General features: G+C 45.7%; 2 protein-coding genes across 3 annotated transcripts in view; one reads left to right on the forward strand and one right to left on the reverse strand.

Annotated features, from left to right (window-relative positions):
• Positions 1–12,792, forward strand: part of RAB9B (RAB9B, member RAS oncogene family) — a 16,973-nt gene extending 4,181 nt beyond the window's left edge. For both annotated transcript variants that reach the window (XM_074278661.1, XM_074278660.1), the window contains exon 3: positions 9,344–12,792. In XM_074278661.1, coding sequence (XP_074134762.1) covers positions 9,386–9,991 — 606 coding nt within the window. In that variant the 5' untranslated portion in view covers positions 9,344–9,385 and the 3' untranslated portion in view covers positions 9,992–12,792. The remainder of the gene's footprint in view (positions 1–9,343) is intronic.
• Positions 12,793–30,577: 17,785 nt separating this feature from the next.
• Positions 30,578–60,722, reverse strand: PLP1 (proteolipid protein 1). Its single transcript, XM_074278259.1, is given in 8 exon segments — positions 30,578–32,596; positions 32,598–32,618; positions 33,243–33,308; positions 33,954–34,027; positions 34,592–34,760; positions 35,864–36,020; positions 36,727–36,913; positions 60,567–60,722. Coding segments are annotated over 8 exon segments (855 nt in total). The 5' UTR covers positions 60,697–60,722; the 3' UTR covers positions 30,578–32,545.
• Between the last annotated feature and the right edge of the window lie 226 nt (positions 60,723–60,948).

A 60,948-nucleotide genomic window follows, 5' to 3' on the forward strand; every position in this document is an offset into this window, starting at 1 on the left:
ATACCTATTAAGTTCCTGCTAAGTCTTTCCAAAGCTTCCAGCTCTTTTCTAAGTTTCCTTCTTTTCCATTTCTTCTGAGTTTCAATCCTACATCTCATCCAAATAAGTCATATTATCTAATATGACTTATAATCATAATACAATCTAAATCAAACTTGACATCAATATAGACAAAATGATAACATTAAAAATCCCAGCATCAGGGGATACACTAATATTGAATAAACAGAAGTGCTTAAAATAAATTGAAACTATTAAAACAATAAGATCCTCCAACCATATACTCCCATGAGTCCATGTTGTAGAAGTTACAAAAATGGTCTCTATATATGTATAATCCATTCTACACTGAAGTTTCTAGGAAACAAAGCACAGATATCCTGGTTTGAGTACACAGTGTAAGCAACTACTTCTGGATAAGAAAATTACCCCAGATGACAACTTAAATTCTACACTTCAGCTTTAGTATTGATGCTGATAGATTTGCTTAAATGTTACATAACCACTCCAGTCTTACATTTTTATTGCAATGAAGATAGAGCCAGTTCTCACACCATGAGTTGTTTTAGAGAAATCCTTTTTGTTTTATATTGTTATCGTGATATCTTCAAAATTGGCCCAGCATACTTTTTCTCTTGTTGTGGAACTTCGTAGAGGGCAAGATATCCTTGACTTAGTGCTCTTTGTTACATGCTTTGGGATACCTAATTTCAGATGCAATAAGAATTATAGAACTATCATTCTTCAGTCAGTAGAAAAGGAAAAAAAAACTTACAATAATAGTTGATGTTGATCTTGTAGTACTTTAAAGTTTATAAAGAGCTTGACATATAATCCCATATTTAATACCAAAATGTTCTAGCTATAAGATTATTGCATCAAGAATAGATCACCAAGAGTATTCTTTTCATTTATTTATTTTCAACTTCATTTTTGTTAGTATGGGGTGGTACTTTAGTACGGCCTTAATATTTTCTCAGCTCTATGCTATTATAACTATAAGCTTTTTCTATTCCAAAGCACTTGACTAAATGTGTGTTTCAAAATTAGTCTTCCATATGTGCAAATCAATCATAAAAACTCTTCTGCTTTGCCACTTCCAAATTATTGTGACTAAAAATGCTTTCTAAAGACTAGAATTGATGCAACTTGAAGCTTCTAGTGTTTTGGTCCTCTTTTGAACTTCTTTTAGTATTCCCCCAAAAAATTATATAAAAAGGGCTCTTGTAGGTTTCCTATAAGAGAGAGAGAAAAAAAGGGCTTACTATTTAGGAGCTGTCATGGTAGAGTCATGAAAACTTGTGGATTAAAAGACTTGGAATCTTAACTTCAAGGACTAGCAAGAGTAAAGGAAGTGAGAATGATTGGCTTTTTTATTCCTTTTTTCAGAAAAGCAAATCATCCATTTTGAAAATCATTAGGGTTTCCCATATAGGTTTCTCTCGGAGTATTCCAGGATAGAGGGGACTATAAACTCCCTGAAATTTGCTCTGGATTACTGGGTCACATGGAGAAGGGAAAACAGTTTTTATTCTGGTGGAAGTAAGGTCAAACTGCCTACCTGCAGTGTAGGGAGCCAGATGTGAGCTGCCAGTAACCATAAAGGAAGCCAGTATGGTAAGGTAGAAGAGTTGAAGTTTAGAGCCAATCAGGGTAATAGAATGAAAAGAATACTGGATTTGGGTTCAAAGGAGTTAGATGTGAATCCCAGCTTTGCCACCTACTACCTAGAAGACCTTGGGCAAGTTATTCAATCTCATATGTAAGGTGAAATGTAACCCTGTCGACCATGGCCCTGTACATACACCTAAGACCCCATTACAGAGATGATCTCTGAGGTCCCTTCCAGCCCAAAGCTATAATCTTAGGATCTTTGGGGATCACCAACTACCACAAAAGGGAGATAAACTAATTGAAAAAAATGAAACCTACATTATTTTGAGGCAAGATCCAAATCTTCAGTTGCAAACCCAATGGCTATTCCAGATTTCTTTCCTAGAGAAGATAATGGAGCTACAAGATAGTTTCAGATAAACCTTAAGGCAACCAGAGGGAAAAATAGACATGATATCATAAAGCTAAAACTCTAAATTCTTCTGGTGTCTTATTCACAGGGACTAGATACAATATTTTTTAAATCTTAGGACTTCTGGTTTAATTTACATTTATACGGGAGATATTTGCTTGCTTTCCAGATTATAACTTAAACATCCCAAACTTAGTATTCATAATTTTTTTCAGTTTACACAAGTAAATATTGCATCCTTGCACATTCAGAAATAGAAAGTTGGATCAAATCCACAGAAAACTAATTGAACCATGATTGTTATCTGCCTGTGTTCTCTACATTGTTTATACAAATTGCATATATGTTTCTGATATACATTCTAAGAGTCTTATGAACTTTTTGGGTCATTTAGTTTTAGTAACAGCATGTTTTGATAGATTGTACCCAACAACTCATATTCTCATAGGTATTTCTTTGAAAAAAAAGGAATGCATGTTTGTTAAACTGATCATATTGAGATTTTAGCCTAAAGACAAATATGCAAGTTACTGTTTATCAGAATAGGCCTTAGCCCCATCAGATAAGTACTTTGTTTGGGGAACTTAGCTTTAATAATTTCCACTTGGCAATCCACATCATACTGTGGCAGACAAGTAGGGAGCTGCCTAAGTGTGAAGTTCATGAGAGGGAATCTGGAGACAGGAGATTGGGAAGGGAATCAGAAGCCGCAACTTTTAGTAACTGTCCACCAAGAACTAGCAGAGCAATACCAGATACATTTTCTGGGTCTGGTCTTGCTGGGGTGCTTTGGCAGGTCTGGGTGGACAGAAGAAGCTAGAGAGTCTGAGTCTCTCAGCCCTTGAAAGAGAGAAAGATCACAGAGAAAGAAAAGGGGTAGAGTAGGGAGCAAATGCTGTTTGAGTACCTCTTCAAGCCAGAGAAAGAGAATGAAACAGCACCAAAATTGCCCTTTTGGAGAGAAGGACAAAAGAGAAGAACTCCCTCCTTCCTTTCCCTTCAGCCATCCCTGGTTTCAGGGAGCAGCAGAAAAGGGGTAAGGTAGCTCCGGAAGGAATTCTGGATGCAGTATCCTCACCCCCACAATTTAAAATTCCATGGTGGGTGAACCCAGCAATCCACCACAGAGAAAAACATGAAATTCAGTGTACATGCAATGTTATCGATATCAATTTGCATGCCAAACATTGCAGAAATGCCGCCATAGTTTTCTTTTCTTTTTTTCACTTTTATTTATAATTTAGGAAAGACAGTTGGGTTTAAGTGACTTGTCCAGGGTCACACAGCTAATAAGCCATAAGTGCCCCAGGCCACATTGGAACTCAGGTCCTTCTAACTCCAGGTCTGGTGCTCTGTGCCATCTAGCTGCCCTTCAAGAAAGCTTGATTTCCTTCCCATTATAATTTGCATCAAATTCATGGTCAACTTATGTCTTCCAAACTATTCTTTTACTGGAAAGCAGAATTCAGTTACTTCACCCCCATTCACAGGTGTCTGCATAATCCTTAACAATTCATTTTATGCTGAATTTATCCCCCAGTGCTGGCCAGATGTGAAAGGATAAGGCAGGTATTTATAATCCAAAATTTTATAAATTTTAGATGACTAATTCAAAGAACCTGATTCCAGAGTTGTCTGACACACACATACACACTTATACATACATATACACATAAGCATATGCAAAGGACAGGGACAGCTAGTTGGCGCAGCGGATAGAGTGCTAGACTTGGAGTTAGGATCTGAGTTCAAATGTGGCCTCAGACATTTACCATCTGTGTGACCAAGGGCAAAATCACTTAAGCTTGATTGCCCCCCCAAAAAAGGAAAAGAAAAGACACCAGTTGCTTAAAGGACATTGAACTTTAAACAAATTTCCAAATATGTTCTTTTGATTTTCCTGGATTTGATTTTTCTCATCTGTGTGCTCTCCCAACCCACCACCCCCACTTACAAACCCTTTTCAATACAATCAGAGTTAAGAGAGAGGAAAGGGAGCACTACCTTTTTTGTCTTTACCAACTATTTGTTCATTCCTCTCTGACTCTTCAGTTGCCCCCTCCATTCTCTTCCACATCTTCACAATGGACTGTTTTGTCAGATTGGAGTCTTTCCTTATTAATTATTGCTTTCTTCACGAAGAGGGAAACAAGTTTGTCTACATCACCATTTTGTTTTTTCTTTCATCTTGGTCATCCAATCGAGGACAGGAATTCCTTTTCCTTCCCTTTCATATTCTTCCTTTGCCCAGTCTGCCCTGACTTCACCCTAGCTCAAGTATAGTTCTTGTACCCAACTCCAATACCCATTTGTGTTAGTCTGACAGAGAAACCGATGAGTCATAGGGTTCAGATCACAGAGCTCAGAAAATGACAAAACAAGACTGACTTAGTTACAGTGAATTAAGAATTTTTGCAAGGGGGGCAGCTAGGTGGTGCAGTGGATAGAGCACTAGCCTTGAATTCAGGAGGACCCGAGTTCAAATCTGATCTCAGACACTTAACACTTCCTAACTGTGTGACCCTGGGCAAGTCACTTAACCCCAGCCTCAAAAAAAAAAATTTTTTTTTTGCAAGGATACACAGGAACAGGTAGTGGGTCAGCTTCCTAAATCTGGCTGCAATGGCAGGACTCTTACAGTCTGGGAACCTGGGGCCATCATCAGGACACCAAGTCTTCCCTGAGTGAATTCAAAGTATTCTCCCTATGGTAGAGGTTTATATAACCCCTCAGAGGTGGGGGTAGATAAGTACTGCTAGAGCTGGGATTTGTTACTGATGTTTGTTCCCACAAGGTAAAGAAAGCCAGCCTCCGCCTGGGACCCACAAGAAGTTTTGTCACTATTTCGGGATGTAATCCTCCCTCATATGGCTTTGTATGCTTATTCAGTCATGTGCTGCTCTTCGTTATTTCATTAACCATATCCCCAAATTTTCTTGGCAAGTTACTAGAAAAAAGGTTTGCCAGTTCCTTGTCCAATGAATTAAGGCCACCAGAGTTTTCATGACTTGTCTAGAGTCACACAGCAAATAAGTGACCAAGGCCACTTTGAACTCAAGGCTTCTGACACAGGCTCACGACTCTATCCACTCAGCCTCATATAAGGCTTCTGTAAAAACAGGAGGCCTGACCTGGTGGAGTTGATTACTGAAAAGCTCAATCACAAAAACAAAACTTAACACATGTAGCGTATATCAAGTGCGTAAAACCTAGAATTTGTACAAATTAAAAGGATTTTGAGGTGTTTCACATCCTAATAACACAAATGTTATCCTCCAGAAACATGAATAAAAAATACTGTCAATTTCAGGTTGTAGAAGTCATCCATAACTTCTATTCAGATAGAGTCATGAGGTACTTATATTGTAAATGAGCTCTGAAAAAGACAAATTTGCCTCTTTTATTGATGCCTCCTCTCAGTAATTATCATCATTCTCATCATTATCATAATTACCCTCTCAAAGTCCAATCCATGATTGTCAACATCATCACCATCACTATTATTAACAACAACAGGTATCAGCTTGGTATAGTGGAAAGAGCTCTGGCTCTGGCATCAAGCCCTTCCCCTGCCTTTGATGATTACCACCCCTGAGGTCCTCTGAATTTATGATTCCATGGTTATACAGTAGTTTGTATTTCAGTTTAATGCCTTTTCACATATACGGAGAGAGAACAGTGCAGAAAATAAAAAACTGAATCTGGAAGCAGAAAATCTGGATAATCCATTTTACCTCATAGCTATTTGATTATGGGCAACTTGGTATCATTTTCTGAGCCTCAGTTTCCTCAGTGGAATAATGCTACTTCTAATTCTTACCTCATAGGGATGTCATGAGGATCAAATGAGAATCACAAAATCTGAAGTAGATAGATATGCCTTCAGAGGCCGCATCTGAAAAAGAATCTCCAACAAGTGGCCATCCAGTCTTCAGAGGGAATCCCCTACTCCAGAGAGCCCATTTTTATCTTTACATGGTTCTAATTGAATTGTTAGGAAGTTTTTCCTTGTGTCAAACCTAATTTTGTGATATTTTACACATATGCACACGCGCAAACACACACATATCTCTTCTCCAGGCTAAATGTCCTGAGTGCCTTCAACTTATCTTCATGTGACATAAGACTCTCCTTTTAATGCTTTTCAACTTGTCAAAGTCATTCCTAAAATATGCCAGAACTGAAGAAAATTTCCCATATGTGGTCTGACTAGGGTCGAGTACAGAGGGACTATAACCTCCCTAGTCTGGACAGTATGCTTATCTTCAAGAAAAACAAGATCGTATGGCTCTGGATCCTAAGCATACTAGTAGGATTTCTGAGCTAAATAATGGAAGTTATTGCCGCAAAGGAACTATAACGTATAAGGATCTAATTGTCTCAGACAATTAGTGAAACTTAGTAAAATTACTTTTAATGAAAAGGTGTAGGTTCGAAATCATTTGTGCGTTTCACAAAGCAACGCAAATTCACAAAGCAAAGTACAAATAATTGCAGTCTGCTTTCCCATGCGGTCCTTCCTACTCATCTACTCTAATTGTAGCTTTCTGATAGTTCGGTTTCCATAGTCACTCCACTGGCCCTTCATTGTACTGAGCTTATCCGCAGCCGGGAAATTATCCCTAATGACTTTGATAATATGATCACCAGTCTTGCTGAAAGTGCAACCTAGTTCATTTCACACATGCCATTGATTGCTATCATAGGATGTCAAGAGTCCTGTTTCCTAAAATTGTCTTTCAGATTCACACAATGAACAAGAAAGTATGCTAACAGCTATTCTATCTCCATTTAAAGAAACGTTTATCGAATCCAGCTGGTTTCAAGAGCTTCAGATTGCAAATAGAAGAGGGCAGAAAGTAGGGCTTTTGTAATTTTGAGGTGCTTGAGAAATCTATAGTGTCACTATGGCTTCAAGTCCTAACTCTCATACATATGGCAAGTTACTGAAATTCTCAGTGCCCAAGCCAATTCTGTGACACATGTTCCCAAACTAGATTAGCAGAGGGAGTTTCCACAACAGGGAGTTCCTCACACTGATGACATTACACCTACCTCTTCAAAACCCAGAAAGTGACTTAGCAACTTAGTAATTAATATCTTTATCGATGAATTAATCCATTATTTTTAGCTTGAAATCTCTGACATTTATAACATTAAATTCTTTTTTTTTTAAAGTTTGAATTCTTTTTTTTTTATTCATTTTTCCAAATTATCCCCTCCCTCCCTCCACTCCCTCCCCCCGATGACAGGTAATCCCATACATTTTACATGTGTTACAATATAACCTAGATACAATATATGTGTGTAAATACCATTTTCTTGTTGCACATTAATTATTAGCTTCCGAAGGTATAAGTAACCTGGGTAGATAGACAGTAGTGCTAACAATTTACATTCGCTTCCCAGTGTTCCTTCTCTGGGTGTAGTATAACATTAAATTCTTAAACAGTGGGGTGAAAAAGTTGCTTTATATTCCAACAGTGTAAACTATGAGATGCATCTGCTAATTGATTTTGTTGTTTATACTCATGTTAACTAAGTCTCATCATATATTGAAGAATTTTGCTTTTAAAATATTATTCTTGAAATGAAGATGTCATAATTTCACAAAGTTTTGTATTTCTTCTGGGAGTTCCCTGTGTCAATAAAATCATCAATCCAGTCCCTCATCTAACTGTGACCATTACCTGGCAACGACAGTCTGGAGCAGATTAACCTTTTACTGGGGTACCTGTCCTGTTACAGAAATGTAGCTTTTAGTTGTTGTTGTTTTTTTCTCCTTCATTCTCAAAGAGAACCATGATAGCAGGGGCATGATGCCATGAGATGCAAGTGATTTGGATCGAAGTGAGAGAGGGCTGGACAAGGTCACCTGCCATACTTTCTCCTCTGGAACTATCTGAGTTCAGTGACAAGACATAGATCAGGATAAATGGAAATGGCCTTTGGATAGGTGGGAGACCTTGGTCTTTTTAAGCTAAGGTCTTTAACCGGTCTCAGTTTGACTGAAGCAATGCCCATTGAATGCCCATTCCAAAAAATCCAACTCACTTGAGGCTTTTAATAGAAAGAAAAAGAAGGAATTCTAGTTCTAGTATAGATGTTCCCTATAGTTTAGGCCCCTCTAGGCATGCCCTTTACTAAATATCTTCTACTAGTTTTGCTTTATTTTATTATCAAAGGCTATTTTTTTAAGGTTATCACACTAAGAATACAAATTAAATCTATTTGGAACAAGGTAAAGCTTGAATTTTGTCTTGGAGTGTTAATTGTGTATATTAAATATGTGCGGTGGATGGAAGTTGAATTTGTTATTAATTTTGTTATTAATTTCCTGGTGTGTTTTATTATAGATTTTTGAAATTGTTTCCTTAGTGTATCATATTAAGTTTGCAATGTATGTGTTTCTAAAAGCATTCTGGCAAAGGCACTACATTAGTGGCTCTATTCCCATCTCTTTTTTTTTCTCTTGCTATCATAATATTGCCTTTAACTTCATTTTTTTTTTCATGCCTTTGTTTAGCTTTCACAATGACCTAATCACTATGTAATTTCTCTAAAACACCTTCTGGGTGTTCCATAGGGAGATAAGCTGCCATGGACCCTCCCCCAAATTACTGAAAAATTCCATTTTTTGCCTCTTATTCAATACTTCTGTAATGCTATCAGTTTCAGAAAAGTCAATATTATAGTAGATCCCTCACCAATCGGCAAGCTCCACAGGACTAAAAATTCATTAACAAAATTGACCTTGCAGGACTAGAGCTCTACTTCATTCAGCATAGGCCCCTTTCCCCCCTCAGCTTCCTTGAACCTCTCATCAGCAGATCTCTGAACCCAAATCAGTTATAAAACTCGCCTTCTGCTGTTTGTGCTGTCCCAAGGCTGGGCCAAAACTGAAACTATCTCATATTAGGGGTGAAATGCTACCTTGCCAACATATTCAAGCCTTAAATATTCAACACATTATCAGAGATTGTAGCAACATTAAATGGTAGAAAAGCAAGTTTGTTTTTTTCACATACCATGAAGAGTCTGTTCTTTTTGTTATGTACTGTTAGAAAAGCTTAATGCAAAAATGATGCTTTTTCAATGGCTCTGTGATGTCACCAACATGGGTACTCCCTGTCCCAGTGCAGATGGCAATCAAGCTATGCCTGTCCATCTTATGAAACTCTTGTCCACGTCCTTTTTTTAATCTGTCAATTAAAGTAGAGAGCCTTCCACTGCAATGCAGAGGAATTCAGTGTTGAATTGCTTATAGTTTGCTTGGGTTTAACTATTTTCCCTCCTATTTTTCTCTTTTTTTTTCAGATTGTCTTGGTCACAAGCCCATACCCACCTGCTGTTGCTACAATGAGTGGGAAGTCCCTGCTCTTAAAGGTCATTCTCCTGGGGGATGGTGGAGTCGGGAAAAGCTCCCTTATGAACCGTTATGTAACCAACAAATTCGACTCTCAGGCTTTCCACACTATAGGTGTAGAATTCCTAAACCGAGATTTAGAAGTCGATGGTCGCTTTGTGACCCTCCAGATCTGGGATACTGCAGGTCAGGAGCGTTTCAAGAGCCTACGAACACCATTCTACAGAGGAGCAGACTGCTGCCTCTTGACCTTTAGTGTGGATGACAGGCAGAGCTTTGAAAATCTTAGCAACTGGCAGAAAGAATTCATCTATTATGCAGATGTGAAAGACCCTGACCACTTCCCCTTTGTAGTCCTAGGGAACAAGGTAGACAAAGTTGAAAGACAAGTGACCACTGAAGAGGCAAAGGCTTGGTGTTTGGAGCATGGGGATTACCCCTACCTGGAAACAAGTGCCAAAGATGACACCAATGTCACAGTGGCCTTTGAAGAAGCAGTGAGGCAGGTTCTGGCAGTGGAGGAGCAGCTGGAGCATTGCTTGCTAGGCCATACCGTTGACCTAAACAGCAGCTCCAAAGCTGGATCTTCTTGCTGTTAAGGCAACAGCTTCTAGAAAAGTATACCCCAACATCAATTTGTCAATAGTATAAGGAAAAATGATTTCCAGGCACATCTAAGAGTGTCCAGAAAAAGGGTAGTTAGATGTTATTGTTGACTGTCAATCAGAGCCTTTCAAATTGAAGTTGGGAGTTGAGAAGAAAAAGCTTTACGGGGAGCAAGCCAAATGTATTTGTGTGTGATTTCTGCTATTTCCCCTTCCCACATATATCAACCAGGGCCTTCAAGGAAGATTTAGGTCTTGAGTGAATTAAATAGTTTCACATTTGCAGTATTAACCCAGAACCCGCTGTGAAAATGAGGCTTTCAGCAACATGGAGTTGGAGAGCTACAGGTATCACTGAAAGTGTATCCATTAATGAACTGAAAAGGGTTTCCATCAAACTCTTAGGAAAGTAGTTTCTTACATTTCTGCCAAAGGACATGACATGAGTCTTGAGCTGTGTTTCAACAAAAGTGATGCTTCATGAGGCTGGCATGACTGGGAATGCAGATTTGTAGCAATGTATGTTGCCTTGTCGAAACCCTTCTCTATATTTTTCTCCTGCTCTGAGCCTTTCAAAGAATACCACCTCAATGCAAGACAGACTCATGCCACTGGGAACAGTATACTCCTTTTATTTGAAATGAATAGATTCTGTGCAAATGTCCAACCTTCTTTGCAGAAAAATGGTTGATCTGCCTTTACTTTGTACCCTTGCTGCATAGAGATGTTGCTTCTATGTCAGCTTTTCATTAGCTGAAGAGTTCTGCCTGATCTTCTTAATGGTGGGTGTCGTTGGTCATAATTCGCTTTTTGACCCAGGTGGTCCTTGTGGCTACCAGAACAAGCTCATCGGGAAGGCCATTAGAAATAAATGAGGGAATGAGTCTCCCTCACAAAGTTCTTTAACTGCAGGTATTTGGAGATCTTTCCACATAGAAGAGGAAGCTTACTTGTCCTGCTGCTCCAAGAGGCAAAACTATAACCAAAGGGTAAAAGTTACAAGAAGCAGAAAAAATGTTTTTGATGTGGGAGCTATCTACCAGTGGTCTGGACTGCCTTGGGAGGGCTTTGTAACGTCGAGGCATTCAAGCAGAGGCTGAGTAATAACCTATCAGAGATGCTATAGAAGGGATTCCTGTACTGAGTGAGAGGTTAACTCCATCACCTCTCAGCTCTCTTCCAACTCAAAGTCCTCTGAGTCTATAATGTATGTTTCAGTGCCATGTAGTTATGGATTTGTCGTGGGCTGGCAACTCGGGCCCCAGAGAATGATATGCTAATGTCTTAGTCTGCTTTGGTCTTAAAATACTGCTTTAAAGTGGCTTGTCTTTAACAGCAACTGGTCAGTTAATTCTTTTTTGCTTTTGGACAATGGCAGAGGAAAGTCTAGAACTCTATATAATCTTAATGTGCCCTATTATGAAAAGAAATACAAAAGTATAAGAGGGCTTGGCCAACTTTTGGTCACAGTGGCTGCTGGATCTAAAACCACATTATTGAAATTTATAGACCAGCACCTAGATTTTATTGATTGATCCATCTGTCTCATGTAGCTCTTGTTCTGTAAATCCATACTCTCTTTGATAAATATCTAATCCCAAATGTTGAAATACTGGCAGAAACTACTAGTAAAGGGATTTTTTTTCCCAGAGAGCAACTCTCACAACTGTGGTAGTCACAAAAACATTCACCTATGCAGAGAGGCTTACCTGGCCCAAAAGTCTAAGACTTCCCAAAACATGAAAATGGAATGAACTGACCACACCCAAATCTCCAGTTAAGGTATAGGTCTGGCCCTATTATCCAGACTTGCCTTGATGTTAGATATCAGAATCAGAATCTGTCCTCTTCCCTTCCTCCCAGCTCTTAAGTTTAGGCTCCTGTGTTGACCTCACCCACAGCCAAAAATGCTGGTTTCCAAGTATGTGATTGGACTGCAGCAGTGACATTAAGGTGGAAATTTTCAAGTTGCTGTAGTCAGAACTAGTCATTGTTAATCATTTTTTAAAAGTGCATGGGATATGGGATCCTCTTTCTAGTTGCATTCTGTTTATGATCGCTTGTCTTTGTAGATCTTAGGTCTTTATCAAGACCAACATGGACATACTCCCCAAAGGATTTGCTTCTATTATAGTGGCGTATGATTTGTTGACTAAAAATCACGTAAATTTCATTTTCTTGGGCCTGCTTTCTACCCAAGACAAATGTTAATCGTCTTGATGGATCGACTGAAGACTCATTTTTCTTTGCCGCAGCCATACTAATTTCCCTGTCAAATCATTTCATGATCTCTTAACAAAAGTACTTAATTGTAATTCAGGCAGTGGCATTCTGCTGTGTAACACCCAGTGGACTACTTATGTATAGTTTAGCTAATGTAAAGAAAGGATAATTTAAGCTCCAGAAACTGCAGAAAGGGCTAGTGATTGATGATATACCCTGGAATATTTAGTGTTGATGGTTTGGGGTGTTTTTTTTTTCCTGTTTTGGCTTTTGTGTTGAAAGAAGACTAGATTTTTTTAATGAGACATTCCTCATTAGAACTACGTATAAGGTGTTGGTTGTTGTTTTTTAATGGTCCTTTAAAATGTCACACCAAATTTTTATTTAGTTCATTTTTCTGTATTAGAAGAAAATTCCAGGGGCCTCAAAATTCAATTTGTGCCTGCCTTGGCCATCTCACTTTTGCCCTATGGCAATCCACACTCCTTGTTGCTGGTGCTGCTAAAAGTCTCAAGAATCGTGTTTCAGGTGTTTTGATTCAGCTATTAAAATTCATCTGTGTTAAAGTGAAATTGTGCAATCTTGTGTTTTTGTTATATTTGAAATAACCAAGGCTGTAACAGTAAACTTGTTCAAGTTCGGGTTTTTTTGAGCAGCAGACAAGCCTAAGCAACGTCGCCTTAACTTGAAAATCATAAAATGTATACTTCTTTAATCCAGTCTCCTCATCTGACAGGAATGGAAACTGAAACCCCACGGTCACATGGCTGGGATCTGAACTCAGGTCTTCTGACACCAAAGCCATTTTTTCCACTCTACTACACGGGACAAATAGCTACTTATTGGTTAGCCCACAGGAAAGAAAATCAAAAAGGGGGGAATTTGAGATCTATGTTATCATGTTCCTTAATCAATCAGTGGATGTGGACTGATAGCATGGTGTGGTGGAAAGAACACTATTTGTTTCAAATACTGCCTCTATGACTTATTAGCTGTGTCACCCTGGACAAGTCACCTAATTTTTCTGAGTCTCAGTTTCCTCAACTGTAAAAGGAAAACGTTAGACTAGATGGTCTCTGAGATCTCTACTCTAGAAACCAAAGCTGTGTTTCTCCTAGCCTTTATTATAATTTAAAATAAAATATTAAATCACTACAAAATAGAAATGCACTATTAAATATAAACATTTTACCAGCTTATTTTTTTAATTCCTAAAAATTCACCTGTTCATAGGGCTTTTTTAATGGCAATTAAAATTGACATTTCCAAGGTCACATAGTCAATGGCAGTGCTGAGATTTAAAGCCAGGTCCTCTGACTCGCAATCTAGCAGCCAAAGGCCACATGAAGTTTTTTGGTTTGGTCTTGCCTGTATTACTTAATTTTTCTAATTGATCACTAGGTATGAACCAAAATGCCATCAAAAGTGCCATCAATGTGTACTAGATTAATGATAGCTAGTACCAACATTATTATTATCTCTACAGCTTGGAAGCCTCTCCAAGAAGGTAAATTTTCACCTAAGGTTATCCAGCTAATGCTGAAATCAGGTTCCGTATTCTTGCTAACCTAGTACACATTGATGGTACTTTTGATAGCATTTTGGTTCATACCTAGTGATCATTAGAAAAATAAAGTGATATAGGCAAGACCAAACAAAAAACTTCACGTGGTCGTTGGCTGCTAGATTGCGAGTCAGAGGACCTGGCTTTAATCTCAGCACTGCCATTTACTAACTATCTGATCTTGGATATATCAAATCGCCTCTTAAGGCCTATGTGTTCTCTAGAAAATGAGGGGGTTAGACTGCATAACCTTTCCAAGGTTCATTCCATCCCGAAACGTATGATTCTGCATTTTTGTGTCTCTAAAGATAACTACATCAAAACATTTTGTACTTGCTAGTGACTTTAAAAATCACATCCCATCTCCCTTCAGGACACAAATCCCAGTACGGTAGATAATTTAGCCACACTACATATCTTTCTACTTTAAAAATCATATCCCATGTCCCTTCAGGACACAAATCCCAGTACGGTAGATAATTTAGTCACACTACATATGTTTCTATGAAAGTCTTTTATCTTCTTGGCAATTAAAACCCCACAGAAGACCTGATTCTGCCAACAAGAGCAGTTTCCATTGTAATCATCCTTGCAACTGAGAATAAGGGTTACCTCTTTCTTGAGTTAGTACCTAATAAATCAATTCCAAGAGGCAGTGGTGAGGAATGTTTAGATCAATCCCAATTTCTTAGATCAAAATAAATTTTCACAAGACATAAAAAATGTTTGTTCATTCCTCCTAATAGGATCCTAAATGTGAGTGCCCGCTCTGAGAACGTCTGTGGATAGCACAACTCCAGGGAACTTGGTGTCCATTCTTCACACAACTCTGACGCTGAGAGTGACCTTGGCCTAGACAAACTTGGAATTGGAGCCATCTCGGAAATTCCTCTCATTTTTTTACTTTTGGCTAAGGCTTAAGCCATCTTCTAGGAGTAAATAAATACACAGGCCCTAGAAGAGGCTTTCAAACAGTCATTCTGTCTAATTTAAAAGGTTACCTGCTCTTTGTTGAATTTATTCCTGTTCATCACTGGGGAATCTCTGTCTCTACCAGTACTTCCATATTCCTTTTCCCCTTTCCACTGACTAACACTCATTGGCCAGGTCTTCAAGGTTTATTGCTAGCTGCTAACAATTTAGAAGAGGCTGATCTAGGGAAACCCTGAGTTTCTTTGTCAGATCAGAAATTTCCCTGTATCTTCTCCTTAGAACCTCAAATAAACCAGTATACATAAGAATAAATCCTGAAAGCAGAGATTTTCTCTTGAACAACACAAAGAATGTGAGTATTTAACTGTGAGATTACAGCTGCATCCCTGTTCAGTTTGGGGATAGTGGAGAGGACATTAGACTTGGAGTCAGCAAGAAATCTGAGTTTGAAAATTGGAGTAGTCACTGACTGTGAGATCCTGAGAATGTCATTCCATCTCTTGGGTATCTGTTTCCTTCTCTGCAAGATGAAAAAATTGAACTCATGATCACTGAAGTCCCTTCCAGCATGAAATCTGTGATCACTTAAGACCATGGAAATCTTGTACGGTGTCTTCCTTGCCGATGAAACTTTTATTTTGGTTTATTTTGAAAACTATTTGAGGACAAATCATTAGAAGTTGATGTATAAAGTGGGGCCTGATGTTGAAACAGCAAAACCCCCAAACCCTCACCTCACTTAGCAGTTGCCCTTTTGTGAAATCATTCTCTAGAGTTTTTCAGAAAAAGGCCTTCTCACTAAAAAACAAAAACCAGTTTAAGCTTAGTCTTGTCTAAAGGCGGGTCCTATGAAATCAATAATCTTTTTTCAGTCCTGTGTTGTTGTGTTTTTTCCCTAACACAGAGTGGAGAACCAAGGCCCTAACCTGGATAACTGGGGAGTGGGCAGCTGAGGAAGACCCCTTGCTTTTATTAGGAGAGCAATGGGGACTGGATCTGTGATTTCATAGGAATAGATGACTCAGGTGTGAAAACTTCCTCTTCCAAGGCAAGTTGTCATTACCTTCTTTGCGACTTAGAGTCTTAGGTGCCTAGAACAATGAAAGATTAAGTGAATTGACCAAGAAATGTCTCCAAAGAGGGACTTCAGACCAGGTCTTCGGTGATTCAGGGTCAGCTCTACCCATTACACCTCACTGCCTGTCTTTATTAAGATTATTAGGATTCAAGTAGGCTTCATAGATTCCAGGAATAACCGAAATTAGCACCTGAGCTTTCTTCCCTTTTGTTGAAAAGTGACTTGAGGGGCAGCTAGATGGATAGAGCACCCACCCTGGAGTCAAGGGAACCTGAATTCAAATGGGACCTCAGACACTTAACACTTTCTAGCCCTGGGACCCTAGGTAAGTCACTTAACCCCAACTACCTCTCCAAAAAAAAAAAAATTTAAGTGATCTGTACTCACTGTAGAATATTTTAAATTCTAATAATAATACTAGTTAATATTTATGCCACGCGTTAAGATTTACAAAGCACTTTATATATACATACATACATATATATATATATATATATATATATATATATATATATATATATATATATATATATATATATATATATATATATATATATATATATATATATATGTCATTTGAGTCTAACAACAACACTGTGAGGTTGGTGCTATTATTAACCTCATTTTATAGATGAGGAAACTGAGACTGAGAAAAGTTAAATGACTCCCAGTCACCTAGCCTAGTAAGTTTCTGAGTCAGGTTTTGAGGTCGGGTGTTCCTGATTCATACCCCTACACACTCTCTGGATACCAGAAGCATCAAACATAGCCCTTATGGGCCACATGCTTCTCCCAAGTGAGACCTGAACCAGATCAAAACATAACTGGAAAACATTTAACAAAATAAATTTTAAAAATACTAAAACATAGATAATATTACATTTTAAAATTAAATCAACATGTGGGATTCAGAGAACCTTCTGTACCATTTAATGGCCTCCCTTTCTATTTGAGATTAACCACTGTACTCCACCACACTGTCTCTTTCTTCTTCCTGACTGCCTCCAGCAAAAAACTAACTGCATTTGACAAAGGAAAACATTGCTCCATTTCACAATATTGTTAAGATTTGTTAGCTAAATTGTTCCATTTTATCACCTATGCTCTAGTTTCTTAAACTGTGGCTCATGACCCCATATGGAGTCTTATAACTGAATGTGGGGGTCATGAAATTCTGACTTCTCCTCAGTAAATGTTTGATTTGTGTATCTATTTTGCCAGGGTCATGCAAAAATTTATCAGGCAAAAATGGGTCAGGAGTGGAAAAAATTGAAGAAGCCCTGCTTTGTGCCATAGGATGGGCACTCGTTAATGTTTCCTTTGACCAAGTCAGAGGCCTGGCTTGTCTTACATTCTGATCTCTTTATTTCCTCTTCTTCCTCCTCCTCCTCCTCCTCTTCCTCCAGGGTACAAGTGGTGATAAGGAGAGAGACTAGCTAGCAACATTTGCTGAAAGAAATATTATAAACTGTCTTCTTCTGGAGACCCTTATAGAAACTGGAAAGGAATGGCCTAATTAGGGGGAAGTGTCATGTTTTTCCAAGAAGAACATTAGCTTTTCTCTGGCTCAAGACAAGCCTCTATAGACCCATAGCAACTGCCACCATTCTTTGCATGTTTTCTAAAATGGCTTTGTCTGTTCAAAAGCAACCTGCAGAATGATAATGCAGGCAGATGATTCTGTTTAAGTGGTGCGCTTTTGATAGCTGGATGTGTGTGTGTTTCAGCAATGCTAATGCTTTTCAGATTTGTGAATTATAGGCACTTATGTGCATAATGAGCCTTACTTCAGAGCTTCTGATTTTTAACCAGACTCACAGCTTTATATTCTTTTTTTTTAATTGATAAAAAACATTTGGGCAGCACTACTCTAATGAAAGGAAATAGCCCTTAATTCAACATTGGCTTTATTGATTAAAATTTTTTTTAAAAATTGAATCTTGGCTACAGGGTACATCTGTGGAGAGGCAGGAAGCAGTTTTATCCTTTGTCTTTGCCTATACCTTAGAAACAGCTTATTTAACCCCTGATCCAATGAATTACTCTGTCGAATAATGAAATGTGTTGACACTTTTGGAAACTTTTCCTATCCTTTCCTGGCTTGAAGCCCCATTGTCACCCATTCTTGAAAAAGCTAGGGAGAAATTGAATCAATATAGGGCCATCTTAGAGTATTAGGGACAAGGAAGACTTAGGGGTGGAATTCACCAAAGGAAAAATAGGATATTTTCTATATGCATCTTATGCTCTTGGGCACAGACAGAACTGATATCTAGAGGATGACAAAATAGATAATGGTGAGAGGCGGGAAAATATCAATCCCTCCATCATTTTGTGGACATCAAGTCATACAATCAGTTTTATTTTGGTGGCTTAAATTTAGATTTCTAGGATTGTATAGACATAGCCCAAGTGGTGGGGACTTTAAAATTCTCACCCACAAGGGGGAAATGAGAGACCACAGAGTGGCTCAACCCTTGAATGTGAACTCCAAATAGAAAAGCTGACATTTTAGTCTCTTCCTTCCAATGTTACAGATTTAATGCACCATTTTTCATTTATTTTGAGTACAATGCTTAATAGATTTTAGCCTCGTTTTTATTTTTTTCCATTAAGGAGAGCTAGTGTGAACTAGTAGAATAGTAGAAAAGGCACCAGGGAGGAGCTTTAAGAGATCCAAGATCTAACCAGGGCTCTGTCATTGATTTGCCATGTGATCTTGATTAAGAACTTTGCTTCAGTTTCCTCCTCTGTAAAAAGATGGATTGAACTTGGGAATTCTCCAAAATCCCTTCCAGTTCTGACCCTGTGACTTTTTCAGCTTCATTTATAAAAATGCCCCATGACTCAGAGTTTGTGACATATAAGTGCCCTGAAGAACGTCAAGTCATTACAACACAACATCTTGTGTGTGATGGGCCAAAGTGATATCATAACATAAGCAAACTTTAGAGAAAATGTGTTTCTTGAGAAAACCTCCTAGTTGTATGACCCTAGGCAAATCATTTACCCTGTTTGCCTCAGTTTCCTCCTCTGTAAAATGAGCTAGAGAAGAAAATGGTAAAGTACTCGGGTATCTTTGGGAAGAAAACCCCAAATGGGATAGCTAAGAGTCAGGTGAAATGACTGAACCGCAACAAAAATGTTGACAACAAAACATCAGCTTTTTGAGAGTAGGAATTGTTTCATTTCTGTCTTTGTGTCCCAAGTGATTAACAAAGTATCTGACACACTCAACATTTAATCTGTTAAACGATGAAGGCTTCATTAAACATGTGGCCCCACAAAAGGTAGAACTATACTTATTAGCATCACATTTGGGATCACAGTGTTTCCTTGATCATATATAAGTGAGTACTCTTGTAACTGGTGGCCTGTTGATATGACATAAAAGCTAAGTCATGGCTTATACACACACACACACACACACACACACACACACACATACACACACACCCTTGAAAAGGGAGAGCAAACAGGTCTAGAAAAAACCAAAGCTGATGATGGTTAGATGTGTACACAGCCTCATTCCCTGGAGGGAAGGCTGGGAGGCTCCAGGATCCCTTAGGGGAGCCATGGGGCTCCAGAAAGGGCAGTATCCAAAGCCAGACTTAGAGGGAGGGCTTTGGAGATAAGGGATAAGCTGAAATGCAGGGGGGAGAGAGAGAGAAAGAGAGAGAGAGAGAGAGAGAGAGAGAGAGAGAGAGAGAGAGAGAGAGAGAGAGAGAGAGAGACAGAGACAGAGACAGAGACAGAGACCGACCTATATTAGGAATATAAGTGATGTGGGTTAAACATGTCCCTTTTCCTGAGGTGTCCTGCTACCACAGAGTTGAATTATAAACCTGCAAAACTATGTAAACCCTGTGCCTAAGGCACCCCATGTTTAAGTGAGCCTTCCCAGCTGTGTAACCATGGGAAAACCCTTTTATTTCTCATCTGGAAAATAGATATAATAATATGGGCAAATCCATTTACTTCTCAGTGCCCTCCAGGGAACTCTCTGAATCTAAAAAGTACAAGATTTGCTGATTTGAAGGAAAGAAGGAGTGAAATCCCAGGTTCAGATCCTCTCCCTTAAAATACCCATAAGACATGTCTCACGGAAAGGTCATATATTATCATCTCTCTTTTATCTGTTCTGGGAAGCTTCCAGGGCTAACATTCTTTACCAGAAAATATCTTTTTCCCTGTTGGGGTTTTTTTCCTCCCCCCCTAGCCAGGACTAAAATGAGTCCCAGGATTCAGTTGGCCCAGTTAGCAGGGATCTGAAAGGGTATCTAATCCAATGTAGATGTGAACAAGAATCTCTTCTCCAGCATTCTCAATTAATCCAGTCTCTGAAGACTTCCAGAGAAAGGAAACCCAGTCCCTCCCAGGGTAGTTCCTTCCACTTGGGGAGAGCACTAATTAAGAGAAGCTAACTATTATCGCTCTTGATGGACCGGACCTGGGAGACTTTTGGCAGTGGATAGAATGCCAGTGGATAGAAGTCAGAATGAGCTGAATTTAAATCTGGCCTCAGATGCTTACTAATTGTGTGACCCTGGACAAGTCATACAATGCCCATTTGCCTCAGTTTCCTCACCTGTAAAATGGACATAATACTAGCATCTATCTCACAGGATTGTTGTGAAGATCAAATGAGTTAATCATTTTCAAGTGCTTAAAACAGTGCCTGGCACAGAGTAAGCCTTATATAAATGTTAGCAATTAAAGTCAGCTATATTCCCTATTATCTCAATCAAAGAAAGTGAGGTAACCCTTGAAACACTTGAGCCTCATGCTATTCGATTAAGAGTTATTTCTTTTTATTTCCATCCCCAAGTTTCCTTTTTATCAACTATTTAAGAAAGAACCCTTGAAAAGTCTGGTTAAAACTCAGAGGTTCATTATAAGTAGCCATAATCCTTGTAACATAAGCAGAGTTAAGTACCGTGAGGGATAACTTTTTTCCCTGACATGCATTGTTCTGGACTCCTTTGGCTCAGAGATACTTGGCAATTGATTATGGGAATTGCCAGTTAATTGATGCTTGGATAGTGGTTCCTTGTCTCATTCATTAGCTTTACTTCATTGGCACAAAGCCAAGGCTGCCAATGGTTGTTCTTTCAACTGAGATGGATGGTTTACAAGTGCTGGACTAGCTGAGCTTAGAGTTTCTACGAAGGATGGAGTTTTGTGTTATCTTCTTGGAGCATTCTCTCCCTATCTGTCTGCCAGAGCTTCCTATTATTCCTTCCACCTCATGCCAATGGCTCTTTGGGAAAACAGCCCCGTGCCATTGCAAGATCCAAAAGTACCTCCTGGTTGCCAAAAAAGAAGAAGCATGCAATTTAATTTTCTATTTAGACTCGGGCATGTTTCATAGTCAACTATATATGGAGCATAGAATTGGAAGTTTTGGACTGGAAGGGACTTTAAGAGGTGATCAAGTCCCATTTGACATAGGTGAAATCTGAGGCCCGATGAACTAAAATGATTTGCCCAATGTCACACAAATAGTTAAGTACTTGGCAGAGCTGGGATTTGAACCTGGGTCCTCTTTCCATTATTTCATCACATGTAGTGTGATTAACCAGAACAGACCAGTGCCTGGGTAACAAGAGATGACTCTCTCTTCCACTTTTTCACCCTATTTTGTTTTGTTTTTCCTTGAGTATTGCTATTATTCTGTCACGTCCAATTCTTTATGACTCTATTTGAGGTTTTCTTGGCAAAGATACTGGACTGGCTTGATATTATCTCCTCAATCCATTTTACAGGTAAATAGGATGAAGTGACTTGTCCAGGGTCACACAGTGAGGAAATGTCTGAGACCAGATTTGAATTTACTTCTTGACTCCAGGCCCAACACTCTATGCCACGTAGCCCAACACTATGCCACCTAGCTGCCCCTTATCTTTGCATAGTGAGGATTAATAAAGAAATTCCCTCCCAAAGTTGTTGTGAGAATCAAATGGATCAGTATCTGTAAAGTGTTATACAAATGTTGACTGTTAGTATTATGACTATTATTAGTAGCAATAATAATAAATTAATGTAAATTTACTGTTAACAGCTTATATCACATCCATACTCTTTCAGAAATGTGATCTAGTTACATTTTAGAGGTGGAAAAGGTCAGAGAATTACATGTTTAGAATTGGAGGGAACCTTGAAGGTCATATCATCTAACCTCCTTACTTTACAAATTAAGAAACTAGGCCCAGAAGGGGGAAACAATTTGCCTAAGACTACAAAGTCTACTGAATCTTGATTGATAAGTGGAAAGAAAATGACAATACCTTTTCTCTGGTTAAATCCTGTTTCTCTTATCTAGAAAATGGGATGAGTTGCTAAATCTTGTTCTTTGGCTTCCTGAAAGGGAAAGAGAAGAGGTAAACAACTATAGAGAACCAAGATGGAGGAGAGAAAAATTGGGGATAATTGGTAGAGAGAAGGCACCAGCATTCAGGGGGATCAGAAGAGTCTTCACAAAGAAAGTAGAGTTTTAACTGAGATTTGAAAGAAGGTAAGGAGACCAGGAGGGGAGAGCACAGTAGAACAGGCTTGGGGGACAGCCAGCGGCACTGAATCAAAGAATATACCAAGAGCAGTCAAGAGTACAGATTATGTGCTTTGTCATAGTTCCAGACACTGAGCTAGTAGCTGAGGAGAAAGGAGATACAGAGGTAAATAAAATACAACTCTAGCTATCGAGAAACCGAGAGTATTGTAGGGGAACTGAGGACATGAGTCTTACCTTGTATTAACAAAATGAAAAGTGTTGTAAGATGTTCAAGGTGCTGTGGAGCTTCAGAAGAAGGAGAGAGAACTTCCAAATGGGAAAATGAGAGCACTAGACCTGGAGTCAGGTAAATCTGGGTTAAAATCCAGCCTCAGAGACTTGCTAGCAGTGTGACTATGGATCAGTCACTTCACCTCTGTTTGCCTCAGTTTCCACAACTATAAAATGGGGGGTAATAACAGCATCTCCCTTCCAAGGTTGTTCTGAGGATCAAATGAGATAATATTTGCAAAGTGCTTTGCAAACCTTAAGGTGCTACAGGAATGCTAGATATTAACACATTGCTGCTTGTATTTTCGAAGTACAGCTAGTGATTTCAACCTTTCCCCAAGTAATTTTTGCCAAGAGACTGCAAAGTTTCAGCTTGAAGAAGAATGTAACCTACATGAGGGACCTTTGGGGGAAAGAAGACATTTTTCATTAACTTTATGAGGATATATATATATATATATATATATATATATATATATATATATATATATATATATATATATATATATATATATATATATATATATATATATATATATATATATATATATATATATAAATAAAACCAGGCATTTTTGAGGGGACAAACTCCAAGCAGTGGAGAGAGGCAGACTTGCTGAAGATGTGTGTTGTTATTGTTTGTCCTTTTTTCTCAGAGAGGACCATGACATCAGAGAGTGATGCCATGATCTGCAAGTGAATTGGATTTATGGGGAGGGAGGGCCCTGTGAGGTCACCTGCCTCACTTTCCCTTCTAGAGCATCTGAGTCCAGTGACCAGATAGAGATCAGAACAACTGGAGATGACCCTAGATGCAGTGGGAGATGTTGGCCTTTTTAAGCTAAAGTCTTCAACAAAAACATTCAACTTATTTACGGGTAAGTAGCCCCCCTCCTATACACTTATACACAGAACCCACACCCTTGTGGCCTTGGGTACTTCATTTTGCCTCTGATGGGGCTAGAATAAGTCATCTCCATGTGTAGGAAAAATCAAAGCTCCTCCAAATGTCCTGCTTTTGAGCGTGTCTCTTTAAGGACTTCTGCTTGGATGAAATTGGAACCTCCATTAAAACCCTTTGGTACTGGCTAAGAAATAGAATAGTGAATCAGTGGAATAGATTAGGTTCACAAGACATAGTCAAGGACTATAGTAATCTGGTGTTTGATAAACCCAAAGACCTCAGTTTCTGGGATTAGAAATCACTATTTGACAAAAATTGCTGGGAAAACTAGAAAACACTATGGCAGAGTCTACAGCACTGACCAACATCTAATATCCTATACCAAGATAACATTGAAATGGATTCGTGATTTAGACATAAAAGCAAATTAGCAGACAAGGGATAATCTACCTCTCGGATCTGTGGAGAAAGAAGGATTTTATGGCCAAAGAACTTGAGAACATTAGGAAATAAAATTGGGACATCTTTCTTGATTTAATTTTGCTCCTAGCTGAAGAGACCATTTCCTGTATATTTTCTGGTATATTCTAACCCACATAACTTCTCTAATTTCTACTTCCAATTTGCTTACATAAATGAGTTGACTCTCTATTCGCTATTTGTAATGGTCTTTTGTATAACTAGTATTTGATGGAAAGAAGTCACACAGGGTAGTCTAAACTAAGGAATCAGGGAAGTGGTTTTTGGTTTTGAATCAAAATCATATCCCAATGCCGGCAATATTTAAGAGGGCAGATATGTAGCATTGTAGTCCAATACCCCTCTAGAAACTGGAAGAAAGAACACCCAAACTTGTGGCCCTTCTAGTGCTGCTCCTAAAGCAAGAATTTGTCTTGGAGAGGAGTGGACAAGATTCTAGAGATCTCCATCTAGACAACCCTTGCACACATGAATACCTTATTATACCTACCTTCCATGGTTGTTTATAGTTTGCTCTTTCTTAGGGAAATGTTGGTTCCTAATTTTTGATCATTTATCTATTGGAAGATGGGTTTTAGAGTAATATGTTTCTATGCATCTTGGGCGTCAGTACTGCAAGAGATAATTGATGTGAAGATTCCCCCCATAGTCAGTATCTGCTCCATTTCTTCTAGACATATTGCTTTTTTTTTTCTCAAAGGCTTTTTAATTTTTTTGTAATCAAAATGGTCTATTTTATCTTTTATGGTAATCTCCTTCCCATGTTTGATTGTGAATTTCCTTCCCCCTTTCATTCTCTGAAATCTTTTAAATGCTCTAACTTTTAATATCTAATATTGTATATCTATTTGTAGCTTGTTGTGCCACCACAACAAGCTACAAATAGATATACAATACGTATTTAGAAATCAAACTGCTTCACAAATTTTCTAGATAATTTTTAACAGCCAGAGAGTTCTTTCCACAGCAGATTTTGTTCTTGGGTTTATCCAACTCTGGACACATCGATTATTCCTGAGTCTTAGCAATTGCGCCCTTGATCTGCTTTTCTATTTTGTAATAAGTATCAAATAGTTTTAATGATTGTTGCTTTTTTCAGCCTCCAAAAAACATAATTATTTAATGCTTCTTTTTTAACAAAATAAGAAAAAACACAATAGGAAAAGAAAGACAGGAAGGGAAATTAAAAAAGAAACATTGTCATGTGCCTAGCAGAACATCAGGGAAGATTCAAAATATTATAACAGTAAATTTCCATTTCCAGAAAGCATATATAATAATAGAAGACATTAATTCATGAATGTCCATCTTTCCTTTGCTTCCTTGTAGGTTATTCTTTTATTCTCTGCTGCATACTTTTAACTTTTTTTCCCCTTTCATTCCCCACCCTTCCCCAAGAAAGCTACAGGTAAATATAGATACACACACACACACACACACACACACACACACACACACATATACATATACATTTACTCACATGGAGACATGCATCTAAAACAATATTAATATGGTTGGCATAAATGTAGATTTCTCTCTTGATTGAATCCTGTTTGACTTTGTCTAAGAGCAATGATTACTAGCCCTACTTTTTTTTTCTAATAAATTCTACTCCTGATCCTTATAGTAGTGTCTTAATTTCTATCCCTGAGAATTCTTCTACTTTAATTCTACTCCTTAGCTTGCCTATTAATCTCCCACACCACCCATGAATTCCTCCATTATCTTCTTCCCCAGTCCTTTCTTTCCCTCTTCATCCCTTTCCCATTAATCTACATACTTTATCCCACTACCATGACTCTACATACCCTTCTGTACCCCACCTTATCCTTTATTCCTTGCCGTTAATCTATACACCTTGTCCCACTGCCATAAATCTACACATCTTCTATACCACACCTTATCCTATTCCCTCTCCCCTTATTTCTCTAGAGATTTTGGAGGATGCTGTACCCTTCATGGTATATATGTAATGTTGTCTAACACATTTCTGATGTGAGTAGGTTTTCAGAACTATGAGTCCTCCTCCCCCATCTAAGGCCTGTGTTTATTCTTCCTCTGCACCTCATTTGTATAACATAATTACTATTCTTAATTTTTCCTAGGCAGTTTTGCTTTTTGGAGTCTGATTACACTCAACTCTGCCCCTGATCTTTCTTTTGAGCTACCCAATTACTAATATTAATCTTAAACATTTGGTATACATTTCCATGTAAAAATATAAACAACTTGTCCATGTTAAGTTCCTTGAAATTAATATTTGATATTGGCTCTTATATGTCAAATTTCCTATTAAGTTTGGGTTTGCTTGAGACAAAGTCCTGAAAATCTGTAAGTTTGTGGAATGTCCATTTTTTGTCATCCAATATTGTGGATAATTTTGCTGGATATGATATTTTTGGCCACAGACCTACTTCTCTTGATTACTGGTATATATGATTCCAATACTTGTGGTTTTTTATTATGGCCACTGATAAATCTTGCACAATTCTAATTGTAGCTCCAGTAAATTTGAATTGTTTTTTTCTTGTTTATTTTCTCTTTGATCAGGAGATTTGAAATTTGGCAATAACATTCCTGTGTGTGTGTGTGTGTGTGTGTGTGTGTGTGTGTTTTACAAAGGATTTCTTGGTGGATTTTTTCTATTTCTACTTTCCCCTCATGTTCTATCACTCTAGGACATTTTTCTTAGATTATTTCTTGCATTATTTTGTCAAGGTTTGTTTTTGGTTATAGCTTTAGATAGTCCAATTATTCTTACGTTTTCTCTTCTTGATTTGTTCTCCGGATCTGTTGTTTTTCTTATAAGCTGTTTCACATTCTGCTCTATTTTTTCATTCTTTATATTTTGTTTTGTTATGTCTTGGTTTCTTATAGCTTCACTGGCTTCTCCTTGCCTAATTGTAATTTTCAAAGAATTATTTCCTTCTTTAAGACTTTTTACCTCTCCTCTCCTTTTCTAGTTGGTTAACTATTTTTATAATCTTGTGTTTCTTGGATGGTTTTTATTTTTATATTTTAGTTTTATATTTTTATTTATTTATTAAAATATTTTATATTTCTCTCCTTTGATTTTTAAAATATATTTTTTAGCTCTTTTATAAATTCTCTCTGGGCAGGTAACCATTTAACATTATTTTTGGGGGTAAAGGAGGGTTTTTTTTTGTTTTGTTTTTTACTTCATTGTCCTCCTCTGAAGGTGACCCCGGGTTTTCCCTATTCCCATAATAAGTTTCTATGGTTGGGTTCTTTCTTTGCCTGTTCATTACTTTTTTTTTTAAATAAGAACTATTAGTGAAAGCCCCTCTAATCCTGGGTGGGGGGAGTTGATGCCTCTGACTTCACTTCAACTTTCCCTTCTGACCTGGAACCTCAAACCAAGATCTCCCCCTGCTGTAGGTGCCCATAGCCAGTGGTGTCCCAGCTCCCCCCCCCTGCTTCTACACTCACCAGGTGTGCTGGTTCCTTCTCATCCATGACCCCTTCTCTGCAGCTCAGCTGAGCCCCGCGTTCCTGATCAGCAGAGGCTCCCTCAGTCTGCAGAGACTCACATCCGGATCCCACAGGCTGTCTCAGAGGTGAAAAAGTCCTCTGGTTTAGACTCCAGCCAAATCCAGCTCGCACCGTGTTCCCACTGACAGTTTCTGTGGAGCTAGCCTGAAGGTGTTTGCACTTTATGCTAATTAATCTCCAGCTTTCTTGGATTTTTTTAGGGTTGTCCAAGGAGGACTGGACTTCTGCCCCAAGTCTTCTTGGTTTTTCACCTGTCTGTCTCTAACATTTGTTCTAAAAATGAATGGTTTTTGTCAAGTTCTATGAAGCAGATGCTTGATAGTTTGCTCCACACTAAATCTCTAGAGGCATTGGGGAGCCCACCAGAAAAAGAATCCTTTATAGAAAGACAGATGAATATCATCACAAGAGGGCCATGGAGAAGCCCAGACTTGACCACACAACCAAGAAGGAACTCTCAGCATCCTCAGCAGCCAGGGAAGATGGACATCTCTTAATAGAAACAACTTCTTAATTTATCTACTTCACACCTGAGAGTCTGCTTCTGAGAGGATGAGCAGAAACAGCAGCACCAGCCTGCCTTTGATCAGCTTATGCTCCCACTTTCTCCTCCCTTCTTGAGCAGGGTGAAAGTCTCCTGATTCCTTCCAACCTCCTCCCTTCTTCCTGCCTGAGAAGCTTCCCAAAGATACAGTGCCCACTCTACCCCCCCAAATATTAATGTACTAAGGAATACAGTTCTAATTAAAGAACTATTAAAAACAACTCTTCCTCTTCCCCTCCTGATTCTTTGGACCCCATGAGATCCTTTACCTCTCACATTGTTCTCTCTACAGACCATGTGAAAGTTGCTGATGCCAAATTAACAGCGATAGCCTTGATTATCCCTTGTTGTCTGAAAGCATTTATTTCTTTGAGCTTTTTCTTGCTGTCTCTACTTTCTGAACTTTCTTCTTTTTCTTTTAGTTGTTGATGTTGGATTTTCAAAGTATGGCTCAACTCGTTTTTGAAAGTCCTTTGAATTTTCTTACTTTTGCCTAGAAAACATTTTTAATGGATGATTAGTGTCATTTCTTTTTTAGGAAATGCTTTAGGGTATCAAATTTGTTTTCCTTCCATTTATTATAGTAGAAGAAAGGTCTTTTGTGATTCTAATTGGTTTTACTTGGTATATGAAGGCTTTCCCTTTGGATGATGGTAATAACTCCCATCTACAGTTTGGGGTCTCTGTTTGGGTTCCCAGCATACTTTGGTAAGGTCAACTTTCGAATTCTGCCCGGCTAGCTTGTGTACAGGGGAAAGGGTCCTGGGATTAGAGTCAGAAGACCTAGATTCACATATTGTCCCTGCAACTTACTACCCGTGTGGCCTTGAGAAAGTCCATCAATGCCTTTAAATGGGGATGGGGAAAAAAACAGAGCCATAACTAGCCAAGGCTATCGAGGCTTTGACCCAAGCCTTTGGCAATGAGGAGGATTAGGGCAGGGGCTTCTCTGTCATTTACTAGCTCAGTGATCTTACCTTCTAACCCCTTACCTTCACCTCTCCCCCAACTCTTGTTCTCCATGGTGAGAAGATTCCTAGTTATGGCTAGAGGAAGACTCTTTGGTGCTATTGGCAAGGGAATGATTGTCCCCCACTGTTTTGGAAAACAGACTTCTTTTTTCAGGATATCATGCAGTATTTGGAGTTTCAGTTGTTAGGGACAAAGAAATACAGTCTGTGACACTTGACAGAAGTAAAATCCAGAAGGGGGGAAAGCAGGGCAGGGGTAGATGAGGGTGGGCGTTCCCGCCTCTTATTTTCTCCTCGAATTCTGAAAATTATTTGGAACGGAGAGAAGGCAGCCCAATGGAGCAGCTTTTTCTTCTCTGAATCCTGGACCACGTGCGTGCATTCCGTGGGCTCAAGCATATGTATTAATATGTGTTTGTGTGCCTGAATGCTGTCACATGTAAGGCAGAAAGACAGGGAAGTGAGTCACAAGTTGTCAGGGCTAAAAAATCCAGTTTTGTTTTCCCATGGCCTCGGTGTGGGACGCCACCCCCACCCCCACCCTCAAACCTAACCCCCTCTGTGCACCCTCATAATTCATCCGCCTACTGCTCCCAGTCCATCAGGTTCTGTCTTGACTGGGGCCTGCTCAGAGAGCTCAGTGTGTGCTGGATGAAGCTGAGGCTTCCACACACTCCCCCTGCAAGACTGTGACCGCCGTGTCCTGACCCCAAGGACTGTAAGCAAATGTTTCTGGTTTACACTACTGCAGCAAATGTTTCTGGTTTACACTGATGCATCTTTGCTCTTTGGCTGAGCAAAGCACAAAGGAAGCTCTTTCAGTACAGAGAAGGGAGGGTTGTGATATGTGGGAGAAGAGAGAACAAAGGGCTCTCTCTATGAAGAGTTTCTAAGAGCTTGGAAACTCCAGCCCTAGGTCAGTCTCAGAGGACACCGCCAAGTGCAGGGGGATGAAGAACATGACTTCCTTGAGAACTGAGGAGAAAAGCCTCTTCCAGGACTAGCACCCCAAATCAAGGCTCTCACAGACAGGGCCAAGTACCTAAAATCAGTTCTTCTCACAACTGTCTTGAAGTGGCCCGAACAACTTGGCCCATAAGATTTTCAGCTGCAGGTTCGATGCAAACCACTTCAAAAGGAGGCTCCTCAACTGGAGTCTGTCCTGCCTCACCCCAATTTCCCTTGTTTCATTGGTTGATCCATTCCTCGCCTATCACCTTCTTGCCCAATTGGGCCATTGAGGCCTTAGGCAAAGGTGCTTGAAAAGTAAGGTGATAGTGAGGGCAGGAGCTTTGGACAGAGTCTACCAAAAATGGGAAAAGGCCATCCTCAGTTGGGGGCGAGATCAGAGGAGGAAGACCGGTGTCAGAGAGTCTTTGCCTTAACTAGATCTGTGAGGCAAGCTCAGTCAACAGTTCCGTGTAAGCTAAGGACACTCGGTCCGGTTTGTTGCCGCCCAGCCAGAATTCTCATTGTGAAACCATGCGCTCCATCCCCCTGCTCGCCACAGCCATCCCAAGTGACAATAGGGTCGTTCATCGGCTACAGTATGGATGAGGACATCGAACAAAACTATTCATTCAGCTTCATTTGATTGAGAATAATTTTAATTTATTTTCTTTAATTTTATAAAATTCACCTTGTAAGAAGGCTCTAAACATTTTATCCTTTATATATGTTAAAGTTGAAATTTTAAATCAGCAATGAAGAAGATACTTTCAGTTGATTAAATACTGTGTGGGGGTATATAAATGTGTGTGGGGGTGTATACAGATGAGGGAAGTTGAGGAAAAGTTGGTTATTAAGTTAAATCAAAAGAAAACTCAAGGCCTAGACTACTTTTACTTTCCTTATCTTGATTGGTTTCTTACTAAATCTTTTCCCTCCCCTCCCCCACACAGCTTATCTAATCTGGTTTGAAGAAATATTTTGTCCTTTTGAAGAGATCTCATATACCCATAAATGCTGCCGAAGCTACTTTGGAACAAAAAAAAAAAAAAAAAAAAAAGGAAGGAAGAAATCTCACACTGAGAGCTACAGTCCTGCATCAAAAACCCCAAATCCAAGTAGACCAAGAAAGGGAGAAGGGCCCAATATGCCCAAGCTGGCCGCCCAGCTTCTAGCTGCCTTCTTCTCTGGCCCTTTTGCCTTTAGAAAGGTACTTCATGTGACTTTCATGAGGGAGTGTCCACCCTTCTGTTAAGCCATCTTTTTCTCTTCCCCACTTCCTTCTTCCTCCCTCTCTCAAACACCTTAAGACAGTACTAAATCACATCTTCCCTCCCTGGCTAGAAAGAATGAGCAAGTCCGTTCTGCAAATGGAGGTTGCCTTTACACACTGCGGAAGGGCAGCTTAGCCATGCTCCTACCCAAAAGCCCTGCCTGTAGCCTTCCCTTTTGCACAGAGATGGCCATATTTTAATAGTACTCGGGATGGTTTCCGTCCCTTTTCCCACCAAAGAAAACCCCCCTTAATTGTCAATTATTCTGCAGCTCTTTCAGATATAAGGTCAGAATTGTAAAGAATGAGGAAAAAAAATGGGAAATGTGACATTTCCTCTGGTCGGAAACAAATCAAGATCCTCAAGCCATTGATGGGTTACTAGACACACACCATCCTAGGGAAAGAGCACCATTGTGAAGGTATGACCGAGTAGAGGGTGTTGCACACGACTGGTTAATGGGCGAAGGGGTGGGGAGGCATGCAGAGGCACGGAATCCAAAGAGTCAGCCTGGGTCTATAAAAGGGACATCTTAGGTTATACCATCAGTCCGTTGCTCTCTCTCACGCAAACTGGCGTTCCTCTCTTACTCCTTGGAAACTACAGGGTTGTCTTGGGAGCTATTCTATTATCACGGTTATTTAGTGATAAGAGGCTAAGAGCTTAAAGTCGCTGGTTCCCTAGCAGTGTGCAGGGCTGAGGGGCCCCTCGTCTACACGGATGCCGTAGGTGGGGTGGGATGAGTTAAGGCTTCAATATTCTATCATACTAGGGTCAATGCTCTCCTTTCATAGCTGAAAGGTCCTTGCTCTGACCCTCTTCTCCCAGCTACGCTATGCAGATTTGAGCAGATTTTCATGTTTACAGGGGGCAATCCTCCCTTCTCAAATGGTAGTAAGAAGAGGAGAGAGTGCTCCATTATCTTGAATGAGGAGATAACTAGCCCCTATATAGGGTGATGAGAAAGTGCTCTCTCTCTCTCTCTCTCCATCAATGGAAGGGCCTTGGTGATTCGAAGGCACCATCTGGTCCTTGGGAGATGCTTCAAAGTTGAACACTTCTTTGTGACAGGAAGTCCCTTTCTTTGCCATTTCCCATTTCTAGCAGGAAGAGTTGGAAAGCCCAATGCTTAAAAGAGGTACAGACTGGAGAGGACAGAAAATGGCCTCCAGCATCGAGTCTCTCCTTTCTTGTTATACTTGTTGATTATGAGGAGGGCAGTCAGCGCTTGAAGGCAGAGAGTTAAGATGGGAGATGCCGCATTGCCTGGCTGTGTGGTTAGAGCCCGGCTGTTAGAGAAAGAAAGGGGACTATGGGGAAGTGCAGGCCTGGACATTAGAACTTGGTGCCTCGGCCCATGAGTTTCAGGACAGCAAAGTTGTACGTTGGCAGCGATCATGAAAGTGAGCTGAGAGAGAGAGAGAGAGAGAGAGAGAGAGAGAGAGAGAGAGAGAGAGAAAGAGACTATGAATCATTGGGAAAACTCTCTCCTTTACCCAAAACAATGTGGCTTAGTCCTTCTTCTGCAGACTTGGCTGGGATTCTTTTCTGAGTTGCTGCCTTTAAATGGCCCAGTCCCATGTGTTCAAAGCATAGAGAAAAGAGCACTACACTCAGACCTGCCTCTTCTAAGAGGCTCAGCCCTCTGCTGTGTTACCATGAGCAAGTTGGGAGTGCTCCAAGGGCCTCATGAAATGGCTCGACCTCTTTCCTAGCCCTGTGGCACAAGCCTAATCCTAATACTGTAGCTAGGGCTTGGTAGCCCCCGCCGGCCAGGGCCCACACATTCCCTGGCTGATATAGACCCCCTTCCTCTAAACTGTGAACCTGTGAGCTCCCCCAGACCTCCCCACCTTCCTCCACATTCTCTTTCTCATTCCCATCTGCTTTTCCTGACTTGATAGCACACAGCTCTCATTGTGTTCTAGCAGCGTCTTACTAGGGCCCTCAGCACTCTCTTCCTGCCTTCCGGCAGGTCCTTACCCAAGCTACTCTAAGACATTTGCCAAGATAACACAAAGGCTTAACTCACCAGGGAAACCAGGGTGGCTGCAGCCCCGATGAAGGCCGCAATAAACAGGTGGAAGGTCATTTGGAACTGCAAGAAAACAGCCAGCATTGAACGCCAGGAAAGCAGCATAAGGATGGTCTGGTGTTGGCTCTCATGTGCATTCTGTATCCCCAACTACATGGGGACCTTTTTGAGGACGTGCACTGAGCCTTCTTTGCTTTCCCCTGCAGAGTATCCTAGGGTGCCCAACATTGTCCCCAAATCCTTTTGTGCTCCCAACCTAGCAGCTCTTAGGCCACTCTACAGTGCGTATGAGCCCGCTGCCGTCCTCCCTGGGGATTACCCCTTTTTCTCCTTCCTCTGAGTATAGCAGAGATTAAGAAGAAATTCTGAATTTTTTCTTAAAATAAAACAAAATTCCTTAAAGAAAACTCGGGTTTGGTTTTGCAAAACCTGTGAACAAAGCTGCAGAGCACAACAGCAGCGAGTTCCTTCTCTCCCCAAAGTGCTTCCCGTCTTTTCCCTTGTGCCATTTTGGCCACCGGGCCCCAGCCTCCCTCAAGGACAGTGATTGCACCGGTGCAAGGGGATTGGTAGGGAGAGGGAAGGGAAATCAACTTAGCCCAAGCCTGGAGCAACTCAGATGAGCCCATGATGCCGTTGCTGAGAACGCCCCGTGCCGACGGCCACAGGCGGGAGCCCTCGATGCCAGTAACCTCCACGGCCACTCACCTCTGCAGTTTTACAGATGGACAAAAGGTTGGAGCCGCACACCTTTCCGGGGAAAGCATTCCAGGGGAGGACACCTGAGGGAGGCAAACATGGGTCATGGTCTGTTTGATGGAGCTACGGGACCCAGAGCAAGTCTCCTACAGACACTGGTGGCTGCCCTGCCCTGCCCCAGCCATGGATACATGCTCCCGTGGAAGTCTCTAGGGCTTAGGGACCTCCTTTGCTGTGGAGATAGTCTTCAGCAGTAAGAGTGGGCTAGAAAAGTCCCATTATGTCCAAGAAAGCCCTACCCTAGAGGGAAAATTACTTAGGCTTCAATTTACTTGGTAAGGATGACAAAAAGAGGACAAAGTTGCTGGAGTAAATGTGCCTTCTGGGGCTGTTTTAATCAGCCTTAAACTCAGGTGACCCCTATCTCTCCTCATCATGTGCTTGCCACATAAGCTTCCTAAGGGGTGGGGAACTATCTCACTTTAGTATCTTAGACATACGGTTCAATTGTGCTTTCTCTGGTTTTGTGGTAAACTGTTTTAGAGTCAGATGGCCCAGAATTCTCCTCTCTCTCGGGGACTAGCCCACCCAGCCACCCTGGGGTTTCATCTAGACCGCCAGGCTGCGGTCTACCAGGTTCTACTTGCCATACATCCTGGCATCAGCACAGAGACTGCCTATGCTGGCTGAGGTCTTGCTGGGGAAGGCAATGGATTGGCAGGTTGTCCAGGTGTTGAAGTATATGTAGACGGGCACGGCAGAGCAGGCAAACACCAGCAGCCAGACAATTGTCAGGGCATAGGTGATGCCCACAAACTAGAAAAACAACCCAAATGACGGAGAAAGGGAGGTTACTGAGCAGAGGCACTCACGAGCAGGCTCGCAAGCCAGGAGATCCCTGAGTGGTGGGTGTCAGACACCAGAGACCTCCACCAATTGAAATGAAACAAGGTGATGGTTATCTCCCTGGGGACCCTGGGTTAGAGAGGTTTGCAGGTTAGTTCCTGGGTAGAGAAGGTGCAAAAACCCCAAAGCGGGACCCGAAAGAAAGCCGTGCCCCATCTCTCTCCCACCTGGAAATCATTCCCAGTCAGGAACCCTCCTGGTCCCCAAACAGAACCCAAAGCCAATTGCAGATTGAAGCTGGAGTTTACAGACAACTTTTCTGAGCCAAGAGCTGGCGGCTGGGGCATAACAGCTCCTTAGAGCATTGATGGAGAATGTGAGGACCCCCCCCCGGCCATGGAGAACATGGGTTCCAAACCTGGCCTTAGCAGGAGAACATTACAGACTCTCAGTACTGAGCAATCTGATCTAGTCCAACCCCTCTGAGTGCCTGAGAAACAGGCCGGGAGGCCAGAACTGTCCAGCTTCTGACATTCCCGCTAATCATTTCATCACCACGATTCTTTCTTCAGTTAAATTTGTGGGCACGTCAGCACAATAACAGGTGTAAAACTGAGCCATTCTTGGGCCCATGCTTCATTGAGCCTCTCCAAGAAAATGGCTTCTTAGCCTAGGAGGAAAAAGAGCATGCCAGCAGAAGACTCAGAAACATCTTGCTTGAGCAATAGCTTCCCAAGACCACCTCGTCCTTTTAGAAACTGATTTTGCCAGGGACTCGTGGGAAGAGGGGGCTGAAAAAGCCCGGCACCGCGTTCTTCCGGACCCTCTTGCTCAGAGTGGCCGCCCTCCCAGTCCTTGACAACCGGGTCCCTGCAGAGGGCCCGCTGTCAGGCTGGAATGCGGCCACAGACTCACCCCCGATTGTCCCCCACCCCTTGTTATTCCCAGAAAACCCTGATGATGATCACCTTGTCGGGATGTCCTAGCCATTTTCCCAAACAATGACACACCCTGTCCAAAGAGTGAGCTTGATGTTGGCCTCTGGAACCCCTCCCCTTCGGGCCCCCTGTTACCGTAGCGCTCAGGCCCTTGCCGCAGATGGTGGTCTTGTAGTCGCCAAAAATCTGTCGCACAGCACCAGTGGTGTAAAAGCCCTCAGCCAACAGGAGGGCCCCGTAAAGGAAGAAGAAAGAGGCGGTGCCGTAAATGACATACTGGAAGGCGTGGATCCTGGAACAACAGACAGGGAAGCCATGGGGGGGGGGGGGGGAAAGCCTCATTAGGCAGGGTCCGGCTTCTCCAGTGCAAAGCCAGGTCCTTGGTGATGTGAAGAGATGCTCTTTGGAAGGATCCACATTTGCTCCCCATCCCCAGCAGAAAGGGGGAAGAAAGACAATATAGCCAGAGAGGCAGTGGCACCCCCCAGCTGCAGCTCACTTAGCCTGTGTTTCCAAGTGTCCGGGTGCTACTCTCCTTGTCTTAACCCTTTAGGGGTGCTGCCCCAAAAGGAGATGACACAGGAAGTGAGCCAGGTATGAAGAAAGGGGACAGAAGGAGCAGGTAGGTAGCTAACTCGCTATAACATCACCTAGAAAAGACCCAAGCTCCTTAGTCCTGGGCCTGAGCACAGCCAGGTGCTGAATGGGACATCAAGGGCAACAGCCAATGTGCCTCCTCGGAGCCCACCATAACCTACCCTGATGAAAGGGTCAACTCAATCAGCACTGCCCACAGCTAGCAGAAGTTAGACAGAAAATATGGGAGTAAACCGAAGGTAGGAGGTGGAAGCTCCTAGAAAGAAGGCTCAAGGGATCTTGTCTTGTCAATCCTGATGGTCCAGCAGGGGCTAAATATAACAGCCAATTCCAGCCACAGTTGGGCTGGGGAAGAGGGGTACAGAGCAGATCTGAAGGAAGGACCAAGGGAAAGTACTTACACATTCATGAGATACTCATAGTCTTGGTAGTTTTTGGAAAAGTAGGTCTCAATCAACTTCTCTGTGCCAGTCAGTGCTTCGTGTCCACAGCCACAGAACAGTGCCACCCCAAAGAAACACAGCCCCGTGGCCACCAGGGAAGCAAAGGGTGCCCCGACCATACATCTCGCACAGCACTCTAACAAGCCTAGGAGAGAGAGAGGAGAAAAAGGGAAGGGTTTAGGGCAACCGTGATCACGCTGCCAAACCACCCCATCCTCTTCATCATAAACTACTGAGCAGCCGAGTCCCCAGGCTAGATCCTGGAAATCCCAGACTCGGTCAATGCTCTGAAATCACAAGAGACCCATATCCTGGTTTATCTCAGGCTGGAAAATAAGGTTGCCCCTTCTGCTTGAATACCAGCTGAACTAACGGAGCAGATGAAGAATTTGGAGGAGCTTGGGAAGACCCGTACGTGCTAAACCAAAACAAAGTAAATCGAACCCACGAAACAATATGCAGAACTTCAACTATATCAAAGAAAGCACAAAAGAGGACATCCCAGCTTAGCTCAACTGGTTGCCCAATGACTCCAGAAGATGAAGAAACAAAACTCCCATTGAACTGCAGACCCAGAATAAGACAAGAGAAGTGACAACTTTTCCCCAAGTCCCCCCCAAAAAACATCAATCGAATACTAAAAAAGGAAACTATGCACAGAAAGGACCACAAGAAATCAAGATGAAGCTGGGGGAGGTTCAGTCTGCTCAGCCTCTCCTTTGGGTTCCCTTGGTTTCTTTTTCTACTCCAGGTATATCCTGTCCTCATAACGCTTCTAGTCTAATTGGCGACTTCAAGTAGGTCCCCAACAATATAAGGTGCTGCATGAGTGGTACAAAGACTCCGGGAGCTCTGAGTGAGAGGCTCAGTCCCTCTGGGCTCAATGGAGGAATTGTTATGTAAGCAGAGACTGGAAGGCTGGGAGATAAAAAGTACCATGGGTTCCTGGACACTTGTTCTCGCTGTGGCACAGAGAGGTAAAGAACGGATGAAAGTTAGTGAGGTTTCAGAGAAGGGATTCATTAACTCCCATTCCATTAACTTCCTACTGTGTGTCAGACACTGTGCTAGGCACATGGAACCCAAAAGCAAGCAGTCCCTGATTTTCTGAAGCTTCCACAGGGAGAGAGGACAGAGTTTGATTCAAGAACCATCTTTTTTCACACCCAGCACTCTTTCTCATCCATCCCTCCTCACCATCAAGCCTAGTTGGCATGGAACCCAGAATGGCTTCACTCAGGATAATGTCTGCTCTCTTAGCTTAGGGAAACCAGGGAAGTTCAAGGAAGTGGAGATGACTACCGGGGAAAGAGACGGCACTGGCCAACATGAACAGGATATCGCTCTCTTCAGGCCCAATGATTTCTCTAAATTTTGCATGGCTGCTTTGTTCCTTGTATCCTGGCTTGGCCAATCTCAGCAGCCAACAGACTACATTGTGGTCCTGTCCAGGCAGCTATAAAGAGACTTTATAAAGAAGGCAAGAAAGCATAAAATGCTTATCTGTGTCAAAGTAAATCTCCCAAACGAAGGGAAGCAGGTGTCTTGAAAAGACCATCAGTCCCTGATGAGTCTAAGGTTCCAAACCAAGTCCCAACCAGAGCTAGCATGTTTACATGACTCAATACAGGAAAGAGCTTGCTCCCTGCCACTGCCCTTGCTGGACGGCAAGAGAGCTGCCGAAAAGAAGAGGCCAAGAAGAGATCAGATGGGGAACCAAATGGCTGGGAAAGTCTCTGACCCACAAGGGTCCTGGGTCGGGACCTAAGATGGGCTTCCTCTTGATGGGACCCTAAAAGGCAGAAGGAAAGAAGGTGACTTTTGTAAAGCACTGGAGTCAAGAAGAGCAAAGTTCAAACCAAGCTCCTCCTTTTATAAAGCAAAGAAAACTCATCTATTCGATCAACTTGAAATGTTTGTGAGGGGTTTTCTTAAAGCAAGTTTGTGCCCAGGCACATTCTAGTAGGAAACTTCAGTGCAAATCTGAAGGCTGGTGGGATTGTCCCCCCTCACAGAGCAAGCAGGGAATCATCAGGAAGGGGAAACATCTACAACTGAAAATAAGAATTAGATTACATTTTTAAAAGTTAGATATGAATACCAAAGACTAGGCTGCAAAACCCAACTCAAACTGAAACCATTACTCATACTAGCAACAAAATCAGGTTCCTCGCTCTCTTCTCCTTGACTGCGGTGAGTGCGTCAGGCTTGTGAAGATCGAATGAGATTACATGTGTAACTTCCTTCATAGAGCTGAAAAGGCTAAACACACGTGAGGTTATTATCACCATTACCATCATCATTAGTGGTGGTGATGGTGGTAGTAGTAGGATTTCATCGGAGGATTCAGCCTCTGAGCAGTGACGCTTGCACCCAGCCCATTTACTTCGGATTACCTACAGTGATGCTAGCTGCCCAGAGCAGGAATCCTCTCTGTCTACCCCATCTCGGACTAGTTGATCCAGCCTCTGCTTAAAGACGTTCAGAACACAATACCTCTTGAAGCAGCCCATTGTACTTAAGGTTGGAAATTTGGGATTTCTATTAAGCTTACCCACCTTCCTGTCACTTTTACCATCACTCCCAGTTATGCTCTCCAGGACAAAGCTACCTGATCAGAATTCTATCTGAACTGCTACACAACAAGCAGAACCAAGAGCAGTGTCTATAATGTCCACAAGGATGGAAGAGGAAGAACACGGCAGGGTCTTGGAACTCAGATCCAATACCGATCTGAATGAGATGTGCCAGTCCTGTGGAGCCGATAGACAATTAATAGGTAATTAATTTTCTGTGTGTCTGCTTTGCTCAACTGTATACTTCTTATGGGGGGGGTGGTAGTGAGGGGCTAAGGGATGCCTTTTCTGTAGCAATGTAAAAATAAAATAAAAACACTTTTTAAAAAACCATAATTCTTATCCCACTTCCCTATGAGAGCTGTCATGGCCACCCCAGCCCCTGAGTCTCCCCCTTTTCAGACAAAACATTCCCGGTTCATTTAACTGTTCAATAAATTCTTCCACAACCTGTATGTCTTCCCCGCTCACCTCCTTTGGACACAATCTAGGTCGTTAATGTCTCTTTTGAGATGTGAGATACAAAATTAACTACTACTGGGTCTGGACTGCGTCAGTCAACAGCTACTGAGAATGGAGAGCAAGTTTAGTCAGTGAGAACTCTCCAAACGAGAGCTTTGACCAGCCCGGGCCCTTATTTGCCCATACACTGTGGGAGAGTGACAGAGAGATGGTGCCTCTTAGTACAATGACTCTTCTGCCTTTGGGAGCGAGTAAAGGTACGCTCCTTATTTCTAAGTAATCCTCACCCCTTTGTGTTCCAACTTAAGAGAAAGGGAATCCTTGAGGTACTCATTTTCCTTCTGTGTCTGCAACTTTGTCTCTTCTTCCCTGTTCTCTCTCATCCTAATCTCTTCTTCTAAAGAAGAGCCCTTCAATTCTAGGAGGGGGTCAGTCACCCCACCGCTCCCTTCTCCTTCTGGCCAATGTCAGGCTTTAGATAGAGCACTCTACAATTTCCAGGACAAAGGAGTTTTATTGTACCAGGACTACCTCTCTCCAATTTGGGATTCTGCTGCTAGGGGTTGAGGACGGGGGAGGGATGAGCAACGATGGAAGGACTCTGTGGGAAGTAGTGGGTTAAGGGTGCCATCCATGGTGACCGCCAGCTTTGTCTATGCTGCCCCAAATAGGGCAGGCCCATACGGTGAGAGCCAGTGCGAACAAAGCTCTGCACCCCATCCCAAACCTAGCACCCCAAACCTAGCACATTTGCTCTGCATCTGTATGCTCCTCCAGATAGCTGGAAAACCTTCTTTTGGGATGCTCCTAGCTCCAGCAAAAGGAAAACCGGGAGTGGGGCAGGAGGCTACTTGATTTGCCAACTGCTTCTCTGGTTCCCCCTTAATCCTGCATTTCCCTAGACCTCAAACACCTTAGCATGACTGTCTCGTGCCTCGTTTGTAGCTCAAAACGAAGGAAGAGAAAAAGCAGAAGTTGAGGCAAAAAATCTAACATCAAGGCTAAAACAAACAGCCCAGGATGAATCTATTGCTTGTTAGTGAGAAACAGCTATTGGAAAACATGGAAACCCAACCAAGGAGAGACCCGCTCTGGTCATTAGCACTGGGATCAGGACTAGGACCAGGGACAGCATCAGGAGCCGCTGACAAACGAACAGCAGCTCTTGTGACAAGCTATTTGCTCCGAGAGCCAGCTTCCTCAGAGTGCACGACTAGCAGGTGTGCAAGGCCACAATTGGAAACTTGGATTCCCAGGGCAAGAGGCCCCAAAGCACCCTTGGAAGCGACCGTAGAATTCATGTATGACTTTTTTTTTTAATGATTAAGGCAAAAAAATGATTAAAACCAATCCCAGGTAGAGACGGGAGGCTCAATTACTCTACCAGCACTTACGACAGCTCCTCACTGGGGCTCAGAACTTAGAGCACGCAAACAGCCCGAAAGCCCTGCCCTAGTTATGTCTCCAAACCCCAGAGCCCAAATGGGAAATGCTAGGAATATGGGTGCTGGAATACAGATTGTGATCCTCAGTCTCCTTACAGCTCAGGTGGCCATGGGCTATCCTTGTGTACGCTTCTTAGATGAGATCCAATAGGCACGGGTCAATATTTACAGGGCGGAAGCTCAAACGGTCTGCTCGTGTCTACGAGAGGCACATGTCCTCCGTTTTAGACTCTTTTATAGTCAAGAACACGTTGGCCTTCAGAGCTTTCAGGAGAAATATTAGAAGATGTCATATCCCCAGACATCTCAGAGTTACATGAGAAAAACTTTGGCTACTGATGTACTTCATGTATTATCATGCCCATTTTACAGATGAGGATACCAGCTCACAAGAGTAAAATGACTTCAAAAAGGTCATTCAGCTAAGTAGTTCCAGAGATGGAATTTCCATCTAAGTCTTTCCCGATTCCCCATCTCCCACACTTTCTAGTACATGGGAACAGCTTGGGGTGCAAAATGTCCTGACTTGAAGACGGGGACAGTGATAATCGCATTACCCACATCCCAATGGCATTTGAGAAAAATCCTTTGCCAATTTTAGAGCCAGATTAAAATGTGTGACTCGCGAAACAACAATATTTGAAAAGGTTCTGACAAGAAGCCGTGAAGGAAATCAATGAGGTGTCTTGGCTCCCGCCCTCAAGGAGCTGATAGTCTTGGGAAGGCATTGTGGTACAGTGGAAATAGTGTTAGGCTTGGAGTCAGAGCCACCGGATTCTGAGCTTAACTCTGCACCCACTACCTAGTCTGACCCGAGAGAAGTTTCCTCATCTGGAAAATGAGGGGGTTGGACTTGGGGATCCCTGAGGATCTTCCAGCCCTAAGATTCTGTATTCTTGTGATCCTCTCTCTCCAGCTAGACTAAAACCTGTGAAGACATCAAAGGACAGTGGAAGACAGTCAAAAAGACTGGGCAGCTCAGTGCCAGCTGGAGATCGTTCCTGGGGAGCCCTCTAAGTAATTCAGAGTAAGCCAGTACTGGACCTGAACAATTTTCTCCTCGCTGTCCTGCACGGGGGTGGGAGGGAGGGGGGAGGGCTGCTGCTCATAGCTTCATTACTAGCTGGAGTTGCCAGGGGCTTGGGAAGCAGCCCCCAGACCCACGCCAACCTGCAAGGACCAGGTGCCACACCAAGCCATCACCTTTACTGGAAGCTAACTTTGTTCCCCTCAGTGAATGACGATTTAAGAAAACATCAGAGGATGGAAAGGCGAGGGCAGCAAAAAGGAGCCCTACGTAATTGCTAGCCTATCCCTTTAGTCTGACAAAAGGGGGGACAGAGGTACCCTAAACAGCACGGTGGGATCCATTAAGAGAGAAGCTCTCTCATCTTTAAGTTTCCAACGTGGAAGCCAGCCTGCTCCCTCTACCCGAGGCCAACCTCTCAGCCCTGTCCCTGTCCACAGAGCCCTCGCTGACAGGGGCTCACGTTAACTGATGGGTCCAAGATGCTAGAGCACCAGTGACGGTATCGGGGATGGATGGGGGGGTGGGTTCTAGGCATGACACAGCAAACAGCAGGAAGAGGCAGAGAGAAACAATGAGCCTTGCTGCCAAGATGAGCCCAGTAGGACAAAGCCTTATCTGTGAGCGGGCTTCCTTCCCCATTCCACGTCTTCGCTCCTTCCTCCTCTGCTGCCTTTGCACCTCACTCGGGCTCCAGGGACCAAGAGCTGAGACCTCCAAAGGCCATTTGCTGGGTGGGGATCGGGTCTGAGGAGAAAGTCTAGCAAGAGCATGAGGTTGGGGAATGAGTCTTGCCATTAGCTAGCTAGCTGAGGGGGCTTAGCCAAGTCCCTTCCTTTGTCTGGGGTCTTCTGATCTGTAAATGAGACAGGTGCACCAGGTGACCATCCACAGCACTGGAAGTTCTGCCATCTGATGGTACTAGAGAGAGGAACCCGTCTCCTTTGGGGCAGCAGCCTCTGGACCATTCTGCCATTCCTGGAGCACCATGTTGGAAGGCGGAAGGCAGAACACGGTCCAGGGAAAGAGCGCTCCAACTCACATGCTCTCCCACTGCCGACCCAGGAGACCCTGGCCAATGCCTCCTTTCTCCTCCATAGGGAGGGAAGATGCACGCCATCCTTGGATCGCGCTCCAGTCCAATAAGGTTCGGGTCCGGGGTCCAAGTCCCCGCTCCCAGTCCCTCCCTCTCCTGCCCCCCAAAAGTCTAGAAGCACTACCTTTCTGGCTGTCTATTCCTTTTTTCTATCATCTGCCTCAAGGCCACAGATGCAGGGAGTGAAAGGAACTGCTCTCATTTGGATGGGGAACCTGAAGCCCAGAGAGGGAGTAACCTGTTGCCCAAGACTCCATAAGGTGGGAACTAGACCCAGGTCCTCTGCCTCTCATTCCAGGGCTCTTCCCATGCCATCCCTCCCTTCCAGGATGAGAAGTCCCTCCTCCCGTCCTCCCCTGACTGCTCCTTCTGGTGCCTATCCCAGAGCTCAGTGCTCACGTAACTTTGGTGGGCAGGAGGACAGAGAAGGGACAAAAAGGGCTCCTGAGAACATAGTCTGCTGGGTCAGGAACAGATTGGCGTAAGAACACATTTGGTCCCTTTGCTGTTCTCAGTTCCCTGATATCACTTGGGGAAACTCAGGGCTGCTGATAGGGCTGTTTGTGCCCTGGTGGGCTGGGGTGTTGGGCTGAGACCTGAGCCTTCAGACACTCCAGCCGAGGCGTTCCCCCCCCCCCCAACCATACACACACCAAACCAATTCAAACTTCCTCCACTAAACAGCAGCCCTTGGAACAAAGCAGATGTCTGGTTACCAGGGTAACAGCCACTGTTCTCAGACAAGTCTTTAGTCTTAAAGGCTGGACTCCGGGAGCCAAAGTTTTGTCACTCCAAAAGGAGTGATTGGTTACCAACAAACAGAATCTGGCACTTCTCTGGCTCTCTTCCGCCCCATGGTGCTCATCAGTCTCCCCCCAAAGGCCAATCATTAGGATGTGGCTTTCTTGGGGCCGGGACAGACAGACATGACACGGTAACGAGCTGGCTAGGGCCCCAGCCCCAAGGGCCACCGGGAGGGGGCTTCTCAGATTCTACCTGTCCACACAGGTGGTAGTTGATGAATACGGCCCACCCCTGAGCCGGGTTCCAGGACACTGTGCCTCTCCCCGTGGTCGCCCTCCCTCTATCTGGGGCCTTTGCCACTACTGAAATCCAGAGCCAGTGCCTGCTTGGCAAAAAGCCACTATGTCTTGACCTGTTCAACTCCCCTGCTCACCTTCATCCCTTCCTATCTAGCCAGAGCCACTCACCACTTCTTGGACCCTCCTTTTCCCTGGCCCACGCAGCAAGTCCCGGGTATCTCCAAGGACTGCAGCCCAGCGTCCAACCGTCTCTGGAAGACGCCTCCCCAGACTGACCTTGCTCTGTTGAGCGCACGTCTCTGACGTTGCCACCCAGGGTACTCTGAGACGCCATCCCGGAAGGGCTCATCGACCTCAGGGTGGCAGAAGACAAGCTTAGATGCAAGCCCTCGTGTGCTAGGAGAGGAGTTTTTAAAGAACTTTCCCTTTTTGTATAATACTATGAATAGCAATTACCAATTCAATACCAATAAGGGACAGAGGCCACATCTGGGTGGCATCTTAAGGTTGGCAGAGCACTTTGAAACACATAATCTCTTTTGAAGCTCACAATAACCTTGGGAGGAAGGTGCCATGATTAGCCCCATCGTACAGAGGAGAAAACTAAGGCTCAGGGAAACTAAGGGCCTTGTCCAGGAGCTCAGAAGTGGGATTCGAATCCAGGTCTTCCCCAACTCCAGCCTGATTTCCACCACATCACACCACTGGGGCTGAAAGGGCCCTTCTAGGTCATCTAAATCAATCCCTTCACTTTCCAGCCAGGGGAAGCCAAAGCTGAGATCAGAGGCAAGAAGGGACCTTAGAAATGGGGCCATCCAAACTTCCTTTACAGGAGGTCACGAAACCCAAATAGTGAGTGACAGAACCAGGGGCTCCCCACTCCCCTGCCGGCCAGCTTTCTATTACACCCCACAACCCAAACAAGGCCTCCAAAACTGAGACTGGGCAGCGGAAAGAATCTGATGGATGGAGCACTCAGCATGAAGTTAAGAAGGAGCTTACATCCAGTCTTAGACACTTATTAGCTGTGTGATCCCGGGCAACTTTTCTGCCACCTGCCTCAGTCTCCTCACCTGGAACATGGAGGAAATGAAAGCTCGTAACTCCCCGGGCTCTTGTGAGGCTCTGAGAAGACTGGATTTGGGAAGGGGTGCTTAGCCCAGGGCCTGCCACACCGGAGCCACCTGATCAAGGTTTGTTCCCATCCTGCGTTTCTACAGGAGCAGAGGTCGCTCTATGGCGGAGGACACCTTGGCTGCCAGATGCGCCGGCGCCTGGGAGGGAGCAAGCCACAGGGCAGCCCCCACGGGCTTCTCGGAGAGGCTCCTTCATCTGCCAAGCTGGGACGGGATGCCTGGCCGGCTGCGCACGGGCTCCGCAGGGGCCGTGCTCTGTGGGGAGGGAGGGGGACAAGGATGGGCCGGCTCCGGTAAGGTTTTCAAGCGATGGAGAAGAAAGGACATGGACAGAGGGAGGCCGGCAAATCTGGCCTCCTTGGCCGAAGTGCCTGGGGAAGAGGGGTGGGGTCCTGAAATGGGGAGTGATGGAGAAGCACGCAGCCGGCACCCTCAGGGAAAGGAGCCACTAATCTCTCAGAGCCAAAGTTCTGCTCCCCATTCCCTGAAGACCCCATGCTCCGGTCCTAGAATTCAAAAACCCCGAGCTCCGGGCCACCGGCTGCGCCAAAGTTCCTTGGCCAACTCACCCATGGCTCCGGGACTCGGCACTCGGCGGGTGGGCGGTGGGACGGCTGCTTGTCTGCACTCGGGGCTGCCTTGGCTCAGCGGGAAGAAGCCGGGCTGCTCTCTGCTCCTTCCTCCCCGCTTACTTTTGCACTCTGAGTATCTTTGTCCTCTTCTCCAGCAAAGAAAAGGGCTTTCTGATTGACAGCCAATCCCCTTAAAGGGACAGGCCTCCTTTCCTCCTCCTCTTCCTCCTCCCTCCTGCCCCCTCTCCTCCCCTTCCCCCCCCCCCCCCGGGCTACTCCCTTCTCTTAGGACTTGCTGTGTCTTCGCCTCTTCCCCCACAGCCGCCAGCTTTGATTCTGTTTCCCTTTTGTTGCTAGTGTGATTTCCCACTTTGCTTCGGGAACATCCAAAATCAAGGCTTAGGGGGTGGCCGGGAAGGACATTTTTCGGGGGAGCCAGATGGCCAAAAGGAAGGGGGATGGCACCGAGGGAATGGTCCGGGTGGGGGTTCTGAGGACCAGAAGCTCCAATGCCCAGAGACCAAGAGCCAAACCCAGCAATCACTTAACGAGTAAACACCTACTATGTGCCAACCCCAGGCCCAGCACGTGGCCCATAAAGGCAGAGAATGGGCAGAGCCCGGTCTTGAGGAGCTCATGCTCTAATGAAAGCCCTGACCCAGGTAGGAGGAGAAAGGAAAAGTGTACCCCAATCAGCGTCTCAGAGATGTGGATAGGAGGCAAAGGGGAGAAACTGACGAAGCCCCACAGGGCCCTGGGAACCTTCATTAAGCGCCAACTAGGGCCAGTACCAGCCGAGCCCCGGAGATGTGGACGTGGAAAGAAGATGGTCCCTGCCCTCGAAGGGCTGACATTCTGGAGGGAGGGCAGCACTGGGCCACAGCCAGAGCAACACCAAGGTCTGTCCCAAGCCATCTGCCAGGCACAGGGAGAGCTTCAGCAATGGGAAGAATCAGGAAAATGGGAGGAATCAGGACCAGGCTCTAGTAGGTAAGGGGAGGCCCTTGAGCTAAGCTTTGAAAAGAACCAGAAAAACAAGGAGGCAAAGGGGAGAAAAGAGAACTCTGAATAAAAGGCACAAAGAGAGGAGAAACCAGGAGCACTGAGGCAGGGCCCAGTTTATGAGTTGGGGCTTAGGGAAGAGACCACTGGGCTACGATTGGTCAGGAGAGCCTTTGGAGCTAGACCCAAGTGCTGGAGACCAAACTGGGGAGGAGGATTTGGTCATGGAGGCAATAGGGAGCCACAGAAACCTCTTCAGCAATGGGTTGGCACTTGCTTTAGAAACAGAAGCCTGGCACTTATTTGTGAAGGTCAGACTGGAGAAGGGAGAAGCTGGAGGAAGGGAGGCTACTGCAATGATTTGGGTGAGAAGCTGTGGGATTCTGGGATAGAGTGGTGGCCCACAAGTGGAGAGAAGGGGGTGGATACTGAAAGAAGTGATAGTGCTTGGCAACAAATACTCTGGCTTCAGAGGGTGAGGGGGGGTCCCAGAGAGCTTAGTTGTCATCTCGGGAGTAGGTGGTCTTTAATGTGAGCTCCCCTTTCGTTTGGGAACCTTTGGAAAGCCTCCTCCCTTGGCCATTCCCAGGGGTGGCCAGGTATATACGGAGAGACTGGCTGGGGAGGCGAGGTACATGCAGAGAGGCTGGCTGGGGACAGGAGTCTGTGGGCCGGCCAGGCGAAGGAGGAGGCAGCGGCCACCCGGGGTGCCGAGGGGACATTCTCTGGCTCCTTCCTCCCCTCTGCGCTCACTGTTACTGCTGTTCTGATCTCATGACCACCCCGGGAAGTTCATGATGTTCTTCTCGCATTCCTGTTGGGAGCGGAATGAACTCTCTGGGGGCTGGGGGCAGGGCTGGCAGGGGCCCAGGCGGGCCGTGGCCTTGAAACTAGACCGAGCTGGAAGGGACCCTGGACTGCAGCTAATCCACCCTTCTCATTACAGAGGGAGAAATTGAGGCAGGAGGGAGTGGCGATCACTAGCCCAAGCTTGCATGCTTTGGAACAAAAGGCATGTCATTGGGTTTCGAGCTCAGTGTTCTGGTTCTGCCCCCAGCATCTCACAGAGGCCAGAGTCAGGAAGCCCCCCGAGTCATTCCCAAAAGGCACTGGGGCTCATTAGCCTTGGCCCAGGCCCCTAGCCACCCACTAGATTCTACGGCTTGGGGGAGAGTCCTGGGGTCCCAAGGAGGTTCCATTCTCTCCCGGGGTCCCAAGGAGCTCCCGTTTTCTCTCAGGCACCCGAGGGGCTCCTGTTCTCTCCTGGGAAGGGGAGAGGATGTAACCTGCAGAGGAGTGTAAAGACCTCCATTCAAATCCTGCCCTACCTAACCGGGGCATCCTGGGTAGGTGTTAGGTAACCTGTGTTAAGTTGCTCTGGTTGATTCAGATGGGGGTGCGTAGAAAGGGACAGGGTTCTTCAAAGCTGTGTCCAGACACAAAAGATCTCCCCTTGGTCTCTCTCACTCTCAGAGCTCATATACAGTGCAGAGAGCAGCAGAGGGGGCTGGGACGAGGCCCGCTTAGGAGAAGATGAAACAGATGTCAGGGAAGTTCTGCACTCCGACTCCCTGGCCACGTTTTTCCCTTAGCTATCAGCTCTCCCGCCCTGCTCCCCCCTCGGCGTCTCTGGCCTCTGAAGGCCCCATGGATGCCAGAGGATGGCCCCCTGTGTGCGCTCTGGATTTGGGACAGAAGGGGCCTCCCCTGGGCCCCGTGACGGCACAACCGCAGAAACGCCAAGCCAGTGAAATGCTTCTCTCTGCCCCGACCACCTGAGATCCTTCTGGCAAGGCTCTCCAGAGCCCAGCTGGGCTCCCTGGCACTCCCCAGGTATCCCTCCAGAGGGCAGTGCCAGCCTTCTCGGCAGCTGCTCAAAGCCTGGAGCAGTGGGTGCCTCCGGAACAATGGAGGCTTGTGTCACAAATGGTAAACACTTTGCTTCATGCAAAGCTGGGGCCAACTGATAGGATCTGTTCTGAAGAGCTCTCTTTCCACTACTACCCCGTGGGAAGCTCCCACCCTTACTCGGGGCTCCCAGCGGGCATGATCTCTCCACAGGGTCACAGGAGGCAGGCTCTCCTGGCCCACAGTGCACGGCCCGGTGGCTGATGCCACAAGGGCCCACGAGAGGCTCTCAACCATTGTGAAGGCCAAGAAGCCTAATGGGGGACCCCAGGCTGCAGACACAGAGCTGAAAGGGCCCCTAGAGAGCATCAAGTCTAATCTCCTCCTTTGGCAGAGAAGGAAACTGAGGCTCATAAAGTTTAAGTGACAAGCTCATACAAATTGTAAGTAGCAGAGGAAAGTCCAGAACATGGCTCCCCAGATTCTGGAGTCCGGAGGGAACCCTAATCTTAGCTGGGAGGAAATGTAACTCTATAGTCACTGGGGAAAAAGTTCTTAGACTGAGAATCATGGGAAGAGAGGAGTTCTTTCTATGATTGTTCTAAGCCTAGAGGCAGAGGCCTGGTCATCCAGCAATGTACTGTATGGACACATCCTGTCTTGGGATCCTACGCCCTATGCCTCCTGGCATCAACCGGCTTGGCTCTGCCTGATACCAGAGCAAAGGTTGCTGGGGGATGAGGAGAGGGAAAGATGTCTGTGAGGATGGAAACAGGCTCTGGGAGCAGGGTGAGGTGAGAAAGTCAAGGGCACTGATGCTGGGAAGGAGCTGAAGAATAGCCCGAAGTCACATGAAGCTTTAGAAGAAGGGAAAGGGAGACCAACCACAGAGAGGGAGGCCTAGCAGAGGAGAGACAGAAGAGAGAAGGGGAGACTAAGCACAGAATGGGGGGACTGAGCAGAGAAGGGGGAGACCGAGCAGAGAAGGAGAGACCGAGCAGAGAAGGGGAGACCGAGGAGAGAAGGAGAGATGGAGCAGAGAATGGGAGACCAAGCACAGAACAGAGGGACCGAGGAAAGAAGTGGAGACTAATCAGAGAATGGGAGACCAAGCAGAGAACGGGAGACTGAGCAGAGAAGGGGGAGACTAAGCAGAGAAGGGGAGACTGAGCAGAGAAGGAGAGACCTAGCAGAAAACGGGGACTGAGGAAAGAAATGGGAGACTAATCAGAGAATGGGAGACCAAGCAGAGAAGGGGGAGACCGAGCAGAGAACGAGAGACTGAACAGAGAAGGGGGAAACCGAGTAGAGAAGGAGAGACCGAGCAGAGAAGAGGAGACCAAGCAGAGAAAGCGAGACCAGCAGAGAAGGGGAGACCGAGGAGAGAAGGAGAGACGGAGCAGAGAATGGGAGACCAAGCACAGAACAGGGGGACCGAGGAAAGAAGTGGAGACTAATCAGAGAATGGGAGACCAAGCAGAGAACGGGAGACCGAGCAGAGAAGGGGAGACTGATTAGAGGACACCAAGCAGCGAAGGGGAGACCAAGGAGAGAAGGATAGACCAAGCACAGAACAGGGGGACTGAGGAAAGAAATGGAGACTAATCAGAGAATGGGAGACCAAGCAGAGAACAGGAGACCGAGCAGAGAAGGAGAGAACAAGCAGAGAAGGGGGAGACTGAGCAGAGAAGGAGAGACCTAGCAGAGAAGGGGAGCCTGAGCAGAGAAGGGGGAGACCGAGCAGAGAAGGAGAGACCGAGCAGAGAAGGTGAGACCGAGCACAGAACAGGGGGACCGAGGAAAGAAGTGGAGACTAATCAGAGAATGGGAGACCAAGCAGAGAAGGGGGAGACCAAGGAGAGAAGAGGGAGACCGAGCAGAGAAGAGGAGACCGAGCAGAGAAGGAGAGACCGAGCAGAGAAGAGGAGACCGAGCAGAGAAGGAGAGACCGAGCAGAGAAGAGGAGACCGAGCAGAGAGAGACCGAGCAGAGAAGGTGAGACCAAGGAGAGGAGAGACAGAGCAGAGAATGGGAGACCTAGCACAGAACAGGGGGACCGAGGAAAGAAGTGGAGACTAATCAGAGAATGGGAGACCAAGCAGAGAACGGGAGACTGAGAAGAGAAGGAGGAGACCGAGCAGAGAAGAGGAGACCGAGCAGAGAAGGAGAGACCGAGCAGAGAAGAGGAGACCGAGCAGAGAAAGAGAGACCGAGCAGAGAAGGTGAGACCAAGGAGAGAAGGAGAGACAGAGCAGAGAATGGGAGACCCAGCACAGAACAGGGGGACCGAGGAAAGAAGTGGAGACTAATCAGAGAATGGGAAACCAAGCAGAGAACGGGAGACCGAGCAGAGAAGGGGAGACTGAGAAGAGAAGGAGGAGACCGATTAGAGGACACCAAGCAGAGAAGGGGAGACTGAGGAGAGAAGGATAGACCGAGCAGAGAATGGGAGACCATGCAGAAAACGGGGGACTGAGGAAAGAAATGGAGACTAATCAGAGAATGGGAGACCAAGCAGAGAACGGGAGACTTAGCAGAGAAGGAGAGACCAAGCAGAGAAGGGGGAGACCGAGCAGAGAAGGAGAGACCGAGCAGAAAAGGGGAGACCGAGGAGAGAAGGAGAGACCAAGCAGAGAAGAGGAGACCGAGCAGAGAAAGCGAGACCAGCAGAGAAGGGGAGACCGAGGAGAGAAGGAGAGACGGAGCAGAGAATGGGAGACCAAGCACAGAACAGGGGGACCGAGGAAAGAAGTGGAGACTAATCAGAGAATGGGAGACCAAGCAGAGAAGGGGGAGACCGAGCAGAGGAGACCGAGGAGAGAAGGAGAGATCAAGCAGAGAAGAGGAGACCGAGCAGAGAAAGAGAGACCGAGCAGAGAAGGGGAGACCGAGGAGAGAAGGAGAGACGGAGCAGAGAATGGGAGACCAAGCACAGAACAGGGGGACCGAGGAAAGAAGTGGAGACTAATCAGAGAATGGGAGACCAAGCAGAGAAGGGGGAGACCGAGCAGAGGAGACCGAGGAGAGAAGGAGAGATCAAGCAGAGAAGAGGAGACCGAGCAGAGAAAGAGAGACCGAGCAGAGAAGGTGAGACCAAGGAGAGAAGGAGAGACGGAGGAGAGAATGGGAGACCAAGCAGAGAACGGGAGACTGAGAAGAGAAGGGGGAGACCGAGCCGAGAAGGAGAGACCTAGCAGAAAACGGGGACTGAGGAAAGAAATGGGAGACTAATCAGAGAACGGGAGACCAAGCAGAGAAGAGCGAGACCGAGCAGAGAAGAGCGAGACCGAGCAGAGAAGAGGAGACTGAGCAGAGAAGGGGAGACCAAGCAGAGAAGAGGAGACCGAGCATAGAAAGAGAGACCGAGCAGAGAAGGTGAGACCAAGGAGAGAAGGAGAGATGGAGCAGAGAATGGGAGACCAAGCACAGAACAGGGGGACCGAGGAAAGAAGTGGAGACTAATCAGAGAATGGGAGACCAAGCAGAGAACGGGAGACTGAGAAGAGAAGGGGGAGACCTATTAGAGGACACCAAGCCGAGAAGGGGAGACCGAGGAGAGAAGGATAGACCAAGCAGAGCATGGGAGACCATGCAGAAAACAGGGGACTGAGGAAAGAAATGGAGACTAATCAGAAAATGGGAGACTAAGCAGAGAACGGGAGACTTAGCAGAGAAGGAGAGACCAAGCAGAGAAGGGGGAGACCGAGCAGAGAAAGAGAGACCGAGCAGAGAAGGAGAGACCGAGCACAGAACAGGGGGACCGAGGAAAGAAGTGGAGACTAATCAGAGAATGGAAGACCAAGTAGAGAACGAGAAACTGAGAAGAGAAGGGGGAGACCGAGCAGAGAAGGAGAGACCTAGCAGAAAACAGGGGCTGAGGAAAGAAATGGAGACTAATCAGAAAATGGGAGACTAAGCAGAGAACGGGAGACTTAGCAGAGAAGGAGAGACCAAGCAGAGAAGGGGGAGACCGAGCAGAGAAGGAGAGACCGAGCAGAGAAGGAGAGACAGAGCAGAGAAGGAGAGACCGAGCACAGAACAGGGGGACTGAGGAAAGAAGTGGAGACTAATCAGAGAATGGGAGACCAAGCAGAGAACGAGAAACTGAGCAGAGAAGGGGGAGACCGAGCAGAGAAGGAGAGACCTAGCAGAAAACAGGGGCTGAGGAAAGAAATGGGAGACTAATCAGAGAACGGGAGACCAAGTAGAGAAGGGGGAGACGGAGCAGAGAATGGGAGACCAAGCACAGAACAGGGGGACCGAGGAAAGAAGTGGAGACTAATCAGAAAATGGGAGACTAAGCAGAGAACGGGAGACTTAGCAGAGAAGGAGAGACCAAGCAGAGAAGAGGGAGACCGAGCAGAGAAGGAGAGACCGAGCAGAGAAGGAGAGACCGAGCACAGAACAGGGGGACTGAGGAAAGAAGTGGAGACTAATCAGAGAATGGGAGACCAAGCAGAGAACGAGAAACTGAGCAGAGAAGGGGGAGACCGAGCAGAGAAGGAGAGACCTAGCAGAAAACAGGGGCTGAGGAAAGAAATGGGAGACTAATCAGAGAACGGGAGACCAAGTAGAGAAGGGGGAGACGGAGCAGAGAATGGGAGACCAAGCACAGAACAGGGGGACCGAGGAAAGAAGTGGAGACTAATCTGAGAATGGGAGACCAAGCAGAGAAGGGGGAGACTGAGAAGAGAAGGAGGAGACCGATTAGAGGACACCAAGCAGAGAAGGGGAGACTGAGGAGAGAAGGATAGACCGAGCAGAGAAGGGGAGACCGAGCAGAGAAGGAGAGACCGAGCAGAGAAGGAGAGACCGAGCAGAGAATGGGAGACGAGAAGGAGAGACCAAGCAGAGAAGGGGAGACCAAGCAGAGAAGGAGAGACTGAGCAGAGAAGGAGAGACCGAGCAGAGAATGGGAGACCGAGCACAGAACAGGGGGACTGAGGAAAGAAGTGGAGACTAATCAGAGAATGGGAGACCAAGCAGAGAACAGGGGGACCGAGGAAAGAAGTGGAGACTAATCAGAGAATGGGAGACCAAGCAGAGAAGGGGGAGACTGAGAAGAGAAGGAGGAGACCGATTAGAGGACACCAAGCAGAGAAGGGGAGACTGAGGAGAGAAGGATAGACCAAGCAGAGAATGGGAGACGAGAAGGAGAGACCAAGCAGAGAAGGGGAGACCAAGCAGAGAAGGAGAGACTGAGCAGAGAAGGAGAGACCAAGCAGAGAAGGGGAGACCGAGCAGAGAAGGAGAGACCGAGCAGAGAAGGAGAGACCGAGCAGAGAATGGGAGACGAGAAGGAGAGACCAAGCAGAGAAGGGGAGACCAAGCAGAGAAGGAGAGACTGAGCAGAGAAGGAGAGACCGAGCAGAGAATGGGAGACCGAGCACAGAACAGGGGGACTGAGGAAAGAAGTGGAGACTAATCAGAGAATGGGAGACCAAGCAGAGAACGGGAGACTGAGCAGAGAAGGGGGAGACCGAGCAGAGAAGGAGAGACCTAGCAGAAAACAGGGGACTGAGGAAAGAATTGGAGACTAATCAGAAAATGGGAGACTAAGCAGAGAACGGGAGACTTAGCAGAGAAGGAGAGACCAAGCAGAGAAGGGGGAGACCGAGCAGAGAAGGAGAGACCGAGCAGAGAAGGAGAGACCGAGCAGAGAAGGAGAGACCGAGCACAGAACAGGGGGACTGAGGAAAGAAGTGGAGACTAATCAGAGAATGGGAGACCAAGCAAAGAACAGGAGACTGAGCAGAGAAGGGGGAGACCGAGCAGAGAAGGAGAGACCTAGCAGAAAACGGGGACTGAGGAAAGAAATGGGAGACTAATCAGAGAACGGGAGACCAAGCAGAGAAGAGCGAGACCGAGCAGAGAACGGGAGACCAAGCAGAGAAGAGGAGACCGAGCAGAGAAAGAGAGACCGAGGAGAGAAAGAGAGACCGAGGAGAGAAGGAGAGACGGAGCAGAGAAGGAGTGACCGAGCACAGAACAGGGGGACCGAGGAAAGAAGTGAAGACTAATCAGAGAATGGGAGACCAAGCAGAGAACGGGAGACTGAGCAGAGAAGGGGAGACCGATTAGAGGACACCAAGCAGAGAAGGGGAGACCGAAGAGAGAAGGATAGACCGAGCACAGAACAGGGGGACTGAGGAAAGAAATGGAGACTAATCAGAGAATGGGAGACCAAGCAGAGAACGGGAGACTGAGCAGAGAAGGGGGAGACCGAGCAGAGAAGGAGAGACCAAGCAGAGAAGAGGGAGACCGAGCAGAGGAGAGACCGAGCAGAGAAGGGGAGACTGAGCAGAGAAGGGGGAGACCGAGCAGAGAAGGAGAGACCGAGCAGAGAATGGGAGACCGAACACAGAACAGGGGGACCAAGGAAAGAAGTGGAGACTAATCAGAGAATGGGAGACCAAGCAGAGAAGGGGGAGACCGAGCAGAGAAGGAGAGACCTAGCAGAGAATGGGAGACCATGCAGAGAACAGGGGACCGAGGAAAGAAGGGGAGATTAATCAGAGAAGGGGAGACCGAGGAGAGAACGGGAGACTGAGGAGAGAAGGGGAGACTGAGTGGAGAAGGGGAGACCGAGTGGAGAAGGGGAGACCAATCAGAGAAGGGGAGACTGGAGAAGGGAAGACCGAGTGGAGAAGGGGAGACTGAGTGGAGAAAGGGAGACTGAGGAGAGAAGGGGAGACCTAGCAGAGAATGGGAGACTGATCAGGGAAGGGGAGACCGAGTGGAGAAGGGGAGACTGATTAGAGGACACCAAGCAGAGAAAGGGAGACCGGGCAGAGAAGGATAGACCGAGCAGAGAATGGGAGACTGATCAGGGAAGAGAAGAATGGAGAAGGGGAGACTGGAGAAGGGGAAACTAAACAAGGAAGGGGAGACCAAGCGGAGAAAGAGAGACCAAGCAGGGAAGGGGGGAGCGAGTGGAGAAGGGGAGACTGATCGGAGAAGGGGAAACTGGAGAAGGGGAGACCAAGCGGAGAAGGGGAGATGGAGCGGAGAAGGGGAGACTGAGCAGAGAAGGGGAGACCAAGCAGGGAAGGGGAAACTAAGCAAGGAAGGGGAGACCAAGCGGAGAAAGAGAGACCAAGCAGGGAAGGGGGGAGCGAGCGGAGAAGGGGAGACTGAGTGGAGAAGGGGAGACTGATCAGGGAAGTGGAGACTGGAGAAGGGGAGACCGAGCGGAAAGGGGAGACTAAGCAGGGAAGGGGAGACAGATCAGAGAAGAGGAGACCAAGTGGAGAAGGGGAGACCAAGGAGAGAAGCGGAGACTGAGTAGAGAAGGGGAGACCGAGCAGAGAAGGGGAGACTAAGCAGAGAAGGGGAGACTAAGCAGGGAAGGGGAGACTGATCAGAGAAGAGGAGACCAAGTGGAGAAGGGGAGACTGATCAGAGAAGGGGAGACCAAGGAGAGAAGTGGAGACTGAGTAGAGAAGGGGAGACCGAGCAGAGAAGGGGAGACTAAGCAGAGAAGGGGAGACTAAGCAGGGAAGGGGAGACTGATCAGAGAAGAGGAGACCAAGTGGAGAAGGGGAGACTGATCAGAGAAGGGGAGACCAAGGAGAGAAGTGGAGACTGAGTAGAGAAGGGGAGACTGATCAGAGAAGGGGAGACTGAGTGGAGAAGGGGAGACCGAGCGAAGTAGGGGAGACTGAGTGGAGAAGAGGAGACTGAGCAGATCCCTGAAAGCCCTGTGATATTTAAGGGAATGGGCCCACAGCTGCTCCCCCAGCCAGCGGCAGAGATGGGACACAATGCAACGGGGATCTCCAAATCACAAAGGCAAAAGGCGGCCGATTCGACCCAACTTGTCCCCAGAGAGGTCTGGACCACGTGCCCACAATCAGGTGCCAAACCAAAGACAGAAGCCGTTCTAAGGGCCACAGACATTTGCTCCGGGCCACCTTTGTGGGCTGCAGAGAAAAGCCTGGAGTCAGAGAATGGCCAATAACAAGCCACCAGTCTTATCCTGCCAGTTACCAGGGAGTATAAGCAGCCATTGTTTTCTCTTCTGGCTAGAAACTGGCGCCAGGTCTTCCCCTTCCAGACCCATATGGGCGCTTTGGCAAATCAGACCAGATTTTGGCTCAATTCTCCCCTAGCCCTTGGTCATCAAATGGATATGGCCTGAGGTAAACTGAGCCCCAGGGAAGATCTGCATTTAGGAAGGCCAAGGCCAATGGCTGCATTGCATCCCAGCCATAGCCAATGTGGGCTTTTGTCAGTGACTCCAGATGAGGGAGGCTGGTGACCATTCTGCCACATGCCACACTTGAACCCAGTTCCCTCGCAAATCAGGACATCATCATCCTCATGCTGTCATGGGTCCCCTTGTAGAACAAAGGACAAAGAACACCACCAGCTACCGGATCTCAAGGCAACCTGATCCACTTGCGAACGGCACTGATGGGGAAGGGGAAAGGTATTTTCCTAGCATCGTGTCTTACTTAGATAACAGGTCACGGGGGTCAGAGTTGCACAGGGCCCCAGATCACAAACCATTCCCTAACCCTCTCCCATAAACATGCATCTCCAGTGGTGGTGGGTGAGCAGGGCTGTGACGGGTTCCAAGAGGTCAAGAATGAGTGCCAATGTCAAAGCTCACATTTGGACTGGCAAATGGTCGGTGGGCGGCGGGAGCCATCAGTGTGCCCCCAGACAAGGCATCTCGGCTACCAGCAGACGGCCACTTGGGCCTGGGTGGAGCCAACCAAGCCGCCTGACTGCTCACCTGACCCTCTCCCCCAAGATTTGACCTCTGCCCACCAGGGGCATCCATCCCGGGGGTGGTTATTCCTGACCCTTGTTAAGCAGGCCTGCCAAGCATATCCTTCCCCTCTGTAGGAGAGAACCTTAAAGGCTGGAGAGCCTACAGCTAAGTTTCCTACCCAATGCTCTGGCAAGGAAGTCCTGGACCTTTGGGGTGGGAAACCACAGAGAACAAGGCCCCGCAAACAGGTGGTTTGGGGATGGCCTCTGAAGTGCTCAGACTCATGCTTTTAAATAAGTGACTAAAATATGAAATTTCAATTAAAGTCTAGTAAAAAAAATAATAAAAAGCAGCTGTATTCCTACCCAGGTCCATCCCCATCTGCTATCCCTCATCCTCTACCCCAGCCTACCCATGGGTCCATGGGGGCAGGAGTTTGTGGACTCTTGGTTAAGGAATATTGCTCTAGACCCCAATGACAGAGTCTATTTAGTTAAAGATATCTGAAAGGAAGGAACGTTTTCTGGGCTGGCCTTCGGGACCTTGATGTCGGGCTATTCCAAATCTAGTGTTTGATAACTGAAGCGGGACCTCAGCTTTCCTGTGTATCCCACAGGCTTGGGGGGAGGGCTGTAAAACTCAAACAGAAACTGGCGCCCCCAAAGTGCACCGATGGGTCGCTAGTGGTGGTGACAGCCTGACCACAGCGTACCATGGGATGTTCTCGGTTCTTTGCTAGATTTTGATTTTGAGAACTATTCCCCAGTCATGTATGGATCTGCTTTGGACCTCCTCAAGAGGTCACCGTCAGGATATCGGACATCCCCAGGCTTATGCTCAAGCATAGACCTGCCCCTCGGACTGGGAAACATCAGATGCCACGGTGGGGGCAGGTCAGAAGCTGCTTCCCTTTAAGGAACCCCATCCGCCACCTCCTAAGTTCTAGCTTTGTCCACCATCACCATCCTTCTGGCCCGCCCCCTGTGAGCATTCTGCCTGATGGAACCAGAATCTGGGCACCTCAGCACCCTGGGTTCTCCCTGACACGTCCCCTCTGGCTACCTTTTTTCCTATTCCCTTCCCCATACCCCTTCGAGTCCTCGAAGGCAGGGTTGTCCTGCTTGCTTTTCTATGCCTCCTCGGTGCCCCCCACAGTGCCCAGTAAGCATTTAATTAAAAACAATAATAAGAAAGTGCTTAATGGCATGTGAGCAGCCTCCTGGAAGGCCCTCTGGGAGGCTGCCATGCTTGGAGGCAGAGAATGCTGGTCTGAAGCTGGCTCTGCCATTGAACCCCATGACCTCAGGGCCGGAAGGATGGTCAGGGGCCATTCAGGTGTCCTGGCTTCCACATCGTTCCCATTCAGTGGTCATCCAAGCTTTGCATGTGACTGACAGGAGACACACTGAGGCTAATTTCCTAGAGGATCATGGGGGGACCAAGCAGCCCAATCAGGCTGGGGTGGGGAGGAAGGAGGCAAGCTCAACTAGATCAGGCTCTGCTTACGAGGCAGAAGCAAGAAAGAGCCCCTTTGGGCCACCCTGACTCCCTTGCCCTTAAATTGTCTGTGATGACCAGGAAACGGCTTTGACCTGCATCTGAACCCAGCGCCAGCCTCATTTTCCCGACTGGGCAGCTATTGCCCAAGTCCTTCCCCAGCCCTTCCTTCAGGCAGGAGGAAGGAGTGGTCCTCCAATAGGGCTGGCAGGAAGGCAGGGTGGGAGAAGACAGACGGGTGGTTCACTAGTGCTGGGGTCTTGAGGAAAAGTTGGAGGAAGTGGAGCCAATGGGCACCTGCTGAGCCTTTAATGCATGTGGGCCCCAGGGTCCCCTGGGCTTGAGAGAATGGAGAACGAGCACCCAGGATTCCTGGACTGGACAGGCTGCTAGCCCACTTGCTACAAAAACAAGCCAAGTTCCTCCCCTCCCCGAGCATCCTCCTTCTTCCTTCTCCCTCTCTCCCACCATCCTCCCCTTCCAGCCTCTACCATCTGCTGACCCATAAGCCAAGAGAAAGAAGGGAGCCTTGGTGGGAAGAGAGCAGAGTGCCATTCTTCTGGGCCCACACCCCATGGCCACAAGAACTCCCACTGGTTTGACTCAAGGGGCTTTTCCCTGGGGACCCAACGGTCCAAGGAGACATCGGAAAAGGGCACAGTGGCACGAATTCTGCAATTCGGCAATCTAACCGAAACTTAGCATCTCCTTCTGTTATTTAAAAACATATTTCTGAGAAGGGGTCTGTGAGTTTTACCACAGAGAATTCTACCAAATGACGAAACCCTTAATGCTTATGACACCCTCCAATGGCCATGGGAAGCAGGCAATGCAAGGATCCCTTTCGCAGTCAGAAAAACCAAGGGTCTGGCTCCGGCTCACACCATTAGAAGGTGACTAGGCAGGATTTGAACCTGTACTGGTATCCGGTCCAATACTGCCTTTCATTGCAGAAACCCAGATGGGATGAGTTCCCACAGAAATCTAGAGCCGGTCATGTAGTCTACATGTGGGGAAACTGAGACCCGTATGGTGGTAAATGTCAGAGCTGGGATGGGAAGTACATGGGGTGGGGGACAGAGTGTTGGCTCTGGAGTTAGAGATGAAAGACCTTTTTCCTTCTCTGTAAAATGAGGTATTTGGGCTAGGGCAGCCATGGCTCCCAGCTCTAGCCTCCCAGAAACCTTGGCAGCCTCTCTTGGGCCACACGGGCCGGCAAAGTTTGTACCGGTGTCCTCCAGACCCAGAGGCCCATTCCTGGGGTATCACAAAGTTTGCTTCAAAGGAGGAAGCTGGAGGAAAACATAGCCCTTGCTCAGGCAAGCCCTGGTCCCCGGGCTGCACAGCAGGCCTTCCCCTGGCCCCGGTGACTTACTTTTCTTGAAGGAAGACCTAGAGGAGTGGGGTCTATGGACCCGAAGGCTGGTGCGAGGCAAGGCCTCCCTGCCGCTGACAGAGGGATTGCCAGCCCTCCTCCTCCTCTCCGGCTTTGGGTTGATCCTCATGGTTGGGGAGCAGTTAATCTGGACCTTGGATGTGGGCCCCGGAGCTCTAGGCAGGCTTCCACTCCCGTACTCCCGCCCGGGCCGAAACATCTCTGTGCTCTCCCTCTGCTCTCCTGGCCCAGGTCCCTGGGTTTCTCCTCCCCCTGGTTCCCTCTGTCCCCTGCTTGCCAGCCCCACCTCTGGTGGAGGGAGAATGAGTGGGTGGACAAAAATGCCTCTGCCTTTGCACCGGGCGCACTGCTTCCTGAAGGG

This window comes from Sminthopsis crassicaudata, chromosome X, assembly GCF_048593235.1.
Source record: "Sminthopsis crassicaudata isolate SCR6 chromosome X, ASM4859323v1, whole genome shotgun sequence".
NCBI classification, from domain to species: Eukaryota; Metazoa; Chordata; class Mammalia; order Dasyuromorphia; family Dasyuridae; genus Sminthopsis; species Sminthopsis crassicaudata.